Raw genomic sequence first — 72,089 nt, forward strand, 5'->3', positions numbered from 1 at the left:
AGCGAGTTTTTCGGGGGTCTGGTTGGGAGTTCGAGATTCCGAGTTGGCAATCGAAAGAAAAACAAGTTAAAAAGCAGTAAGTTCGACCGGGCCGAACTTTGAATACCCTCCACTATTTGGAACTAATTTGGAAATTTTAAAAAAATAAAATCCTAAAAAAATTCTGTTAAAATTTTAAAAATACCGAATATAGCCGTCATATTGGGGTCTATACGACGTGGACATACATAGCAATTGTTTGTCATTAGCCATTGCCATATTCAAATTCGAAACTTGAAATAAACGGTGAATAATGTAGCTAAAATCATCAAAATATCGTATATAGGGAGGTACCGTTATATCGGAGCTGTGCGAAGACCTGGACCAGCATAGACAATTTTCTGTCACAGGCTATATCATCCATTACTAACGTCAAATACGATATCTCAAACAATTTCGGTGGGTATTGTACCTAAACTCGTCAAAATACCGAATATAGGGAGGTACTGATATATGGGTCCTATATGAAGACCTGGACCTGCACCGACAATTTTCTGTCACAGTAGTATTCATTACGAACTTCAAATACCAAATTTAAAACAATTCCGGTGAATAATGTCGCTAAAATCATCAAAATACCGAATATCGGAAGGTACCGTTACATGGGGGCTATACGAAGACGTGGACCTGCCCAGATAATTTTCTGTCATAGGCTGTAGCATCTATTTCGTACTTCAAATACCAAAGTTGAAACAATTCCGGTGAATACTTTCGTTAAAATCATCAAAATACCGAATATGGGGAGGTGCCGTTACATGGGGGCTATATGAAAACGTGGACCTACATGGCCCATTTACGAACTAAATCTGCCTACTGGAAAAATAAACACGTGTGCAAAATTTTACCCTTCTATCTCAATTTGTTCGAAAGATAGCGTGATTACAACAGACAGACACACGGACATGGCTAAATCGACTTAGAATTTTACGCTGATCAAGAATATAAATACTTTGTTGGGTCTGACATGAGTATTTCGAGGAGTTACAAACGGAATGACAAAGATAATATACCCTCCATAGTATGGTGGAGGTATAGTAATAAAATACGATGGGTTGTTTATGTGGATCTAGGATTTTTGTCAACCTCTTTGTTCATAACAGTCACTTAGTGTGTGTGTTGTGTGTTAAACTACAAATTTTAAGGCTGCGAGTTTAATATTAACATCGACCAAACCAAAAATTGCATTCTATAAATAAATGAAATACCTTTATACCCTCTATCCTACTATGGATGGTATATTAAATTTGTAATTCCATTTATGACTCCTCGAAATATAAGGTATATATATTCTACATCAGCATAAAATTCAATGACGATGTAACCCTTTCCGTCCGTCTATTTGTCTGTCCGTCTACAGAAATCACTCTATCTTCCGCACGGAATCAAAAACGTGGGCAAAATATTACTCAAATATATTTCAGGTCTGTAGGATTTTTGGTTCGGGTCCCTGTTTTGGTGTAGCCTCCATAAAACGGTACAGCGTGATTTCAGGTGTTATGGGAGTTCACTGAATTTATTGTGAGTTGACAGTTTTTGCTCTCAATATGTAGAAAATATCCTTGCAGAGAGCTGCCGATTTAAGTCCAAGTTTTTGACATTTTGGTGATTTGTGTTGCACTTGTTGTTTCAACTTCTGTATTTAGATTCCGATTTGTTTGAAGTTCTGTATATAGATTTCGTAATGGGTGCTGCCTCCTAGGATAGAAAATCGCCAAAACAGATTCACATCTTTTTATATTCCCGTACCATCCAAAACTCGGTATTTTGCCGGAAAAAGCCACTTTTTTGAATTTTGCAATGGGCACTGCCTTCTCTGGCATATAATTGTTTATACAGGTCCATTTTTTTCATATAGTCCCATTATAACTGTACCACCCGATAGAAGATTTTGCAATAATTTAAGCAGGGTATTAAATGGAACTATTTGAAATTTTGAAGTGTCTTCATATTGACTACTCACATTCCCTACGCTTTATATAAAATATACAGAGTGAGAAAAAAAAACTGCAACAAATTCAAATGCCATTGTACGCTGCAAATGAAGCGAGGAACCTCATTTTGTAACTATTCTGGGTGGCCAAAATGTTTGCGTGCCCAAGGCTTTAATATACCCTCTAGAATATTTTCGCTATAATATTCGGCGTTTATTCTGATGCCACGGTCGATTAATACGATTGGAGAGCGACCATCGGCTGTTATGGCGGCCCACACCATCACCATGGCCGGCGCTTAAGTTCTGGTGGCCAACCGATGGTGCACATTTTCAACTGACCTATTTGGCAAGTAATCACGATCATTTTGTTAGTTAACAAACTGCTGGACAACGAATGTACTCTCATCGGAGACGGAGAAAACCAAATTTGGCAGTTCACCACTTTCGGCCAAGCGATGCAACTTTTTAGCTCCTTTGAGTCTATTTTTTTCTGCTGCGCTGTAAGTTCTTGCACTTTTTGCAATTTTTCAATATTTGCCGAATGGAATATTGCCATATTTTTAGCTCACGAGCCATTTGTGGGCCATTGCGACGCGGGTTTCGATCAAGTCGCTTCTTTACTTTTTGAACCATTTCTGCTGATGTTGCTGTTTTCTTCCGCTCACTTCTTTGACGTCGGGCTACGATTGGTATCGTAACGGTAACGAGCGGGACACAAAAGATTTATACACATTTATATGCTGGAGTGCTCCAACGATAGCCACTTATGCTTTTCCAGCCAAATATAAAGAAATCACACTATCACGCTTGAATTCCATCACGAATAACTTTTTTTCTGGAAAATTCTCACCAAAATGCTTTTGTACGCTTGTAAACAATATAATGAGCTGTCACTGGAATAATTTCAACAGCTGTGGCGTAGAAATGACAGCAGTCTGAAATTGGTTGCAGTTTTTCATCTCATCCTGTATAATGTTTGTCGCTTGTAGCTTCTCGTAAAATTCATTTTAGGCCCCACAAAGATTTTTTTCATGATCAGCATAGAATTCTATGTCGATTTAGCAATGTGCGTCCTTCTGTTTGTCTGTCCACAGAAATCACTATAACTTTCTAACGGAATCAAGTACGTAGACAGAATTTTACTCAAATATATTTTAGGTCGGTAAAATTGATAATATAGGTATAGCCCTCATGTAACGGTACAGCTTGATTTGGGTTCTTTTGGATGTTTAAATCACAAGAAATATAGTTTGTGCTCCCATTATCTTTGCAGATAACTATCCACTTATGTTCAAGTGTTGGACCTCCATATATTCGGAATTTTGATGATTTATGTTAGACTTTACACCCGTATTGTTTCAATTTTTGTATTTGGAGTTCTTCCTATGATAGAAAATTAATAATTCAGATACACGTTATCGTATTGTCCCCAGATCTATGTAATATTTTTCAACAAAATTGTGTCAAATATGGTATTTGGAGTTCATAATGGTTATTCCTACGGCAGAAAATTACCTATACAGGTTCACATCTTTGTATATCCTCATACAATGGTACCTTCCGATATTCGGTATTTTGTCGATATAAGCCACATTTGTCAATGGAATCAAAATTTTTATTTGGAGTTTAAAATAGGCAGCGCTTTCTCTGGCTTACAATTGGCTAAAGAGGTCCATGTTTTCATATAGTCCCTATACAACAATATTTTAAGCGAAATCAAAATGTTGACATTTTGTGGGGCAGGTGCCAGAAGCTGTTCAATATTCATATCAGATTTCAGGTTATGTAGAATTTTAAAGTTTGAAAAAAAACTTCATTATGATTTTTTCGCCCACTGTACCCAATGGTTCTGTACGTACTTTTAATAAAATTACAATTGTCAATTTGTTGACACACTTCTGTGTCATTTTAAGATTCACAATTGTTAAATTTTCCACCAGCAACATCAGATATGGTCAGATTTGTGGTCAGATATGTTCAATGTCCACTCGATACACCAGCAACAGCCAGCCGGCCATAAAATGTGACAATCAGAAAATTGAGTATGAGTTTGCGTTTCATTCAGAGCATGATTAATTTTATGGGATTTATTTCGGCTTTACATTGCCGATGATGATGATGATGATCGACGATATGATCAGTTTTATGACCAAAGTCAAGAATAATTTAATTTTATTGACAATAGTTTCAAGGACAAACAATGGAACTGAACTGAAATAACGCGTAAATGAAACAACAAGAAGGCCTTAATGGATGTACTGATTTAATTAAGATGGTAGCACTAGAACTTGATACAGAGTTTTAGAAATTATTCTACACAATGGGACTATAGCATAACTAAAGCGAAACGAAGTCATTTTAAAACCAGTAAGGAAAGATCAAAATTCGGGCGGTGCCGACTATTCCATACCCTACCCAACTAGGCGTGTTTGGTAGAGATCCCATACCAAAAAAATTTATGTTGGGAATTTGTTTAGTAGATCACACCAACTATGAACCTTATTTGAATGCGTATCATGGTTTTAGAGTATTCACAATTTGAGAACTACATCCAACTCTGAATCGATTTTCAACAAATTTGACGGAGACTTATGTACCTCTAGTACCAATAAATGGAATAATTCTATTCAATTTGGGCTGATATTACATATATGGTCAACAATAACCTAAAATCGAATGAAGATGTATATCAAAGGTATATAAAAATCTGAACCGATATCGATAAAATTTGGCGGAGGTATTTTCGAGCAGTTATCAAATATCCTTATTGTGGAGTGCATATTACGTTTGTTAAGGACTTCAAAAAAAAAAAAAAAATAGAGGATGAAACATATCTATGTCAGTTATGGCTATATCTGAGACGATTTTGGGCTTAATTACGTCGGACGTGCCCAAATTCAGTCCATTTGGGCTGATATAATCCATTTGGTGCACAATAAATCTTAAATCGTATAAAAATATATATGGGAGCTAGATACAAGCGTACAAATGCATTTTGGTGAGAATTTTCCAGAAAAAAGTTATTTGTGATGGAATTCAAGCGTGATTTCTTTATATTTGGCTGAAAAAAAAAACACAAGTGGCTATCGTTAGAGCACTTCAGTATTTAAATGTGAATAAATCTTTGGTGTCTCGTACCATCGCTCGTTACGATGCTGCCGTACTGGTAGCGTAGCCCGAAATCAAGGAAGTGGACGAAAAAAAAAACAGCAACATCAGCAGAAATGGTTCGAAAAGTAAAGAAGCGACTTGTTCGAAACACGCGTCGCAGTGGCCGAAAAATGTCTCGCGAGCTCAACATATCGCAATATTCTATTCGGTGCAAAAGTGCAAGAACTTACACTGCAACAGAAAGAAAATAGACTCAAAGGGGCTAAAGAGTTGCTTTGCTTGGCCGAAAGTGGTGAACTGTCGAATTCGTTTTGTACGATGTACTTGCCTCTAGACTGAATTCGGTTGGATGTGATATTGGCCATTTGGTGCACAATTAACCCGAAGTCGGTTGAAGATATATAAGGGAGCTACATCAACATTGTAACCGGTTTTCACCAATTTCAGTAGGGTTCGTTCTCGGACGAAATTTAGAAAATTTCATCTCAATCGGATAATAAATGCGGCCTGCATTTTGTTCATAAAAATACATGAACAGACGGACGGACATTCATAAACCGACTCAGAAACTGATTCCTTGAAGATCCTCAAAAGTAACTATGGGTCTATCTGGCCTTCTTCTTCATGTTACAAACAAATGCACAAACACATAATACTCCATTATGTGGTGTAGGGTATATTGACGACACAGGCAATAAAAAAATATCTTACAAGCCATTTTACATTTGATCAAATACATTGGAACTTTTAATACCCTTCACCATTTGGAAGGGACTTGACAAATTTAAAAAAATTCGTTGAAAAATACCGGCTAAATAAAACCGTCATATGGGGATATATGAAGACGATAACCTGCATAAGTAATTTTTTGTCATTGGCTGTAGTACTGATTCCGATCTTCAAATACGAAATTTGAAAAAATTCCGGTTAAAAATGTCGCCAAGAACTTGAAAATGCCGAATCTTGGGAGGTACCGATATATGGCGCCTATATAAAGACGAAGACTTTTACGAGTTTTTAATACCAAATTTAAATCAATTCCGGTCTATAGTGTATCTAAAATCATAAAAATTCCGAATATTGGGGGTTTATTATAAGTATTGTTTTGTAATAGGTTGTAGTACCCATTAAGATCTAACTAATTTTTTGACATCTTATACAGTGACTCTCAGCAACTTATTAATAAGTACACATCATATGAAGTACCATTCCCCTTGTTCCACTACTTTAAAGATCTCATGAAAATTCTAATCAGAGTTTTGCCAGAATGCCTCATTAACCATTGCAGTGTGCGATCTTTCAACACTTTGACCTCTGTAAAATGGGCGATAATGAAGAGATAAAGAACGAAAAACGTGTCTTCTCCCCCCTCCCCATTCTCCGACACACGCCTAGGCTTTCTGTACTATTTACATATTTTATGTCCATTATTATGAGGCGTTCTTTATTTACAAAACTAAGCGACGATAACAAGAAAGGAAAAAAAGAAAATAGCAACAGAACAGAAGAAGAAAGAAAAACATGAGGACTACTGACTGACTGCATCTATTATCTCTCGCTCTACCCGTCTAAGTCATGGAAATTTTCAAGGTTACAAAAATATAATTCCAAAAACAACAACAACAACACAGAACCCAACCGAAACAGAAAACAAGGCAGGCGCTGCTTATTTAGAAATTGTAAAATTAAACGATTCTGCGGCTGCGGCGCACAAACGCGATAGCAACGACAGCTGGCTGGCGGCAATCGTCGTTCAAGATCTTTTCCAACCACAGCAGCAGCAGCACCAGCAGTGGCAGCAAACCCCAACCACCATCTTCAAATGGGTTGTAAACGAGAAGAACACCAATACTCTCTCTCTCTCTCTGAAAATCTTAGAAAATTCTTTGAGAGTTGAGATTTTACAACTTAAGAGAAATAGTTTGTGTTGTGCTCTTTTGCTTTTTGTTGTAAAGAAAAATTACAGAAAAAGAACACAGTGAATTCTCTGTTTTTAATGTATCTGCTGGATAAGAAAGAAAAACTATGTGTTGATTTTCAACACATTTTTGGCACAAATTTAAGAAGACTGAAAACCAAAATTCTTGCTTAAATATTTTAAATATTATGAATAAACCCTACTAGATATATAGAGACTCCCTAGAAATATAATGGATTTATATACTCTCATTAAGCAGATTTCCTAAAACACAAATATCTGAATATATTCAAAAGGGGTTCTAAACATTACATCATCTCCAAGTCGCTTTCGGATACAATACCTTGTATAAATTCTATAAAAATTGAATCTTCCTTAATATCTATTTTAAACTTTTCCGTCCTATTAAAGATGGAATCACATTCTGAGTCGATTTATGCATGTCCGTCCGTCTGTCCATGTATTTTTGTAAACAAAGTACAGTTTGCATTTATTGTCCTATTTTTTCACAAATCATTTGTTTGGCCCAAGGACGAACCCTATTGAAATTGTAGATAATCGGTCAAAATTTAGATATAGCTCCCATATATATCTTCGTCCGATTTGCCTTTTATTGTGCACCAAAAATATCAGCCCGAATAGTATGGAATTTTGCACATACAACCAAATTAAGCGTGAAAATAAGTGTGCCAAATTTGATCGAAATCGGTTCAGATATAGCTATAGCTCCCATATATATTGTTCATCCGATTTGTTATTTTTGTTCTCCGCAGCCGTAATATGCACTCTGTAACAACAATATTTGGGGAAAATATAGCAAACATAGCTCAGAAATATATTTGCACTTACGACCGAATTGAGTCTAGAAGCTAGTATGTCAAATTTGGTGAAGATCGGTTCAGATGTAGATATAGCTCCCATATATATTGTTCATCCGATTAGCTATATTTGTTACCCACGTACACTGTGAGTTGATTGTATTCGCTTAGCAGATAAAAGCACCAATTGGTTTTCGCGAAACTTAAAAAACATTTTTGAAATTTGTGTAGATCTTTGGATTGCGTCTAAATTCATTGGTACACTATATGGGTCAAATAGGTCCAATATAAGGGAATATCTAATTTCAAGCATTTAAGCCATATTTTACAAAAAAATTTCGCCAAATTTTCCCATTCTGATTTTATAGTAAGAGGATACCCTCCATGCCAAAAATTGTCGACACTTCCTTACCCTTTTTGTGTAGACCTTATATAAAGGTACCCTCTTATTTCAGTCATTTCGAAGGATTGATTTAGCTTTTATTTATTTTTTTGTCTTCTCAGGGAGTATAGAGGGTGAGATGAAAAAACTGCAACCAATTTCAGACTCCTGTCATTTCTAAGCCACTCGTCCGACAGTTGTTAGAATTATTCCAGTGACAGCTCATTATATTGTTTACAAGCGTACAAAAGCATTTTGGTAAGAATTTTCCAGAAAAGAAGTTGTTCGTGATGGAATTAAAGCGTGATAGTGTTACTTCTTTATATTTGTCTCGAAAACAACAAGTGGCTATCGTTAGAGCACTCCAGCATTTAAATGTGAATAAATCGTATGTGTCTCGTACCATCGCTCGTTACAGTGATACTGGTAGCGTAGCCCGACGTCAAGGAAGTGAACGGAAGAAAACAGCAACATCAGCAGAAATTGTTCGAAAAGTAAAAAACGACTTTATCGGAACTCGCGTCGTAGTGGCCGAAAAATGTCTAGTGAGCTGAACATATCGCAATATTCCATTCGGAAAATATTGAAAAATGAGCTCAGGGCAAAGCCATTGAAATTCCAAAAAGTGCAAGAACTTACGCCGCAACAGAAAGAAAATATACTCAAAGAGCTAAAGAGTTACTTGGCTGGCCGAAAGTGGTGAACTGCCGAATTTGATTTTCTCGGTCTCCGATGAGAAAACATTCGTTGTCCAGCAGTTTGTAAATAAAAAAAAAATCGTGTTTACTTGCCAAAGAGGTCAGCTGAAATGTGAACCTTCGGTTAGCCACCAGAACTCTAGCGCCGGCGATGCTGATGGTGTGGGCCGTCATAACAGCCGAAGAGCGCTCTCCGATCGTACTAATCGACCGTGCCATCAGAATAAATGCCGAATATTTTGGAGGGTGTATTAAAGCCTTGGGCACGCAAGCATTTTGGCCGCAAACCTTGGACATTCCAACAGGACACAGCACCATCGCAGTCAGCATGCACCACCCAAGAATGGTTACAAAATGAGGTTCCTCGCTTCATTTCCAGCGCACAATGGTCACAAAAATCTCCGTATACCAATTGTGTTTGAAGTGTTTTGGAATGCTAGATTGGCACTAAAAATGGGCCAAAATACCGCAGGTCAACATTCGAACAGCGTATGACGGTTTCATTGGCCGTTTGAAGGCCATAATTCGTGCCAAGGTTCACCAATTAGAACAAATCTAAACTTATTCTAAAATTTGATACTATTTCCGACATTTCTTGCTTCCATTCAATGAAATTTAAGAAAATGGAGCATTTTATAAATACAAAGCCTTCCAACTTCATTTTCAATTAAAAGATGAAAAAATAAAGGACCTTACGAGGATCATCAATAAATCGGAGACCCTTAACAAGTAAAGTAAAGATAATGTCCTTAGTTACATAAAATCTTTTAAAAGGTGTTCTATAAATAGAAGACCTTTTACCTCTCAAAACACCCTTCTAAATGCAATATATTCTGTTCAACATATTTTGAAAGATAAATTTCAATATCTGCCACAGGGAGCAGCAATACTAGCAACGAAATCTCTGTCATATTTTTCTGTGTGGCTGTGTAGTTGCATTGCGAAAAAGAGATCACATTCGCATTGCTTGACTTTCAGGGGATGGTTGATGAGATGATGAGCTGACGTCTAATATCTGGAAGGGGGAAGAATGGGGAGTGAGCAAACACTCATTGTTGGATGTTTTGCCAGAATCTTGGTCGGAGATTGGGGCTGTTTTTAGCAGAGTTTTCTATCTTCTATATTGTGGTGTTTGCATTTTTTGTTCGCTCGTGTGGTTGGTGCTCTAACTATTGTTGCTGCTGACGCTGAGGCTGCTGCTGCGGTCTTTGCATGACTCTGCGGGTATGTCTGCGTGTGTATGTGTGTATGTAAGTCGGTTGATTGTTGTTTGCATTGGTGTTTGGCCTTTGGCTTCTTATGGACATTCTAAGGTTTTCTTTCGAGCTATAGACGTCGTCATTGCTGCTAATGTAGTTCTATTCGTGTATGTGTGTGTGTATGTGTGCAAGTTAAGCAAAAGAAGAAGAAAACAAGCGAACTGCCAGCATCATTCAGTCATTTTTGTTAGAAAATTGCCCAGACAAATGTACACACACATCCCTGTACATACATACATACAATTGGGGCTGCATCAATAGCAAGCCATTTACATCTACACACACACACACAGAGAAATAGAAATATACACACGCGAATGTTAAATGAAAAACTTTTACGAGGTTAAATAATCAGAAACGCAAAGCTAGAATAGCCATCTGAAACCACCATCAACAGACTTCCATTTTGACACTTGTCAAGAGACGTTAGGGAGAGTCAGAGAGAGAGAGAGAGAGGAGGCCCAAGAATAGTGAACAAGTAAAATAAATGAAAATTTATCAGCATGAACACACACACAAACTGACACACATGCAACTCGAACAACTGCAGAAATGTGTGCCACATAAAAAGAAAAATTGGGTGAATTGATCTGTATTTTGACTTTATATGGAAAAAGATTTTTTTGCATGGGCTGGAGATGTTTTACGGAGACAGTGAGAACTGGAGAATTTTTTGAAGGGGTACTAATTTGGGGAGCTAATTATTTGTTGATATAATCAATTGCAGAATAGATTTGCATATTTCTAAACATAAATAATAATGTGACACAAAATGGAATAAAAGTCCGGGAGTCGGAAATTTTTTTCGCGTATTTTAAATCTTGTTCAGTTTATTTAGAAAGGTTCGCGTGAATCGAACTTCCAAGTTATAACGTGTCGACATGTTTATACCCTCAGCCATATGGCTAAAGAGGGTATATATCATCTAATACGGCCAAAACATGCCTCATTGAAATAATGGATTTGGACCCTAGGTCTCTTTGGACCAAATCCGCTTCAGGACATTTGGAGTCGATCTTGCGATGTCCGTCAGTCCGTCTGTCTGGCTGGTGAGCACGATAACTCTTGAAGGGAGTATTCGATTTGGTCCTAACTTGGTACATCGTAATATTATTGTCATTATTGTCTCCCCCACAAACGGTCCAAAATTTCCAAAAAAATATATTTTCTGCACAGAAAGAGAAAGGATAATCCAATTTTGCTCCAACTTAGCAATTTTACTCCAATTTAATATTTATATCCGTGCTAGGTCAGGTGCGAAAATGGACAATATCGGTCTATTCCATCATGTACCACCCCTTTGTGGGGGCAACATTTTGAAAAATTATAAATATTGTCCTTAAATTACACACATCACAATATTTTTATTAACCCAAGGTCTGGTGAGAACATAAAATATATCGGTCCACTCCTTGTGATACCTACCCCACAAGGGGTCTAAATCTTGAATATGTATGAAGTTTATAAATCCCGAAATTAACATCCGATGCCATTCAGATTTGGCACTTCTTCATTAATTCTATCAACACAAGTTATGTTATAAAGATGGTAGAGATCGGACCATTCCTTCTAGTACCTTCCTTTGTGAGGTCAAAGTGTTGAATAACCTAAACAATTATAAAATCCGAAATAATCATCCGGTTGTCTTCATATTTCACACATCTCATTATTTCTACAAACACAAGATCTGCTGAGAAGATGGAATATATTGGTCCACTGCTTTTGGTACCTCCCTCACAAAGGGTAAAATTTTTGAATATTCATGAAGCTCATAAAACGCGAAATTTATATCCGACTCCATTTAGACTTGGCACTCATTAATTCTATCAACACAAGATCTGTTATAAAAATGGTAGAGATCGGACCATTTTTTCTGGTATCTCCCCCACAAAAGGTCAAAGTTTTGAATAACCAACACGATTATAAAATCTGAAATAAGCTTTTTCTTGTAATGTTGCCCATACCATTAATTTAATCTGTATTAGCTGAAGTATGACAAGTAAAAAAGCTATAATTTCGGCGGGACAGAGCTTTAAATACCCTCCACAAATTTGGCAATTTTCAAAAAACTGAAATCCGTTAAAAATTCTGTTAAAATCTTAAAAATAGCGAATGTAGCCGTTATATTAGGGTCTATGCGACGACGTGGACCTGCAGAGAAAATTTTCTGTCTTAGGCTGTAGTATCCATTACGAATTTCAAATACCAAATTTGAAACAATTCTGGCGAATAATGTCGCTAAAATTATCAAAATACCAAATATCGGGAGGTACCGTTATATGGGGGTACACGAAGACATGGATCTGCACAGAAAATTTCCTGTCTGAGGCTGCAGTTACCATTACGAACTTCAAATACCAAATTTGAAGCATTTCCGGTGAAAATGTTAACCGACATCACCAAAATACCGAAAAAAAGGGAGGTATCTTTATATGGGGGCTATAACAAAACGTGGACCCACATGACCCATTTTCAATACCAAAAGTCCTGCAGACATAATACACATTTGAGCAAAATTTTATCAACCTACTACATTTCCTTCCAAACCTAGAGTGATTTCCACAGACCGGTCAGACGGACGGACTTTGCTAAATCGATATAGAATTTTATGCTGATCAAGAATATATATACTTTGTGGAGTCTAAAATTTATATTTTGAGGTGTTACAAACGGAATGTCAAACTTAATATACCCTCCATGGAGGAGGGTATATTAAGGGTATAAAAATTTAATACTTCCGTCGACTATATGCACTTTTAAACATTTTTTCTGCAAATAAATTTTTTCTGTAAATAAAAGATCCACAGATTTTTAATGTAAAATCTAGTTCTAGAAGATAAGAGAGATGCCTGCTGCAGAGAATCGCAAACTTACATACAAATTTCAGCTGAGATGCAGATCTCTAGTGTTTCGCCTTATGTGTGAATGAATGTAAGAGAAAGAGCTTCTCAACAAAAAAAAAAAAAAAAGAAAAACACACACTGCACTCTTCGTGTTAGAATAATGGCTGCTGATGGTGAGCGGTGAGAGAGGGATAGGGCGGAGTGGGATGGAATCCAATTTCATGGTCATAATAATTATTATTTAAATACAGTATTAATATGACATGCACGAACAGCAAACATTAAAGCAAAGTTAAGCGCTTCAGCGTCGAAGTCATATAGTAGCTCAACAGTACTGTCAGCTAGCTGGTGGCTTTGGGAGAGGGTGTAGGAAACCCATTCCCCCCTCACTCTGACGACATAACAAAAAATCATGTGCATGCAAACAATTCTTCAAAGTTTGAGGAAAAAAATTAGCTTGGACCGCTGCTCAACAACGCTTTAGCCAGCCAGCTTATGACTCTGATGACAACAACACACAAAAGCAACAAAACAAATAACAATAATTCTCACAACCGTCGTCAGCCTCTTCTCATGACAATGAAACCACACAGCACCACCGTCCACCATTCACCGCCCAGATAGCAGCAGTCGGCCGCCGCCGCCTCTTTGTAATGCCAATGTAAAATGTTGGGGGATATGGGATCCCAATTTCAAGTACATTAAGTTATTACAACAAAAATAAATTATAGAACAGCAACAATTGCCATTAGCGCTGTCGATGCCGAGATTACACGCATATTTTACTCCTCTACATACATATACATACTTTACTTTAGAAATAAGTGCGGTTTGATTTTTCATACCTATCATTTAGCATCGGCATTGTGTAATATTGTGGATGAGACGTAGATAGATCAAGGTTCTATACACAACAAGTTACAAGGTATCAAATGGTTTTAGCGAGAGCTTGAAAACCTTGGCTTCTGGTACTAAACATTCGATCTTCGCATTTTACTTAATTTTATTATTGCTATTAATTTTAGTATGAACTAAGGTAACAATAATTGTATAAGTCAGCTATAAATTTATTTTAACCCATTCGTATTTATAACTATTTGGTACATAGGTTTACCCATCACCATCATTAACAAGATACACATTTGGATATTACAATAACCATACAACTTTTGACCTTGGTAGATTCTGCCCAGACCTCAGAATAACTCCCTTGAATTTGTGCAAAAATGAAACTCACTCGAATTCGAGCAGCAGCGTTCCAGGGTGCAGAAAAAATAGAGCACACTCTTTCCTCGTTATTGAGTGGAATCCCAATTTTTTCGAACTCGAGCAGATTCTATTGCCAAGCACTCTTTTAGTTTTGTCATATTGTTGTTTTGTTTGTATGCATGTGGATTTTTATAGAACACGATGATACCCTCTTCACCCATCTTCCCTCAATCTTCTCTAACCATTTCCCTCTCTTCTTCAGTACACAGCAAAATCAAAACCGGTTAATTTACTGTTTAAATATTTTTTTCCATTCATTTTCACTCGTAGAGCAATCTCTTACTCTTTTTTGGCGATTATGCTCCCACTCTCATTTTTCAAAGAGGAGTAAGTAGGGAGCGCGGCCACACAAGACAGAAGAGTGATATGTAGACTCCGTAAAAACTCCCACTTTTCGAGCAATCCTGGTTGCGACCAAATTTCACCTCCGAGTGAAAATGAGGAAATCTGTGCTCTGATTCCACTTCCATTAGTAGAAAAATTTTATAATTCTAACTCATATCAATAAATCAGTAACGATGTTGTGTCACTTTATTTCTTTTCGTATCTTTAAGATACGAACTTCCAAAAAAATAAAAAAAACTTTTTATCCCTCCTTAGAGCTACCCTCATGCAAATTTTGAAAAAATAAAAAGTACGAATATCTGCACACTCCTCGGCCTAAAAACTCATATTCTTGAAAAGTTTCAAGGTTTAGCCTTTATCTTTCAATGAAAAACAATGTCATACCATATTGTACGCATTAGTACTTTTTGTATTCTCAAGGAATGAAGTCCCTAAAATTCAGTCGATCTCGCTCCCACTGCACAGAGAGTGTCATTCGGCAAAATATCAAAGTCTTAACCAATATCGGGCTCTATATAACAATGGTTATCAAATTGTAACTCTTTGGCGCTCTTTATGTACGATTTTCGAAATTCGCCTTATCTAAGACCGAATGAAACACTGTAAACATATAGCTCTTATTAATAGCTCAATTATGATGATGTACCATTTAGCACTCTTCGCAAAGTTAAAATATCAATTCCCGAGAAATCCGCTTTATTTCACCCAATTGATACGTCATGCCACATTTCAAAACTTTAGCCTTTACTCATCGTTTAGTAAAAAAAAGTTGATACCTTTCATTACCCAGTCAAATTTCTAAACTTTGGTTCAACCACTTATTTTTTTTGTACTTTTTATAAACATAAAGAACAAATTTCTGAAATTGGATATTATCTTTCCTATGCTCTTTAAGGTCGCTCTTTATGCTTTTCGTATTCTTCTGAAATTAAAAAAAAACGCCTAGTATTTTATTGTACCATTTAGTACCTTTCCTCAACTTGTAGTACTGGGTTACAAACTCTTTTACTCTCAATAGAGAGATCGGCCCTAGCACAAAAGTTGGAAGTCTTAGCTTTTAGCTCTTGCTTCATGTTGTACCATTTAGAGCTTATTAGTACCTATTAGTACTTTCCTTACCCTTGAACTATGAATTTCAAAAAATCCAGGCTTCTTTCATCCCTTTTCCTGCAAAATTTAAAGGTTGTTGCTTTTAATGATTCCTCAGTAACAATATTCTACCTTTTGATACTTACCTTTAATGCCAGCAATTCTTAAAGTGCCACTCCTCATGTAAAAAAATACCCTCAATAACGATATGGTACCTTTTAGTACTTTTCCAAACCATGAAGTACGCGTTTATAAACTCGTAGTAACAGTGTTGTACAATTGAACAGTTTTCGTATCTTTGAAGTACGATGCAAGGTTCATTTCGAATCTTCTCATCAAAGCTTATAGTACATTTTAGATAGTCGATAACAAGTTCGTACCTTTTATTTATTTTGGTATCCAAGAGGTACGGTCGATTTTAATCTCTATACGAAAAGTGATCCTTGTGTTATAAAATTTCGTACTTTTTTCGTAGTTCTCTCATCTTTGAAATTCGATTTTCCAAAAATTCAAGTTTATTTCGCACCTCCTGTAAGACTTTAAAATTTTTCGATAGCAACATAGTACCTTCTAGTACTTTTCGTGTTCTTAAAGAAGAGTTACACTCCATACGAAGAAGTAGCCTCATGTAAAATTTCAAAGACCTTGGCCTTACCGATCGTTTAACTACAATGTTGGGCCCTTTAGTATCTTTATTGGTACTTTTTGTGTTCTTAAAGTATAAATGTCAAAAATCCATGCTAATTTTACCATTTTATAGCTATTTATGTGGGTAAAGTAGAGCATTTGCCGGCTGTACATTGTACCTATTAGTACTTTTTTAATCTTTAAGTACGATATTCCAAAAATACTGCCCTACCTCACACCTTCTCAGCAAGAGTGATCCACATGCAAAGTTTTAAAGTTATAATTCTTGCAAAGCGCTCATGTTGTATTTTTAGTGCAGTTTGTACATTTGACGAATTAAAATTCCGCTTACATCAACTCTCTACATGAAAAGTGACTCTCACCCTTCTTACCCTTAAAAATATTGTTGTACTATTTCGTAACCTTTTCAATATGAATTATAAATTTTACAAATTTAACATTTTTGCAGCAGGACTTGCAAAGTAAAATTTTAAAGTTATAGCTTTTGTACTTTTTGTATCTTTTAACACACTCTCACAACACCAAGAACGATCCTGATGCAAAATTTCGAAGTCCCAGCATTTACCGATCGCATGATAACAATATTATGCGATTTTGTACCTTTTAGTACTCTTTGTACTTTTGAAGTAAAAATATCTTACAAAACCCGTCTTACCTATCCCACGTGTAACATTTTGAAGTTCAAGTTTTTTGTTTAATCGTCCAATAAAAATGTTGTACTTTTTCGTACTTTTTATGCTCTTTAAGTATGCAGTTAAAAATGCCACATTATCATCCCTCTCAACGCCAAGAGATCCCTAGGATTTACCGATCGCTATATATCAATGTTATACGATTTTGTACCTTTTAGTACTCTTTGTACATTTTAATAAGAATTTTTAAAAAATACCGTCTTACGTCTCTCCTTCTCCCAAAAAGTGACCCACGTATACAATTTTAAGGTCCCATTTTATTAATAGTCCAATAATAACGTTGTACTTATCCGTTCCTTTAAAGTACCGATTGACAAAAGCCACCTTATTTTCCTTATCAATACCGAGAGTTAACCTTTTACAAAATTTCAGAGTCTTGGCATTTACTGATCGCTTGACAAAAATGTTGTTCGACTTTGTACCATTTATTGCCTTTTGAGTGCATGATCCTTATCAATTATACAATAACATTGTTGTACCTCTTCGTACTTTATGTACCATTTAAATAAAAATGCCCAAAAATTGCACATTATCCCTCTTCATCTCACCTACCGCGACCCTCATGCAAACTTTAAAAGTTCCAATAATTTACAATTGTCCAACCCAAATGTTGTACCTTTTAGTACGTCTCGTACCATTGCAATAAATGGTTTATTAAAATCCCCCTTATCTTAACTACCATCACAAAATGCGAATCTTATAAAAAATATCAAAATTTTATAAACATAACATTTGTTTATTAGTGGAGAACGATGGTAATGTTTACCAGGGGGTAAGGCAGGAAATACCTAGGTTTCGGAGACAGCCACCAATCCTCATCAGTTCCCTTGTTTTTTGTCTTGGATATTCTTCCCAGAAGTTATTTTAAAAATAACTTCTATGACAAAAAACATTTTTTTACCCAAGTGACGAGATCGTAAGCTCAATAGAAAAAAATTCTTTTGGAAAATCTTCTAAATCTTACTTTCGTACCCCTGAAATATAAATTTTTAATAAATACTAAACGTTTCTTAGGTTTTCCCAAATATAGGACATTTAATAGGGCCTTCTAAGGATAGAAGTCTCTTAGCATGTCGACCTCAGAAAAGTATTTCCAAGAGACGAAAACTTCATCCAAAATATTTTCTTATGGTTGTGTATCATTGGTGACCTTTTGTAGGGCACATATTGATGGCTTGTTCGTCCCATTGTGCCAAAAAATTAAAAACCAATACAATAGAATAATGAAAAACACATCCGTGGGAAACCCCTAAAGAATGTTCCCTATACATGAGGGTGAGGTAGAGCATCGTACAATGTTGGGGATATTTGCTTACAATCGTTTTCCATTGTAATAATAGTTCATCCATTTGTGTGTCTGTCTGTCTGTCTCTCGGTCCCCTTGCTGGTTAGCTCGTTTATACATTCCCTCGTTCTTTGTAAGTCAGCCAGTCAGTCAGTCACTAAGGCCAACCAACAAATCTCATTGTGGCGTAATTAATTATGTGAGAATTGTCAAGGAAGCCGCAAAACAATGGAAAAACTATTGTCTCTGTGTGTTTTTTTCTTCAGTGCCTGCTTCAGCTTCTTCTTCGTCGTCGTTGTCGTGTGTTATTTTTTTTCCAACACTTCACTTCAAATACGTGCCCAACTGGGAATATGAAATGTTGGCGGTTGACATCGCCGTGCCGAGGGCGGAGGCACAGAGGTGGAGGTGGCTAGAGTTTTGAAAATAGCACACAACCAATTTACATCACCAGCAACAGCGTTTAACAACTGTTAAAACGTCACACAAAAGTATGACAGTTTATGTAAGTTTCAATTTCAGTTTCACTTAAATTTAAAAAAAAAAATACAAATTACATTAAACTCCAAGACCATTGAAATATGTGGAAGGGCAGGGGGTAAGGCTGGAAGTAACTCTTAATATTGAGGGGGGTTTTAACTTCTTTCCGTGTATTGTCGCCATTTTTTCGTTATTTTTAACCATTTTTTTTATATTTGTCACTTGGGAGTCATTGTTAGCTGGTGCTGACATTTTTGACTTGCTTGGGTGCTGGCTGGCGGGCTGGCTGGATGGAGTTTCTTATTTAACAACTGTGTCAATATGTTTATCCAGCATACAAGGCAGAGCGTTTTTTTTTTAGTTTTGAATATAATTTTCACTTTTGTTTTCGTTGAATCCATCATCATCATCCGCCGGTAGTTCACAAATACTGTCATACAAACAGTCGCCTGAATACATATGTCCATTGACAGTCAGTTAGTGAGACCCCATGAATACAGGTAGTTACTGAGGTTCTACAGTGCTTGCCGGAAAATTGATTTGCCTCTAAGAAATGTCTGAACTCTTAAATGCAGCCTAGAGAAGGTTCTTCTATCATAGGAGATTTATTCCAAAGAAAAAGCATCACTGCAGGTCTATAGATTCTCCTCTTTTGATATATACCAGGGAAAGTCTTTTATTGGAAAGTGAGAAAGTATGCGTGAGGTACCAGATACAAAGTATTTCACTTGATCTATTGCTGATATAAACATTGGGATTTACAACATTAGAAGAAAACAAAGTTAATATACCCTTCATAGTATGGTGGAGGGTATAAAATCAGACATGAATTGCCAATCTTTTGTGAATAATTATTAATTCTAATTTTTAGCCTTTTATGGGGAAGATACGAGAAGGATTGAGCCGAAAGTTGCCATTTTCACATTAGATCTCTTGTTAAAACAAATATGTATATATATTAAGTTTGAAAAGAATCGCCGACTTGTTTCGCAAGTTATGAGAAACGTAAATACTGAATACTATCACCCTTTGTGTGAGAGATACCAGAAGGAGTGGTCCGATATATCTCATTTTCACACCTGAAATAAAAAAAAACTAAAACAAAATCAAAAGCCATAATTTTTACATTTTTTTTTTAAATTTTATTGAATGAAAGCAAAAAATGTCGGAAATAGCATGAAATTTTAGAATAATTTTAAATTTGGTCGAATTGGTCACCATTGGCACGAATTATGTCAAACGGCCAATGAAACCATCACACGCTGCCCGAATGTTGCTCTGCGGTATTTTGGCCCATTCCCGGCGAAGCGCTTGCTTGAGTTGATCTACACTTTGGTATTTATTAGTGCCATCCTTGCTTTCCAAAATACTCCAGACACAATAATCCAACGGATTGGTGTACAGGAAATTGGTGGTCATTGTGCCCTGGAAATGAAGCGAGTAACCTCATTTTGTAACCATTCTTGGGTGACACGTGCTGAGTGCGATGGTGCTGAGTCCTGTTCGAATATCCAAGTTCTGCGGCCAAAATGTTTGCGTGCCCAAGGCTTTAAGACACCCTCCAGATTATTTTCGCGATAATATTCGGTATTTATTCTGATGCCACGGTTGATTAATACGAGCGGTGACCGGCGCTGGAGTTCTGATGGCCAACCGAATGTTCACATTTTCAGCTGACCTCTTTGGCAAGTAAACACGATCATTTTGTTTCTTTACAAACTGCTGGACATCGAATGTTTTCTCATCGGAGACGGAGAAAACCAAATTCGACAGTTCACTATTTTCAGCCAAGCCAAGCAAATCTTTAGCTCTTTTGAGTCTATAGGTGTGCGGTGTAAGTTCTTGCACTTTTTGGAATTTCAATGGCTTTACCCCGAGCTCATTTTTCAACATTTGCCAAATGGAATATTGCGATATGTTCAGCTCACGAGACATTTTTCGGCCATTACTTTATACCTTTATGATGCCCTGCACCAATTTGCTAATTTTGTAGAGCTCCACATAACAATTAAAAGATTTTATGGGAGAATTTAGTCGTATACGCTATGATTATAATTGTAATTTAAAGTTCAAAGGAATAAATATGCCGAAGCATTTGTATCTTTCAAATTCGGACTTGTATTGTCCATTTGGTGCACTATTAATTTTAAATCAGATAAAAATATATATGGGAGCTATATCCAAACCTGAACCGATCTCGATAAAATTTGGCAAAGATTTTTCTGAGCTGTATCTGATATATTTCCTCAAATATTGTTATTACAGAGTGCATATTATGGCTGCGGAGGACAAAAATAACAAATCGGATGAACAATGTATATGGGAGCTATAGCTATATCTGAACCGATTTCGATCAAATTTGGCGTACTTATTTTCAGGCCTAATTTGGTTGTATGTGCAAAAATTCCATACTATTCGGGCTGATATTACTCGTTTGGTGCACAATTAAAGGCAAATCGGACGAAGATATATATGGGAGCTATATCTAAATTTTTACCGATTATCTCCAATTTCAATAGGGTTCGTCCTTGGGCCAAACAAATGTTGTTTGGAAAATTTCATCTCAGTCGGATAATAAATGCGACGTGCATTTTGTTCACAAGAATCCATGGACAGACGGACGGACTGACATGCATAAATCAACTCAGAAAGTGATTCTATGGAGATGCTCAAAAGTAACTATGGGTCTAACTTGCTTCCTTCTCCATGTTACAAACAAATGCACAAAGACATAATACCCTTACCAATATATGGTGTAGCGTATAACGATAAGCGAAAGGATATATTCACATATTAAGAGTGGTATAAATAGTAAAATATACGTCGGGGGAAGTTTCGAAATTCTATAGGGAAATGTTGTTGATACAAGATCTCTTGGAGATCAATAGTTAACATACATACTGATATATTATCCATTAATTGGTAATGAGAATATAAATAGGTTAGTTTGCCTTGATTTTTTGCAGAAAAGCTTATTATTATTGTTAATGTAGTAAGCAGCTAGTTTGCAGTAACTTATAATAGGTTACTCGGCTCTTATAGCCTCCAATTGTTGCTGGGTACTGTCAGGGGTGTTCTCAAACCGTCTTCTGGCCACCACTGTAATTTACGCAGAATATTATCATTTACTTGGCCCATTTGCTCTCATCCAAAAAAAAAAAAAAAATAAAAACTTCATGACACTTGTCTTGAACCCATATGGGTTTGTAGAGGTGTGTTAATATTTCTCTTATTTTTAAGGGCAAATACCGGCAAAACAACAACAAATAAAGTTTTTTTTTTATATTTAACATTTGCTTTTAAGACCTCTCCCTCTCTACCTGGCAACACTTTTGGTGGAGCTCATTTCGCCTCAGATGGATTTTTATTTTTTTTGGCACTTGCCCTCATCATCATCGTCGTCGTCTTCGTCTCCATGGGTAACTGCTGGCCAAAGAAGCAGCAATTGCTCAAGTACTCCAAAAAAAGGTGTACAAACATGGTTATGGGTTTCCTTTTTCTGTTTTTTTCTTTTTTGCTTTTTTTTACAAAACAATTGCAAAATATTGACTTCTTCAGTTGAGGCCTGCCGCACGCTAAGGCCAACAGTGGGGGTTAACAAAAACAAGAAGAAGAAGACGAAAACAATGATGGTCATAAAAAGTGAAAATCCGTCTAAAGCTTGACAAAAGCAACAACAACAGCAAAGAGAAGAAACAAAACGAAGCCTCACAAAAATGTTTATGTTTTCATTTAATGTTTCAGACGTGAGCACTCATTTCATCAACATCATAATTCGTTTCTTTGCCGACTTCTTCCTAAACGGGGGGTTTTCGTTATCATCAGTCAGTTCGCCAGGCTAACCAGCTAAGATGCAGTTCGTTTTGCGCCACTCGTCATTGTGGCGAATAGCATCACATCACCAGCCATTGAGACAACAGCACCTTCAATGGGTATGGGTGACGCCCTAAATAAATGCGTGCACTCGCCGCACTTAACAACAGTTGGCCGCAATAAAATCGCCATCATAAGTCGTCAGCATAATCATTGACGTAAAATCGAAATGTGGCTAAAATCAAAAGCAACAACGAGGCACAACATTTTTTGGCCAAACACAGTGTTTTGCAGAAGAACTTGAACACCATTCCAAGGGAGAATTACATATTTATTAGTTGTTGGACTAGATGAAAGTTTTTTGTTGTAGGAACCCATGAAATTTAAAAGAGATTTGCGTGGTCCACTGTAATTTTTATTTTTAAACCCTTCACCTTGAAAAGGAGGGTATAAATATTCGTCGTAGACTCCATAAAGAATAAGCTTAGATTTGTTCGAATTGGTCACCTTTGGCACGAATTATGGCCTTCAAACGGCCAATGAAACGTCAGACGCTGCCAGAATGTTGCTCGGCGGTATTTTGACCCATTCCCGGCGAAGCGCTTGCTTGAGGTGATCGACACATTGGTATTTGTTTGTGCCAACCTTGCTTTCCAAAATACTCCAGACATAATAGTCCAACGGATTGGTATCCGGAGATTTTGGTGGCCATTATGCGCTGGAAATGAAGCGATGAACCTCATTTTGTAACAATTCTTGGGTGACGATGGAGCTGAGTCCTGTTGGAATGTCCAGCCAACATGTTTGCGTGCCCAAGGCTTTTATACACCCTCCAGAATATTTTCGCGATAATATTCGGCATTTATTCCGATGTCACTGTCGACTAATACCTGCGTAGAGCGACCATCGGCTGTTATGGCGGCCCACACCATCACCATGGCCGGGTCTTGTGTTCTGGTGGTCAACCGAAGGTGGACATTTTCAGCTGACCCCTTTGGCAAGTAAACACGATCATTTTGTTTGTTTACGAAGTGCTGGACAACGAATGTTTCCTCATCGGAGAAAACCAAATTCGGCAGTTCACCACTTTCGGCCAAGCGAATCAACTCTTTAGCTCTTTTGAGTCTATTTTCTTTCGGTTGCGGTGTAAGTCCTTGAACTTCTTCGAATTTCAATGGCTTTACCCCGAGCTCATTTTTCAATATTTGCCGAATGGAATATTGCGATATTTTCAGCTCACGAGCCATTTTTCGGCCACTGCGACGCGGGTTTCGATCAAGTAGCTTCTTTACTTTTCGAACCATTTCTGTTGATGTTGCTGTTTTCTTCCGTCCACTTCTTGACGTCGGGCTACGCTAACAGTCACGGCAGCACGGTAACGGGCGATGGTAGGAGACACCAAGGATTTATTCACATTTAAATGCTGGAGTGCTTTAACGATAGCCATTTGTGGTTCTCCAGCCAAATATAAAGAAATCACACTATCTCGCTTAAATTCCATCACAAATAACTTTTTTCTGGAAAATTCTCACCAAAATGCTTTTGTACGCTTGTAAACGATATAATGAGCTATCACTGGAATAATTTTAAGATCAGTCGGACGAGTGGCTTAGAAATGATAGCAGTCTGAATTTGGTTGCAGGTTTTTCATCCCACTCAGTATATGTACTTTGTTAGGTCTATTTCGACGAATTACAAGCGGAATGGTGAACTATGTATGGTGGAGGGTATAACAATTATTTGATGTAACCACTGTTCCATTTCAGCTTATCCTTTCAACGCTGATCACCCATGTGCGGAATCGCATTTTGCCGAATTTTGTGCCGTTTTTGTTATTGGCTAAAATGCATACGTTTGTTTCAATGAAATCCAAAGATTTAGGGTGGGCCAAACAAAAGACTTGCCACCTAGCTGACGACTGTCACATCAAGTGACAGACGCCAGCATCAAGGCTAACAACAACAACAGCAACCGATGTTGATGATGCTTTCAAGCGTGCCCTCACATAATATCTCGCAAGAAAGTGAAATTCACCGGTGATGGTGTTGCCAATGGGTCTCTGACCAAAACTCCACAGCTATTGTAAGTATATTGTCAGGTACGGGTTTTTGTTGTTGCATTTTTTATTAACTGAACGTGTTCAATGTGTTTTGATGAATTTTTTGAAGGAAAAAATATGGAATTGAATGATCATTGTTTTCTGTCAATGTGTTTTCGGGAGAAATAATGTTGCCCTACACCATCATGGGAGTTGATCGAAATGTTTGCATCTCATAGGAAATTTGGTTTCGTGAGCAACTAATATTGGCATAAGGTCTATACTTACAAAACTATAAAAGATGATGAATTACCTCATCAATAGCCAGAAGGCAGGTTAGGGCTACAATCTTGAAATTTAGTATGTAGGCAACTTTAGAGTGGGATGTTTGAAAATTCGCATCATAAAATAAGTTTTTGGTCATTTATTTAAATATCTTAAAGGCGAGAAACCTAAAATGTCGCTTAAAGTCATATGAGGCATGGTTTTAAAAATTTGTACTCAAATGGGCAAATAAATAATCCCATATTCTAAGGGTTAAAATTTTTCAATTTTCCATTTAGGTCACCTTTGAGAGAGAGAAATTGATACAAAAACGATACTGAAAACACTAATACCGTGGTTTTTGGTCCGAACTCCAATGAAATATTTAAGAGGAATCCAATCCAATGGAATATTACATTCATACCCTCAGCCATATGGCTAGAGAGGGTATATATAATTTCATACGGCCACAACGTGCCTCATCGAAATAACAGTTTTAGACCCTAGGTATCTTTGGACCAAATCCACTTCAGGACATGTGGTGTCGATCTAGCAATGTCCATCCGTCAGTGAATAATTATAAATCCTATAAAATGTGATGTAAAAGTCCGATTGCACTGCAACCAACTTCAGACTGCTGTCATTTCTAAGCCACTAGTCCTCCATCTGTTAAAATTATTCCAGTGACAGCTCATTATATTGTTTACAAGCGTACAAAAGCATTTTGTTGAGAATTTTCCAAAAAAAAGTTATTCGTGATGGAACTCAAGCGTGATAGTGTCATTTCTTTATATTTGGCTGGAAAACCACGAGTGGCTATCTTTAATGCACTCCAGTGTTTAAATGTGAATAAATATTTTGTGTCGCGTATCATCGCTCGTTACCGTGCTGCCGTTACTGGTAGTGTAGCCCGACGTCAAGGAAGTGGACGGAAGAAAACAGCAACCTCAACAGAAATGGTTCGAAAAGTAAAGAAGCTACTTGATCGAAACCCGCGTCGCAGTGACCGAAAAATGGCTCGTGAGCTGAACATATCGCAATATTCCATTCGGCAAATACTGAAAAATGAGCTCGGCGTAAAGCCATTGAAATTCCAAAAAGTGCAAGAACTTGCACCGCAACAGAAAGAAAATAGACGCAAAAGAGCTAACGAGTTACTTCGCATGGCCGAAAGTGGTGAACTGCCGAATTTGGTTTTCTCCGTCTCCGATGAGAAAACATTCGTTGTCCAGCAGTTTTTAAACCAACAAAATGATCGTGTTTACTTGCCAAAGAGATCAGCTGAAAATGTGCACCCTCGGTTGGCCACCAGAACTGAAGCGCCGGCCATGCTGATAGTGTGGACCGCCATAACAGCCCATGGTCGCTCTCCGCTCATATTAATCGACCGTGTCATCAACTTATAATGATATATAGGGTGAGATGAAAAAACTGCAACCCATTTCAGAATCCCGTCATTTCTAAGCCATTCGTCCGACAGCTGTTAAAAATATTCCACTGACAGCTCATTATATTGTTTACAAGCGTACAGAAGCATTTTGGTGAAAATTTTCCTAAAAACAAAAAGTATCGGTCGATTTTGCCGACAGGTGTATACCCTCAGCCTTCTTGATTCTCTGTGGAGTGGGTTTTTAAAGAATGGGTCAATATTGTCCATTTCGTATCGGATCTATATAATTAGGCTTAGATATAGCAAGTTGTAAAGAATCGCTGAGTTGTGTTAGTCGACATCAGAATAAATGTCGAATATTATCGCGCAAATATTCTGGAGGTTGTATTAAAGCCTTGGGCACGCAATCATTTTGGCCGCAGGCCTTGGATATTCCAACAGCACTCAGCACCATCGCACTCAGCACACGCCACCCAAGAATGGTTACAAAATGATGTTCCTCTCTTCATTTCCAGTGCACAATGGCCAGCAAAATCTCCGGATACCTATCCGTTAGACTATTGTGTCTGGAGTATTTTAGAATGCAAGGTTGGCACTAAAAAATTCCAAGGTGTCGATCAACTCAAGCAAGCGCTTCGCTTGAAATAGGCCAAAATACCGTAGAGTAGCATTCGAGCAGTATGTGACGGTTTCATTGGCCGTTTGAAGGCCATAATTTGTGCCAAAGGTGACCAATTCGAACAAATCTAAACTTATTCTAAAATTTGATGCTATTTCTGACATTTATTGCTTTCATTCAATAGAATTAAAAAAATAACGTAAAAATGATGGCGTTTGACTTTGTTGCAGTTTTTTTATCTCACCCTGATCCGCCTTTTAAAAATGTAAAGATGCTCGATTTGCTCTTAAACGCCCAGAAGGCGTTGCATGGACCAGAATATTGAAATTTTTCTGTGTAACTTATTTTTCTGATTTTTGGGAATTATCAAATTAAATATTTAAGAGAAAGAAACATAAAACATCGCTTATGGTCATATGAGGCTTGGTTTTTCTCGTTAGGAATTTGGTACAAAAATGGTCCTAAACAAGTTATAAGTAAGTAATTTCGGCCGGGCCGAACTTTGAAGACTCTCCACCATTTGGAATGAATTTGGAAATTTTCAAAAAATAAAATCCTTTAAAAATTCTGTTAAAATTTTAAAAATACCGAATATAGCCGTTTTATTGGGGTCTATACGACGTGGACCTACAAAGGCATTGTTTGTCATAAGCCATTACCATATTCAACTTCGATAAATTGAAATATACGGTGAATAATGTAGCTAAAATCATCAAAATATCGTATATAGGGAGGTACCGTTATATCGGAGTTGCATAGACAATTTTCTGTCAGAGGCTGTAGCATCCATTACAAAGTTTAAATACGATATCTCAAAACAATATCGGTTGGTATTGTACCTAAACTCGTCAAAATACCGAATATAGCGAGTATAGTTATATGGGGGCTATGCGAAGACCTGGACCTGCACAGAAAATTTTCTGTCATAGGCTGTAGTATCCATTTCGAACTTCAAATACCACATTTGAAACAATTCCTGTGAATAATGTCGCTAAAATCATCAAAATACCGAATATCGGGAGGTACCTTTATATGGGGCCTATATGAAAACGTGGACCCACATGGCCCATTTACGAACTTAACCTGCCTACTCGAAAAATAAACATGTGTGCAAAATTTTAGCCTTCTATCTCAATTCGTTCGAAAGATTTGAGTGATTACAGTGATTACAACGGACAGACAGCCGGAGAGACAGACAGACAGACGGAGATCACCAAATCGAATTAGAATTTTACGCTGGTCAAGAATATATATATACTTTGTTGGGTCTGACATGAGTATTTCGAGGAGTTACAAACGGATCGACAAAGTTAATATACCCTCCATAGTATGGTGGAGGGTATAAAAAACTAAAACGGTGTTTTAGTCCGAATTCTAATGGCATCTTGGAATGGAATCCAATTCAATGGAATCTTCCATTCTTCTATGCGTATGGTATATAACAGTCGATCATGACAAACCTTTTTGTTAGCTTTCTGGCATTTATGGCATAAAGCCTTAAGAAGCAGTACCCTCTATAGATAACTGAAAAAATATAAAAAAATACATACATACATACATACATGCATACATGCATACATACGCATACATCTTAAAATGTGTAAAACTTTTATCAGTAGCCCGGCATCGGCAGCCCCGAGTTCGTCTGCTTGCCATAACGGTTATTGTTGCTGGTGGCTGCAAAATTTTTATGGCCACCCAAACGGCGACGTGTTTGGGGTTACAGGGTCAACACGGTAACCAATAAAGATTTACGATGATCAAATTAGCCTTTAAGTATTCTTTAAATACTCACTATTAATAAATTAAGAAAAGAATACGACACCCCCTCCCCCTAGCACGCACAAAAGGAAATTTGAGAAACCAACTTTCCAAAAAGAAATACCAACAGGTCTCCTTTGGGCCGATAATTGAATTGTTACCTTAATTTGTTCACTTCTTGGCATTTTATCTTTTGTATTAACTCTTATGTTTTTTTTCATACAGCAACTACAAGTCGGAGATATACAGCAACGCTCTTTTGTTTTATTTGCGATGACACAGGTGAAACTAATTAGGACGGGCTGGCTGGCTGGCTGGTTGGTCGCTTGATTGCTGGCTTGCCAGGCATTGTTGCTGTCATTATTTTACCATTGATACCCACCCACCAACTGATGAAACCACCATGAATTCTCTTCAAAACAGACATGACCTGGTTTTCGGTAGGTCTTTTCTTTTTCATAGGCTGAATATTTATTTTTTCTTAATTCTTTAGCGAATAAATAATAAAAGTGCTTTGTTCGAAGGTTGGCGGGCGGGGAAACAGACAAATGTTCTTTTTTTCGTTTGTCAATAAAAAAGAAGTCGTTGATCGCAATATTGTGGGAAATACGTCGTTTTATTGGCACGGATTAAATATTAAGCACCTGATTTTTTTCAGAAAAGCGTGTCTTTGAACTTATGCCTTACCCCTGGTAAACATTATTCTCTTTCTCCACTAATAAATAAATCATGTTTTCATAAAAAAAAAGGCTAACCATTTTGCAACAACAAAATAGCTACGGCATTCTACACAAAATGGCAACACTGTTCATTTTTACATATCGAATCAGAATTCGGGTTAATGATATATATGAGAGCTATATCAAAAGCTAAGCCGTTCTCGAGAAAATATGGCCAATGTATTTCCGAGCTTAATAAGATATCTGGTACCAGATTTCATTGTTGTCGAATGTATATTAGGAATGTGACGGACTTAAACACCAAATCATATGAAACATATCTATGGGAGCTATACCTATATCTGAACCGAATTTAATTTCCTTTTTCACCAAATTTAATGTAAACAATTAATCCAAAATCGGTTGAGTCCGATATGTATGGGAGCTATATCCAAATCTGAACCGATTTTGACAAAATTTGATACATTTATTTCAGAGCTATATCTGATATCTTGTACCAAAGATCATTGTAGTGGAATGCATATTAAGTTTGTGAGCGACTTTAAATCCGAAATTGGGTAAAACATATCTATGGGAGCTATAGCTATATCTGAACTGATTTACACCAAATTTGAAGTACCGGCTTATAGTATGAATTCAGTCGTAATTGCCAATATTCAGTCCATTTGGGCTGATATTAGCCATATGGTGGACAATAAACCTGATATCAAATAGACATATATATGGAAGCTATATCCTAATCTGAACCGATGACAGAGGTACTTTCGAGCAGTATCTGATGTCCGGTACCAAATATCACTATTCTGGAGTGCATTTTACGCATGTGAGGGACTTAAAACCCCAAATCGGATGAAATATATATATGGAAGCTATAGCTTTATCTAAAGTGATTTTCTACAAATTTGATTTACTTGCTTATAGACTGAATTCGGTGAGATGTACCAAACTGCAGGTTATTTGGACTTATATTAGCCATTTGATACACAATTAACCTGAAATCGGTAGAAGATGTATGGGAGCCATATCTAAATCTGATCCGATTATCACCAATGGGGTTAGCCATTGGGCCAAACAAATGTTGTTTGCAAAATTTCATCACAATCGGATAATAAATGCGACCTGCATTATGTTAATAAAAGTAAATTTTATCCTCTCTTCACATTTTCTTGAAATTCTCTCTTCTATTGCGGTGAATAAAACTACCTGTTTTTTAATGAAAAAAATCTGTTTTTAATAAAAATAAAAAAATAACCCAAATATAGAAATCCATATTTTCATCAAATTTAGTTAGATATTATGTCAGAATTTTCTTAACCGAAAACCTGAAGATACCGTCAAATGGGGGCTATACCAATTAATATTTTTTGTAAAGCGAGAACAGACCTACCGAGAATCCCAATTGTCAAGTTGCAACGAATTTGGTTGGAAATTGTGACATAAACCAAAATACCGAAAATCGGGAGGTACCATTATATGGGATCTATTCCTAAGCGTCGAGCATTAAAGTCCATTTTCAATACCAATCAGCCTGCATATTATATAAAGCTTTGTGCCAAATTGCAAAGGTCATTAATTTTAATTTTTCTACTCGCAAGAGTTCTTCTCCGAATTTCACTCTTTTGATCTAATCTATTTGGAGAGAGATATCATAAAATCAACTTAGAATTTTATGCTCCTCTGCACTTACAATATATATAGGAAGTAAGTATAAGGTCGAATATTTTCGTTGCAATTTGGAGAACTTATTGAAATGGTATTGTGTGACATTTTAGACCTATAACAAAGCCAAATATACTTTGAACATTCCTATACCAATAAATAGGGTCTTTTGTTATGTGCGGTCTTATCCAAAAGCTGTACCCACAATTAACATTTTTTTCGAAGGTGAGTTCCACAACCTATTTTTTAGTAGCAAAATTTAGGAAATTTAGGCTTTAATCTTCGATATTTGGAACATCTGGAGTTACTGATATTTGGGGCCTCAAACAACAAATTGACCCTTTTGCGGGAAGTAAAATATACATTTTTGGGAGAAAGATGTTCTACTTGCTGATGACCCGCAATGCCAAATTTAAGCTCACTTCCTTCGAGTTTGTGTCTGAAAATTTAAAATACCAAAAATTAGGAGTTATTATGGGTCGATACATACCGCCTGTAACAGCAAATATTCTAGGATTTTTTACAAATTTTTGTAGGAAGTATCTAATATTTTTCATTTTCAGACTTTCAAAGTTTTATATATTATTTAAGTTCCTCCTTTTTCGGAAAGAATAATAGGAAAATGTTTACCTTTTACACCAAAAAAAGTATTCAAAATCTTTCATTTTGAAGTTTATCCAGGAGAATATTAGTAAAACCATTGCACAATGGACCCACATTCAATTATTCTCTCCACAACTATTTCAACGTCTCCATATGTAAATTCTAGAAACCAACAGTGACCGCAGTATCAAATTTCAGAATTTTAGTTATATTGCCTCACCCAATAACAGATTTAGTAACATTTAGGTGACATATCGCAAACAATCTACATCTCTCCATCCCAGATACCAACATCCTAGATGACAACAAATTTAGTACCATTTAGTACTTTTCGAACAATTTGCAAAACAACCACCTGATGCAAACTAAGACCTCAATATCAAATTTCAGGATTTCAGCTCTACATATATTATAATTTGATTCCCCCAATATGACAGTACTGCATGCGATGTTTGGAGATTTTGAAGTCAACTTGTCATGTTATGTCTGATTTTTGTCTACGTCATTTTTGCTCTACATGTTGGTACTTCACACTTTCATAATTTTGTCAAAAATTGTCGTTAATGTTCTTCTGTGTATTGGATAGCTGGAGAATTGTCCAAAACTGACGTATGTTTTTAAGATTAGAAAGGTGATTCAGGTAATTGGAAAGAAATTATCGCTGTCTGAAGTGCCATTATATCGTCATTAGGTGCAAATAAAACAAAAGGGATGTGACATTTTGTACGTTTCGACTAAATTTTGTTTTCTACGAAAAGAAAAATTTAAGGTCATAGCAATGTGACTCACATTTGAAGCGTTTCAATGGCTTTTAACATCCGAAAAGTAGTGATAGGAAATGTAATGAAGAGTAACCATTTTATTATGAACGAAAAATGCTTAAAATGTCGTCATGTATTTAAAAGTATTTCCAAATATTAATTTCCATAAATTTGTACATTTTCAAATGCTTTTAGAAAATAATCTTTTGTATAAACAATTTTAATTTTCTAATTTTATTTAATTTTTCAAATCTTAAAATAATATTTGTCGGAGTAAGCAAAGCCTTATTATGGTGTATAAATGTACTTATCTTGTAGTACATGTAGAAAATAGAACCAAATTGTCAGTTCCATTGTATTTATCTCAGCTAAATCCTCATAGCGGAGGATTTCAGGACGAAAAGCTCAAATATAAACAAGTTATAGGCAAGTAAGGAATACAATTTCGCTCACTAACAATTATAAGTATTTCTTCATCCTGTTTCTTTTTTAGAAATACCTTTTCTTTAATAAAAACCAGTAAGAACAAGTAAAAAAGCTGTAAGTTCAGCCGAGCCGAGCTTTGTATACCCTCCACCATTTGGAATGAATTTGGCAATTCTCAAAAAAAAAAAAATAAAATCCGTTAAAAATTCTGTTGAAATCTTAAAAATACCGAATGTAGCTGTAGCTGAATTAGGGTCTATACGACGACATGGACCTGCATAGGTAACATTCATAAGCCATTACAATATTCAAATGCGAAACTTAAAAAAAAAACGGTAACAATGTAGCTAAAATCATTAAAATACCTAATATCAGGAGGTACCGTTATATGGGGGCTATACGAAGACGTGGACCGGCACAGACAATTTTCTGTCATAGGCTGTAGCATCCATTACGAACTTTAAATACCAAATTTGAAACATTTCCGGTGAATAATGTTGCTTAGATCACCATAGGGGCTATATCAAAACATGGACCTACATGACACATTTTCAATACCGGAAGTCCTGCGGATATAATATGCATTTGCGTAAAATTTTATCAACCTAATTCATTTCGTTCGGAAGCTGAAGTGATTTCCACAGACGGACGGACATCGCTAAATCGACTTAGGATTTTATGCTGATCACAAATATACAGGGTGGGATAAAAAACCGCAACAAAGTCAAACGCAATAATTTTTACATTTTTTTTTATTAAATTTTATTGAATAAAAGCAAAAAATGTCGGAAATAGCATCAAATGTTAGAATAAGTTTTGATTTGTTCGAATTGGTCACTTTTGGCACGAATTTTGGCCTTCAAATGGCCAATGAAACCGTTACACGCTGCCCAAATGTTGCTCTGTGGTATTTTTGGCCCATTCCCGGCGATGCGCTTGCTTGAGTTGATCGACTGTTTGGTATTTTTAGTGCCATCCATCTTTTCCCAAATACTCCAGACACAATAGTCCAACGAATTGGTATCCGGAGATTTTGGTGGCCATTGTGCATTGGAAATGAAGCGAGGAACCTCATTTTGTAACCTATCCTGTTTGTATGTTCAAGGTCAGCGGCCAAAATATTTGCGGACCTAAGGGTTTAATACACCTATCAGAATATTTTCGCAATAATATTCGTCATTTATTCTGATGACATGGTCGATGCGAGCGGAGAGCGACCATCGGCTGTTAAGGCGGCCCACACCATTATCATGGCCGGCGCTTGAGTTCTGGTGGCCAACCGAAGGTGCACGTTTTCCGCTGATCTCTTTGGCAAGTAAATACGATCACTTACAAACTACTGGACTCTTTTGAGTCTTTCCGTTGCGGTGTAAGTTTTGGCACTTTTTGGAATTTCAGTGGCTTTACCCCGAGCTTATTTTCCAATATTTGCCGAATGGAATATTGCGATATGTTTCGCTCACGAGCCATTTTTCGGACACTGCGACTTTTCGAACCATTTCTGCTGATGTTGCTGTTTTCATCGGTCCACTTCCAGTAATGGCAGCACGGTAACGAGCGATGGTACGTGACACAAAAGATTTATTCAAATTTAAATGCTGGAGTGCTCTAGCGATAGCCACTTTATGTTTTCCAACCAAATATAAAAAAATCACACTATCACGCTTGAATTCCATCACGAATAACTTTTTTCTGGAAAATGCTGACCAAAATGCTTTTGTACGCTTGTAAACAATATAATGAGCTGTCACAGGAATAATTTTAACAGCAGTCGGACGAGTGGCTTAGAAATGACAGCAGTCTGAAGTTGGTTGAAGTTTTTTCATCTCACCCTGTTGTTAAAAATGGAATGACAAATTTAATATACCCTGCATACTATGGTGGAGAGTATATAATTGATACCCCAGATTAAGCAAAACCTTACACTTATGTTTTGTATTAAATATAGGAAAACGAGTGAATTCAAACTCTCAATTTTATTTCATTTAACTCAGATAAGTCCTCATGGTAAAGCTATGTATATGTAGTAAGGAATGCGTGATAAGTGTTTCTTTATCCTGATTTTAAAGAAATGTGTATTTTTAAAATAAAATAAAATAAAATGAGAATGGAATAACATGTTTATATAATAATTTTCTGTTTCATAAAATTTAATTTAAAAAATATTTGTATGCATTTAGAAATATTTTTCAAAACACGCAATTGCCATTTCACCACATCATCCCCAGCTAAATTTCAATTTCGATTGTCGATCTGCATTGTTGTAATGCTGCCAGCCGCCGTTCTGACATTGCAATTCGTGTTAAGACAAATTGTCAATTTTTATTAAATTAATTCTAAATTATTTGGTTTCGTGTTGAGTTTGTTGTTGTTAATTTTTTTGTGTATAAATGTTTTAACCTTGAACTTGCAGTACTAGCAATTAATTGCAGCTCCAAACAATAGCAGCCAACAGTCACCTCAACGGCAGCAGCAGCGACAACAGTAACAAGTACAGCGGGGCTGCTATTGTTTTTTTCTGGAATAAATAAAAAAATTATAATTTTTTTGGTGTGTTATATATATTTGTTGTGTTTTGATGAAATACAACACCGAACTTGGTTGGCGGCGAGAGAGAATGAAGTCAACCATCATTAAAAAAGAATAAAGTTTAATTAACAAGCCATGTCACGGTGGCTGGCGGTGGCAGTGATGACAAAAGTTATTTCCTAGGCCAGCTGCGATGGGATGCGAATATTTACAGAATCGGTGAAACAAGATCGAATATGTGATACTCTACAGCACAACAAACGGGCTGCAGAATATCTGTAAATTTTTTCGGAAAAAAAGTTCTGAAAACTTCGACTCAGGGTAGAAAGTTTCAAGATAGAAATTTATGCTCTGGCGTTATTTTTTACAAACTCTCCCATATTTCCCCTCGGATTCAAATGAAGGGTTCTCAATTTTTTTATACCAGAATTTGCGAGGGGTGGTTACATTAAGAAGGTATTTTTTATCTTTTATGCATATATATGGCAAATTTTGAGATTTATGGTGACATTTTGTGTAGAATATTTTCTCTTTGACACTTTTTGTCTTAAAGAGGCTTTTATGAGATTATCATGCCACATCTCGAATAAGACCCAGGGAAGATTTACCAAAAACTAGTGGAGGATATTAGTAAAGCCATTGCACAGGTATTTTGGCCAATACTACTTCAATGTCTCCACATGTAAACCCTAGAAACCAAACAGTGGCCTCAGTATCAAATTCCAGAATTTCTGTTCCCTCCCTTCACCCAATAACAAATTTACTAATTTTAAGGACGTAGCATTACCCAAAACAATCTACATCTCTCCGTCCGAGACACCGACAGTGGTCAAAAATTAGAACGAAACATCAACACCAAATTCCCAAAGAAACCTCAATATCAAATTTGGAGATTCCAGATCTATACCTTCACCCAATATCAAATTTAGAACCACTTAGTACTTTTCGTACAATTATCATACACATTTCCAAAACCAACTTATATATCCACATCCAGAATTCCTTGACCCAATGTCAAAGTTAGTACTACTTAGTACTTTTCGTACTTTCCAAACCACCGCCAGATCTTAAAAGAGATACTATCAGTAATCTAAATACTAAATTTCAGAATTGTATATCCTCCATCATCCTTACCATATTTACTATCATTTAGTATTTTTCGTACAATTTTGGTACACATTTCCAAAAAAATTAATTTCACAGACACCAAGGGTGACAGCTTTATTAAATTTCAGGATTCCAGTACTATGCCTTCAATCAATACCAAATGTAGTACCATTTAGTGCTTTTCGTACAAATATAGGACTCATTTTCAAACCACCCTCAAATCTCAAACACATATACTATCAGTTATCTAAATATTACATTTCAGAATCTCCATCCCTGCATCCAATACCAAATATAGTACAATTTACTATTTATACCCTACACCACAAGGTGGTCAGGGTATTATGTCTTTGTGCATTTGTTTGTAACAGGCAAAAGGAAACAAGATAGACCCATAGTTCCTTTTGATGATCTGCATAGAATCACATTCTGAGTCGATTTATGCATGTCCGTCCGTCTGTCTGTCCATGTATTTTTGTAAACAAAGTACAGATCGCATTTATTGCCCTATCCAGATGAAATTTAGCACAAATCATTTGTTTGGCCCAAGGACGAACCCTACTGAAATTGGAGATAATCGGTCAACATTTGGATATAGCTCCCATATATATCTTCGTCCGATTTGCCTTTTATTGTGCACCAAACGTGTAATATCAGCCCGAATAGTATGGAATTTTGCACATACAACCAACATAAGCCTGAAAATAAATATGCCAAATTTGATCGAAATCGGTTCAGATATAGCAATAGCTCCCATATATATTTTTCATCCGATTTGCTATTTTTGTCGTTCGCAGCCGTAATATACACTCTGTAACAACAATATTTGGTGAAATATATCAAATACAGCTCAGAAATACATTTGCTAAATATTGTCGAGATCGGTTCAGATTTGGATATAGCTCCCATATATAACTTCGTCCGATTTACCTTTGATTGTGCACCAAACGTCTAATATTTGCCCAAATTGGATTTGGCACTTACGACCGAACTGAGTCTAGAAGCTAGTATGTCAAATTTGGTGAAGATCGGTTCAGATATAGCTATAGCTCCCATATATACTGTTCATCCGATTTGTCATATTTGTTACCCACAGCCGTAATATGCACTCCGTAACAACGATATTCAGGGAAATATATGAAATACAGCTCAGAAATACCTTTGCCAAATTTTATCGAGATCGGTTTCGATTTGGATATAGCTCCCATATATATTTTTATCCGATTTCAAATGGATTGTGCACCAATTGGGCAAAACAAGTCCGAATTTAAAAGATACAAATGCATCGGCATATTTAGTCCTTTGAACTTTAAATTATAATTATAATCATAGCGTGTATGACTGAATTCTCCTATAAAAACTTTTCATTGTTATGCGGAGCTCTACTAAATCAGCAAAGTGGTGTAGGGTATCATAAAGTCGGCCCCGCCCGACTTTAAGACTTTCTTTACTGGTTTTCCTAAACCACCACCAAAATGTCCAGGCAACCTAATTATAAATTTCAGATTTTAAGCACTTTTCGTTCACACATTACAAAACTGTACCAAATATAGTCCTATAGTACTTTTCTTGCACTTGTAGCTCATTTTTCCAAAACCACTTCTTTATCATAAACCTACCAGCAACAGGGCCCAATACAAAAATTCGAAATTCCAGCTTCATCCCTTAATCCTAAACAAAACTGTTCCAAACCTAGTACCATTTAGTACAGTTCGTACACTAAGTACACATTTCCAAGGCCACCTCAAAATTACCTTCTAAACTTGATTCTCACGTCCAATCTCAACATCATATCAAAAGGTACTATTTTAAATGTTTATTATCATTTTAGAACTTCTCAAAAACTGTTTGGTACATCTGTCCTGCACTCCATCAGTGACACTCATGATTGGCCACAGAGGGCCAAAACATCCCTCATCAAAATAACGGTTTCAGATATTATGTCTCTTTGCGCCATATCCATTTCAGGATATTTGGAGTCGATTTAGGGGTGTCTGTCAGTCCATCCACAATAACTCTCGAAGGGAGTATCTGAATTGCTCGAAACTTGAGATTTAGTTCGAATATGGGCAATATCGATACACTACTTCTGGGTCAAAATACCACGGGTCAAAATATGTAATGAACAAAACGCTCAGAAAATGCGAAGTAAACATCCGATTCTCCTGAAGTTTCACACACATCGATATTTACAAAATCTGCTGTTACTCCTTCAGGTTAAAACTTTGACTTACAATATCAATACTTTGTTAAACTATCTTTGGTATATTTTTGTGCTTTTCGTACGAATTTCCCAAAACCCAGACTTAACATACCTAAGCACTAAGAATGACCCTCGTGCAAAATTTCAAGATTCTAGCTTCAGCCGTTTCGTGTGGGCGTTGATTCTTTGTGAGTCAGGTATTTCACTGCCCTTTCACAGATTTGCTACGACCACGTTTTAAACGGCTTTTTAACTATATTTTGAAAAAAGAGGACCAAAGGACCCCTTTGGCGTTTCCCTTGAGGGTTAATAACTTCGATGAAAATAATACTCGATTTGTTATTTTTTGTTACTGTTGAAGACACTATACACCCGAAATGTAAGGATTTCACAGATTTTTTATGATTCTCATACCTATGATTTGCTGTATCTCCCAGGTTGAATTATTTTGATACAAAATTTATAGGTGCCAAAAATCTAACAATGGTGGGTAGGGTGAACACTTAAAAAAAGAAACAAAATAACCTAAAACATCAGCAACAGTAACAATTTCATCTTTATTTTATGGAGAGAAAAAAAAAAAAACAACAAAAAATTTCAGAAAAGCTCATTATATGCAAACGTTGGATAGCCAGCCAGTAGCAGCAACAACAACCACAACAAGAGCATTTAAGCGAAGAGAAAAAAAGTTACAGAAAAAAGTGTGGATACAATTAATTAATAACAACAATAAAAATAATAAGTGGTTGCTCCAAGCCCCACAGCGTCACAAAGACAGACACACACACACACAGCTAAACCGACTAACTAGCCGAGGTAGTTAGTGGTGGTACAACAACTACAACAATGCTTATGACTTTTTTGGCTTATGGATTTATTATTATTTTTTATAGAATCACTCATGACTGACCGTCCGAGGAGTTAAACCACAACAAATCCAGCCACTCAACGCGAATGCATGGCCACGAGTCGATGCCGATGCGGAAAAGTTGGATGAATTCAGTGATGTTTTCTTGTTGTTGTTATTTTGTTATAATTTTCTTTTGAACTACATTTGCGGTCACTCGAATAGCAGGGGTTGGTGTTGGTGTTAACAAGAGGTTTCTCTAGCCTCGTTCTTGATTGGCAGCCCGGCAGGTTATTAAATCTGTTCTTCCGTCATGTAATTTTGATTCTGTTTTCAATTTCCTACATGCTCTACAAGTGTATCTACTTAGATATATTTACGTACGTATATGGTAGGAATAGAAGTTTGAATGACAAACACGGAATGATGTACAACAAGTTGCGGTAGATTAGGTTGTTTAAGGAAAGGATTAACAAATTAAACAAGCTCCTTATACATGCTACATACACACACATATGTATACAGGGTGAGATGAAAAAAATGCAACCGTCTTCAGACTGCTGTCGTTTCTAAGCCACTCGTCTGACAGCTGTTCAAATTGTTCCAGAGACAGCTCATTCTATTGTTTACAACCGTATAAAAGCATTTTGGTGAGAATTTTGCAGAAAAAAATTATTCGCGATGGAATTCAAACGTGATAGTGTGATATCTTTATATTTTTGGCTGGAAAACCACAAGTGGCTATCGTTAGAGCACTCCAGCATTTAAATGTGAGTAAATATTTTGTATCTCGTAACATCGATCGATACCGTGATACCGGTAGCGTAGCCCGAAGTCAAGGAAGTGGACGGAAGAAAACAGCAGCATAAGCAGAAATGGTTCGAAAAGTAAAGAACCGACTTGATCAAAACCCGCGTCGGAATGGCCGAAAAATGGCTCGTGAGCTGAACACATCGCAATATTCCATTCGGCAAATATTGAAAAATGAGCTCGGGGTAAAGCCATTGAAATTCCAAAAAGTGCAATAAGTTACACCGCAACAGAAAGAAAATAGACTCAAAAGAGCTAAAGAGATGCTTCGCTTGGCCAAAAGTGGTGAACTGAAGAACAAGGTTTTCTCCGTATCAGATAAGAAAACATTCGTGGTCCTGCAGTTTGTAAACAAACAAAATTAGGTCAGCTGAAAATGTGCACCTTTGGTTGGCCGCCAGAAGTTAAGCTCCTTCCATGGTGATGGTGTAGGCCGCCATAACAGCCGATGTGGGCTCTCCACTCGTATTAATCGACCGTGGCATCAGAATAAACGCCGAATCTTATCGCAAAAATATTCTGGAGGGTGTATTACAGCATTGGAAACGCAATCATTTTGAGTGGCTATCGCACTCAGCACGCGCCACCCAAGAATGTTTACAAAATGAGGTTCCTGGCTTCATTCCTGTGCACAATGGCCACCAAAATCTCCGGATACCAATTCGTTGGACTATTGTGGCTGAAGTATTTTGGAAAACAAGGTTGGCACTAAAAAGCACCAAAGTGTCAATCACATCAAGCAAGCATTTCGCCGGGAATGAGACAAAATACCGCAGAGTAACATTCGGACAGCGTGTAACGTTTCATTGGCCGTTTGAACACAATAATTCGTGCCAAAGGTGACCAATTCGTACAAATCTAAACTTATTCTAAGATTTTATGCTATTTCCGAAATTTTTTTCTTTCATTCGATAAAATTTAAATAAAAAATGTAAAAATTATGGCGTCTGACTTTGTTGTAGTTTTTTATCTCACCCTGTATTATTTATACTTGCAATCTAAACTCACATATGTATATGTCAGATGTTCTAGATTCTGTTTCAAAAAAAAAAAAAAAAGAAATATTGAACAATAATTTAGTCTGTTCCAGAACTGCAAGGATGCAAAATTTTCTACTATGATTACCGATTTTCTCTTTATGATATGGAATAAAATTTCAAAACTAGTAGATTCTTGTTGGTTCTGTAACAGAGCAAATATTAGTCAATTATTAAAAAAGGCAAACCCAATTTGCCAAATGCCAAATAAAAAAGCAATCGATTATGTACAAGTTTTGTATTTTGCCATCCGAACATGATTACCGCTAATGAAACCTATATCTAAAACATGACGTCCGACAAGTAGTTCACTGACCACTGCGACGTTGATTAATTAGAGAACTCTTTATTGAGGTGCAATGCGATCGTTAACTGTGTTTTTATTGCACTTTGAAGATTTTGACTTGGTTATGGAGTGAATGAACCCCAGAAATGGTCAAGGCTAAACAAAAATCCAGTACAGCTTTGCAAAATTTGAAAATGTGTGAAATTTGAAAAAGAACCAAAAGAAAAAACACAGTGCCAATGGTTATTATAAAATATATTATATGTTTGCTCTTTATTTTGTCACTGCTGTAAATTTATTTTCAACATTTTTATATATATTTATTTATTTATTTTATATATATTTATTTATTTATTATATATTTATTTAGTTTAAAATTCATAATTGTGACGACACCTAGTTTCAGTTAATTGACCACAAAATATATAGCTTGCACCAGTACGTAGAACCTTCCAAAGTGACAAGTGAGTGAAAGCTGTACAGGAAATAATTTTAAAAAGCAATAAATAGGTACCCCCATTTGATAAGCAGGTGTGTTACTTTTAGTAATTGCTAGTAACTACATCCCTGCATTACCAGAGAGTTGAAAAATAATGAAATATTTCTATACAATTTCTAAGATAAAATAAGTCATCTTTAACTTACCGAGAAATGAATATTTGTGGCACATTGTGATGGTTAAATTGTTAACGTCTGAAAAAAGTAATAATAATTAGTATATAACAAGTAAACAAGTTGTATGTTCGGCCGGGCCAAACTTTGAATACCCTCCACCATTTGGAACGTATTTGGAATATTTCAAAAAAATTAAATCCGCTAAATATTCTGTTGAAATCTTAAAAATACTGAATGTAGCTGTTATATTAGGGTCTATGTGACATGGACTTGCATAGGTAACATTCATAACCCATTACAATATTCAAAAACTTAAAAAAAAATCGATAACAATGCAGGTAAAATCATCAAAATACCGAATATCGGGAGGTACCGTTAAATAGAGGCTATACGACGACGTGGACCTGCATAGGCAACTTTTGACATAAGTCGTTACAATATTAAAATGCGAAACTTCAAAAAATCGGTGGGGCTATACGAAGACGTGGACCTGCACAGACAATTTTATGTCAAAGGCTGTAATATTCATTACGAACTTCAAATACCAAATTTGAAACAATTCCGCTGAATAATGTATCTAAAATCATCAAAGTACCGAATATCGGGAGGTACCGTTATATGAAGGCTATATGAAGACGTGGACTTATACAGACAATATAACAGTCATAGGCTGTAGTATCCATTACGAACTTCAAGTACCAAATTTGAAACAATTCGGGCGTATAATGTCGTTAAAATCATCAAAATACCGAAAAATGGAGGTACTATTATATGGGGGCTATACCAGAACGTGGGCCTACATGACTCATTTTCAATACCAAATGTCCTGCAGACATAATACACATTTGAATAAAATTTTATCAACATACTTCATTTCGTTCGAAAGCTAGAGTGATTTCCACAGACTGACAGACGGACGGACGCTGCTTATCAGGAATATATACTTTGTGGGGTCAAAAATGTATATTTCGAGGGGTTACAAACGGAATGACAAACTTAATATGCCCTCCATACTATGGTGGAGAGTACAAAAATCGGTGAATATTGTAGCTAAAATCATCAAAATACCGAATGAAATAAAATACATTTGACTAAAATTTTATCAACCTACTTCATTCGCTCGGAAGCTAGAGTGATTTCCACAGACGGACGGACATCGCTAAATCGACATAGAATTATATGCTGATCAAGAATATAAAGGGTGAGATGAAAAACTACAACAAAGTCATTTTTTAATTTTATTTAATGGAAGCCAAAATTGTCGGAAATAGCATCAAATTTAGAATAAGTTTAGATTTGTTCGAGTTGATCACATTTGGCACGAATTATGGCCTTCAAACGGGCAAGGAAACGCCACACGCTGCTTGCTTTCCAAACTTGCTTTCCAAAATACTTCAGACACAATAGTCCAACGGACTGGTATCCGGAAATGTTGGTGGCATTGTGCACTGAAAATGAATCGAGGAGACTCAATTTGTAACCATTCTTAGGTGGGGCGAGCTGAGTGCGATAGTGCTGAGTTCTGTTGGAATGTCCAAGGGCTGCGGCCAAAATGTTTGCGTACCCAAGGCTTTAATACACCCTCCAGAATATTTTCGCGATAGTATTCGGCATTTATTCTGATGCCACGGTCGATTAATACGAGCGAAGGGCGACCATCGGTTGTTATGGCGGCCCACAACATCACCATGGCCGGCAGTTCACTACTTTCGGCCAAGCGAAGCAACTTCTTAGCTCTTTTGAGTCTATTTTCTTTCTGTTGCGGTGTAAGTTCTTGCACTTTTTGGAATTTCAATTTCATTACCCCGAGCTCAGTTTTCAAATCTTGCCGAATGGAATACTGCGATATGTTCAGCTCACGAACGACATTTCGATGATGCTGTTTTCTTCCGTCCACTTCCTTGACGTCGGGCTACGCTACCAGTAACGGCAGCACGGTAACGAGCGATGGTACGAGACACAAAAGTGTAATATTTTGACTTGATATGATTCCGTTTACCCAGAATCTTTAACCATAACTTTAACAAAGGACCAAAAGCTTGAGTACAACTTAATTCCAAGCTGACCTTAGTTCTTATGAAATAACTTCCTCCATAGTGGCATTTCAGGTTAATTTTCAATTGCATCATTTCTATTCTTCAGTTCTGAATAATTTAAATAGTCAATGCAAATTCCAAAACTATCGCAAACAAAAAATATATAATTTTATTATCCACACTTATTCAACGAGATTAATGCGGCAGCTTGCTTTAATGGTCCAGAGCAAAGGTTTAATGCAGTTTAAGTTCAATGCTGATGAAGCAATTAAGCCTAGAATGGATGGAGAGGAAGATAAAAAAAAACAAGAACAAACATCTCGCTTATGAATGCTCGGGCGGTGATTGTTTCACAAAAGTGAACTACGCTAATGCAGATGTCAAGACGATAGCCAAGAGCAACAGCAGCCTCGCATCGCTGGCTCTGGTAGCAACAAAAACACTTCACTCCAACAACAACTACACGAGAGTTAATTACCTTCTTCACCTCTGGCAAGATCTTATATCTCGCCTTTGGAGAGGCAGAGGTGGTAGGTGACAGAAGATGGGGGAAAAACAAAGCATTACCGAGTACTTGTGGCGTGTCATTATAAATCGTTGATGCGTTTGGAATTGAACAACAACAACAACAAGACAAGTACTTTAACAAAACATTAAACAGGAAATGCTAAATTTTCTGTATTTTACAAAACGTTTTGTTGTTGCTGTTATTGTTTTTTATTTTTTTTGTATTTTTCTGTGTTTATCAAGATCTAAGTTGTTGCCGTACTTTGTCCACAAGAGGCTTCTAAAACCGTATCGCGTCATCATAGCCGTCACCAATCGCCAATGGCAGCCGGCAAACAACAGCGTCATTGTCACCAGAATGTTTTATACGATTTTTCATTGATTATCAATTGACATGGGTTTCTGGAGGGTGCACCAGGGGCGCACGGATGTACATGTCTGGCTGACTGTCGGCATGCCTGCCTGCCTGTCACTTTGTCCATTTGTAGTCGATATTGTTGTTTCGCTTCAGTTTTCAAAATTTATGTCATCCTCTGTTTTTCAATACTCGATTTGGCTTTTTTCTTGGCTTCAACAGTTTGGCTTGGCTGTTTCGGTTTGTGAGCGCTATGCAGCACAACAATACTTTGGTGCACTGTGGTTTCGGGAAATATCTAGAATATTAAAAGAGCTTAATGCTGTCTGACATAACAACCTATAGAAAAAATCTAGAGCCATGAAATGGGTCATTGGGGGCCTCTGTTGGCATTTGAAGCAAGATATTGCCGAGTTTGTGGCAATTTGAATTGAAAAAGGACTTATTTCACATGCTAGAAGGATTTTAATTTTTCAAAATGTTGACCCTTTGTGAGGCAGGTACTAGAGAAAGTGAACCTTTACATTTTATCTTCACACCAGATCGGATGGAAATTTTGGTATATATCAGGCTTAAAATGAATCGGAAGCTTATTTCGCATTTATGAGAATTTGGGTTATTCCAGTTGTGGAGGAGGTATCAGAAGGAATGGTCCTATGTATTCCATCTTCACACCACACCTTCTTTTAGCAGAAAAGCAAAAAATGTCGGAAAAATCATCAAATTTTAGAATAATTTTAAATTTGTTCGAATTGGTCACCTTTGGCACGAATTAAAGTCTTCAAACGGCCTATGAAACCGTCACACGCTGCCCGAATGTTGCTCTGCGGTATTTTAGTCCATTCCCGGCGAAACGCTTGCTTGAGGTGATCGACACTTTGGTATTGTTTTAGTAGTAACCTTGCTCTTCAAAATACTCCAGACAAAATAGTCCAACGGATTGGTATCCGGAGATTTTAGTGGCCACTGTGCGCTGAAAATTAAGCCAGGAACCTCATTTTGTAATCATTCTATGGTGGCGCGTGCTGAGTGCGATGGTGCTGAGTCCTGTTGGAATGTCCAAGGTCTGCGGCCAAAATGTTTGCGTGCCCAAGGCTTCAATACACCCTCTAGAATATTTTCGCGATAATATTGGGCATTTATTCTAATGCCACGGTCGATTAATGTGAGCGGAGACCGACCATCGACTATTATGGCGGCCCACACCATCACCATGGCCGACGCTTGAGTTCTGGTGGCCAACCGAAGGTGCACATTTTCCTTTGACCTCTTTGGCAAGTAAATACGATCATTTTGTTTGTTTACAAACTGCAGGACAACGAATGTTTTCTCATCTGAGACGGAGAAGACCAAAGTCGGCAGTTCACCACTTTTGGCCAAGCGAAGCAACTCTTTAGCTCTTTTGAGTCTATTTTCTTTCTGTTGCGGTGTAAGTTCTTGCACTTTTTGGAATTTCAATGGCTTTACCCCGAGCTCATGTTTCAATATTTGCCGAATAGAATATTGCGATATGTTCAGCTCACGACGCGGGTTCGATCAGGTCGCTTCTTTACTTTTCGAACCATTTCTGATGATGTTGCTGTTTTCTTCCGTCCACTTCCTTGACGTCGGGCTACGCTACCAGTAACGTCAGCACGGTAACGTGCGATGGTACGAGACACAAAAGATTTATTCACATTTAAATGTTGGAGTGCTCTAACGATAGCCACTTGTGGTTTTGAAGCCAAATATAAAGAAATCACACTATCACGCTAGAATTCCATCACGAATTACCTGTTTTTGCTTTCGTACGCTTGTAAACAGTATAATGACCTCTCACTGGAATAATTTTAACAGCTGTCGGATGAGTGGCTTGGAAATGACAGCAGTCTGAAGTTGGTTGCAGTTTTTTCATCTCACCCTGTATATTGATTTTGCCATGGTCGTCTGTCGATGATTTCGTCTACGGAAATCAGCTTTTCTAGTTTCCTAAAGAACCCATATATCCCATTTTCAGTACCAATCAGCTTGTTCCAAATTGCAATAATAAATAATTTCAAAAGATTTGCCTTCCCTATGACATTACTTTTCTAATTACCCTACCTTTCATAACTCCTTACCTTCCATTTCAGTAGATTCCATATCCCCTAAATTTACAAAATTTTTAAGCTAAAAATTTTTTATAAACTAAATTTATTTAAAACCACTGTCAACCATCTTTTTTCCTCCCAGGGTTTGTCATCGACAAAACTAACTCCATTGGTTTGCCATTATTTGTCTTCTACCGCCACCACCGCCGCTGCTGCAACCGTGGTATTCAAATTCCAAAACCTAATTTGTGGGGCAAATGGTTATCCGAACAAAAGAGATAATTTAGATATTGACTTTTTATCATCGTTGGGTCGGTCTGCAAAAGAACCAATTCGAGCGACACTATGTCGTTCAACCAAATAAAGGGTGTGCCCGAATGTGTTTTGTATTTTCCACTTTTTGGGGTTAATCATTTGAAGTATTGCAGAAAAAAAAAGAATGAATGAATGAACGAATGAATGAATCAGTGAGCGTACTAACTTGTACGATCCGGCTTATTACTTAGGCATAGTGTGATTCGATGTTTTCACACCCATAAACATTCAATTTTTTTAGTTCAAGATTTTAAAGGTTTGGAGCTAAATAATGGAAAATTTTTAGTTTTAGTTCAAGCTTCACTGTTTTATCCTTAAGATATTTTTATTTATTTATTTTTATTCTGGTAGATTTTAATATTTTTGATGGCCAATAAAAATTCTGTTAACTGCGGTTTTCTTTTCTTTTTTATTTAGATTTTATTAGATTTTCAGCCGAACCACCGCCAAAAATGTCAAACCCCTTATTTTACAAAAACATACACAATATTAAGAAATAAAATTTGAGAATTTCCATTATTATACCCTCCACCATACATAGTATGGAGGGTGCATTAAGTTTGCAGTCTTCAGTAAGTCTTTTAGCCTATATTCTGCATTTTCAAGATTTTTAGCACATCTTTCAATGGCATTAGCTGGAAAACGACGTGTAAAGTTCCCTGTTGCTCGGACAAAAAATTGTGTAGATAGGTCTACTATTGAATATAGCCTCCATATAACGATAGCTCCAGATATTTGGCATTTTGATGATTTTAGCCACAGGGTTCAATGCAATTGTCTCAAATTCTGCACACAACGTTCTTTGTGGGTACTTTACCCCTTGGAATAAAATTTTCTAAATAGGTTCACGACATAGTAAAGCCCCCTATAACAATACCCCCAGTTATTCAATATTTTCACGATTTTGGTCAACTTTTTTAATAGGATTGTTTAAATTATCTTCCAATCTTCCATAGCTCATCTCTATACAATTGTACCTACCCACTAGTCGATATTTTGATGAAATTAGTCACATTTTTCAATGGATTTTTTCTTAACAACAGCCAGAATATTGGTATTTTGATGAGTTTCTTGCCACTTTGTACGATAGTCTTAATCACAAAAAAAAAGGACAACTAAGTTCGGCCGGGCCAAACTTTTAATGCCCGTTACCATTTTGAAGGAAATTGAATAATTTCCAAATAATTCCGTCGAAAAAGACAACTAAAAGGAAAACCCTTATATGGGGGCTATGCAAAGACGTCCTGCATATACAATTTTTTGTCAATAGTGTGGTACTCAATAGAAACTTCAAATATGAAATTTGAAACAATTCGGGTAAAATGTCGCTAAAATCAGCAAAGTAGCGAATATCGGGGGTACAGTTGTGTGAAGGCTATTCGATATCATGGAAAATTCTCTTCCGGGGAGTAAAGTACTCACAAGCTAGTAAAAAAGTAACTAAGTTCGAACTTTTTATACCCTCCACCATATAGAAGAAACTTGAAAATGTTCAAAAACCTGCGTCGAAAAACACCGCTCAAATGAAAATCGTTATATGGTGGCTACACGAAGAAGGGCTGTAGTAATGATTCCAAACTTAATATACGAAATTTGAAACAATTCCGGTGAATTATGTCGCAAAGATCATAGGAATACCGAACATCGGGGGGTACCGGTGTATGGGGGACATACGATATCGTGGACCTATATAGATAATTCTTTTCCTGGGGATAAAATACTCATAAGGAACTCCTTGTGTGGATTTTCAGACAATTCCATCGAAAAATACCGAATATTGGCGGGTACCGTTATATAGGGGCAATACGATATCGTGGACCGATATAGCCTATCTTCGAACTTGACCTGCCTACAGGCAAGAGACTGATCTGTGCAAATTTGAGCTTCCTATCTTAATTCGTTTGACTCTAGCGTGTTTACATCAGACGGACATACGAACCGACGGAATCGTTCTAGAAATTTCCGCTGATCAAAAATATTCATACTTTGTTAAAAAAAAAACATTTTTCCCCCTCATGTCAGGATATAAGTGTCTTCTTTTTAGGTATATAAGAAAGTGATATAAGTGAATCGAGATTTTTAAACCCCTAACAAGTTCAAAGACAGGGAGTCCACAAGGTAAAGAAACCCTTTGTTGGAGAACTTTCGTATTATCTAGGCTAACATAAAAATTGTTGTTGATACGTTAATTTTGGTCATTGCTCATTTTTAGTACATAGGGTCCTTTAATATGATAAATTTTAATACGCCACGTTATTATTCCCATTTTTGGATACATTTCTTCAAAAAATATTTTTTTTCATATATTTTTCTTGACCCCACATCCCCATTTTTTAGTTCTTTCTATAATTCTAAGACCTCTTAATTTTTAATTCTTTGGATCTAAATTCTAATTATTTGGATCTGAAAACGGGTTTGTTCTCACACTCTCAATGGAAGATGTCTCCAATGGACGATTAATATTTGTTAGATATAAACATTTATTTGCTAAGCAATTTATGTTCGTTAAAGTGAAGAAAAACAAAATTATCTCTGTAGGTCAAGATAAGATTACAACAAAAGACAAAACAACAAAAGCTACAACAACAACGAAGGCGATGGCAATGACGACAATGCCCCTCAGAGAAGAAGTCTTATGAAATATGTGCAAATATTTTACAAACCAACTAAATGGAAACAATTGAAAATCGACTTAACCAGACCTGTATCGGCGAATCACGCACACCCTTCTTCAATGGGGAATATAATTGAATTTCAAAATTAATTACGTTAATATTAAAATTAAATTATTATTGATAGCTGGTATGGTTGTTTTGTCTAGGTTTTAGTCATTTTCAGACTCTCGGCTACATGGGTATACAGAGGGTATATATCATATGATACGGCCAAACATGTCTCATCGAAATAACGGTTTTATACCCTAGATCTTGTTGGACCAAATCCATTCCAGCCCATTTGGAGTCGATCTAGAGGTGTCTGTCAGAAGCGATTATCCGATTTGGTCCAAACTTGGTAAATCGAAATAGTATTATCAAACTTAAATCGAATTCGGGAATGGGTAATATCGGCCCACTGTTTCTGGTACATCCCCCACAAAGGTTTAAATTTCCGAAAAGTTTAGAAAATAATTGTATTTTATAATTTAGGAGAGAAAATCCAATTTTGTTCAAACTTTGCAAATCCTACTATTTTATCAATGCTGTGTCAGGTGTGTAAATGGTCCATCATCTGCCTCCCCACAAACGATCGAAATTTTGAATAATTATTACTCTTCAAATTTCGCATATTTCAATATTTCTACCGACACAAGATCTGGTATAAAGATCGGATATAATCGAAAAATCCTTCTTGTACCTCCGGCACAACGGCCAACAAAATGTTGACTAACCACGAACCTCATAAAGAATCTGGTGTAAAGATGGAATAAATCAGCCCACTTTTTTTAGTATCTTCCCCACAAATGGGCCATATTTTTGAACAACAAAATTTTCACAAAATGCGAAACAATGATCCGATGATCCTAAAATTTCAAACTTCTTAATATTTTTTTCAACAAAAGAACTGGGTTGGATATGAGAGATATAGGACAACATCACCCCCACCCACCCAGCTAATGGGGGAGGTATCAAGTCAAACCAGGATATGGTTTAAGGTTTTAGTCCCCTCCACATACATAGTATGGAGGGTATGTTATATTTGTCATTCCGTTAATAACTCATCAAAATATCATTTTAAACCCAAAAAAATATTCTTGAACAGCATAAAACTCTGAGTCGATTTATCCATGTCCGTCCGTCCGTCTATTATAATCACGCTGGAGTCCAAACGATATGTGATAGAAAGCTGAGATTTCGCACAGAGTTGTCTTTTGTCTGAAGTCAGGTCAAGTTCGAAGATCACCTATGGCTGTCAACGTTTTTGTATAGCACCCATTTAATTCTACCACCCGATATTCGGAATTTACTGAATAATTTAAAATTTGGTATTTAAAGTTTGTATTGGGATCTAGCTCCTGTGGCAGAACATTGCCTAAATAGCCCCCATATAATTCTACCTCCCGATATTCCGAATTAAGGCGATTTTAGCCACACTTTCAAACTGATTAGTTTAAAATTTGGTATTTAGAGTTTGTATTAGGATCTACCTCTCGTGGCAGAACATTGGTCCTATAGCGCCTATAAAATTGTACTTACCCATATTTGGTATTTTGATAAATTTAGGCTCAGCTTCTAGCTTAAAATTCGATATTCAGATTTCATATTGGATTCCTTATTTTGCAGCAGAACACTATGTATATAGGTCCATATAGGTTTTTCTATAGACCCCATATAAAAGTACTTCCCGAAATTCGGTATTTTGATGATTTAAGCCAGAGTTTCTAACGGAATTACTTAAAATGCAGTTTGTGGATTTAAGAATGGGATCCTCCCGAGATTCGGTATTTTGATGACTGAAGCTAAACTTTTTAGAGAATTGTTTAAGATTTGGATTGGATGTTCCTAATAACAGAAGTGAATACTGAAATTTCTGAAACATATTTATACCCTATAACACTATGTGTTGGTGGTATTATAAGTTTGATTGGGCCAACAATTATGTAACACCTCGAAATATTGGTTTCCCACATAGGAAAGTATGTATGGATCTTCCTATCTCGCCGAGATGAGTCGATCTAGCTATGTTTGTCCGTCCGTCCGTCCGTCCATGTTAATTTGTAATCAAGCTACAGGTCGTAATTATGAACCGATCCTCCCGAAATTGAAAAAAGTGGGGTTAGGGTCAGAATAGAATCCTATAGTGTTTGGAGATGATCGCACGATATTTAGGGGTTGAAATGGACCAAAAACAGAAAATTTTCCTGATTTTGCAGTTGCTCTATAGGCCACAATTATGAACCAATCGATTTTACATGGAGTTAGAGTTTGGGACTGGGCAGAAACCTACCAATTTGTGCAGCCATGGGAAAATAATTAGCGGGTAAAATATACCCTTTTATTTAAGAATAGGAAAATTTCCACTAAACCGCGAATATTTTTAATCCCAGCCAAATCACAAATACATTAAAAGACCACTTCTGACCATTACCGTGTTGCTAATAGCCAAGAAATCGGATGTATAGCAAAATATGTAAAAAATTTGATCTTATTTACTCTGCTTATAAGTCAAGAACCGCTGGACTGATTTTCACAATTCCCATCAATTCGAAACGGTCTCTTGCCAGAAAAGGATAAAATCTAAGGAAATCGCGAAAAAAATATGCTAATAAAAAAGTTACATCTTTGGTTTCGTTTTTTTTTTTTTTTAATTTTTGTCATATTTTTTTATCGCATGAGATTTTTTCAATTTGACTTAATTTTTTACACCCCCAACACTACGTTTTGAGGGTATTATATGCATGTCGCAATCATCGTCCGATCTTCACGAAATGTTTAATGGGGGTAGGGTCGGAATTGAAGCCTATTGTCTATTCCTAATGAAATCTTCCAAAATGGATTTGGATAAAAGGGGACTTCGATTACATTTTAGTGTTATAGGGTATCACATCGTCGGACCCGCACGACTATAGCCATTGCTTACTTGTATTACATGGGTTTCTTTCCAAATTATGGAGGGTATAAAAAGTTCGGCCCGTTTTTTCATGACCTCAGTTTCTTGGAACTGGAATTTATTTGAATAGTTCTGCCTGTATTCAATTTAATGTGGGACCTTGTTTGCAATTTTTTTGTTTTCATCAGATTTGCCTTAAAAGGGGTTCTTCTACTTCAGTTAATTGGCTACATCCTATTGCTCGTTTGAAACCCCCTGCAAGGTCGATGCGCTCCCAACACAATATGACAGTACTTCTGAAATATTACCTCCAATATTTCACAATTATTTGTATGAGTTACAAACGAAACGACAAAATTGTCTTAAAAAAAGAACAACTACTTAAAATTAAACAAACACAAGACATTTATTTGTAATTCGATAGTAAGGTGGAACTCCACCTACCCGTCCCCTAGTTTTTTTTTAATTAAACGGCACTTGAAAATGTTCAAGAAGATACTCTTCGGCGGTTATCTGTGCCCTTGTCTTTTTGTCCATTGCAAAATAAAGAAATAAATAAATAAATTGGCCACTCCAGAGTTTATTTTTGTCAACTTTAAGTGAATATTCCATGAAAATAGGTGAGGTGAACAGAGAATCGATCGGCAATATACACTAAATATTGAAAACCTAATATAGGAACAAGAAAAAATGAGAAACTGATATATTTACACAAGAGCCAATTAACAAGACTTCAAGTAACGTGACAAGTCATGTGAAAGAATTGAGATTTCTCTTGACAGATAAAAACTTCGGTCTCATGTTTCGGTGAAGTGATTTTCATTTGGATTCTTGACTCGGTGAAAAATGAGTGAACTCTTTTTTGCATACTTTTAACCCAATCCCTGATTAATTACTTTTTGAAAATTTTCCAAAATACCACTTCTGAATTTCTTTTCATTATCATACCATGTGTGTGAGATACTTCACAACAAAATGCCCGAACTAAGAAGGTACTTAGGTCAGCCTATGGCTTATCTGATAAACAGTCACCTCGGTGTGGCGACACATTCTTTTCCAACCAAACACACAACATCCGACCGAGAGGCAGACTCGCCAAGTACCCCGAAAACAACAACAGCAACAGCAAAGAAGACAACTTATGGCAAAGTACGCAGAGATATGGAAGCTGCTGCTTTTGCTGCTTCTACAAAGAATGTCCCATAAAAAATTAAAGTTCATTCAAATGCGGAAATGTTGAAAGTGAAACAGACAAAATTGTTGATGACTTTTGTGCGTGTTTTGTCTTGGTGTTGTTGTGGTAGTGGTGGTGTTGATCGTCGGAATTTGGTTCTATTGAAAGTGAAATGTGAAATGGTCTTTTGGTATCTCATTTGTGCGTCTGTCGGTATGTGTGTGCGTGTGTATGTAAATCAATATGTGGACGTATGAATGTGAGTCAAAGACTTTTCGTCAACAAACAATAAAACGAACGAAGAAAAGAAAAGCAAAGGCCAACCTCGTCTCATCTACAGAATCATCAACAGCCTCCTAATCTTTGACAAACAGCAAAACCACACACGTCCATAGATAGCCAAACAGGGCAGACAGCAGCAACAACAATCGGAGGGAGCATCAATGGTCTGCTTGCCACGTCCATTCAACATAATTTACTCGTGTAACATTATCAACACTTTAGAGAATAAAACAAAATACAAAAAAAAAAAAACAGCAAAACAATCTCCCGAAGATCCACATTAAATTTTCATGTGTGGACAACTAAGTCGAAGACCAAAAAATCAAACATTAGGGTGTTTATTTCCATTGAAATGAGTTCAAAACAAGTAAAAAAGCTGTAAGTTCGGCCGGGCCCAATTTTGAATACCCTCCACCATTTGGAACGAATTTGGCAATCCTCAAAAACCATAAAATACGTAAAAAATAACTTTTGTCATAAGCCATTATAATATTCAAATGGGAATCTTAGAAAAAATCGGTGAATAATGAAGCTAAAGTCATCAAAATACCGAATATCGGGAGGTGCCCTTATATGGGGGCTATACGAAGACGTGGACCTGCACAGACAATTTTCTGTCTTAGGCTGTAGTATCCATTACGAACTTCAAATACCAAATTTTAAACTATTCCGGTGAATAATGTCGCTCAAATCATCAAAATACCGAATATCGGAAGTAACCTTATACGGGGGCTATACGAAGACGTGGGCCTGCACAGACAATTTTTTTGTCTAAGGCTGAAGTATTCATTACGATCTTCAAATACCAAATTCGAAACAATCCCGGTGAATAATGTCGCTAAAATCATGAAAATACCGAATATCGGGAGGTATCGTTATATGGGGCTATACCAAAACGTGGACCTATATGGCCCATTTTCAATACCAAAAATCCCGCAGACATAATATACATATGAGTAAAATTTTATCAATCTACTTCAATTCGTTCGGAAGACAGATGGAAGGAGACCGCTAAATCGACATCGAATTTTATGCTGATCAAGAATATATATACTTTGTGGGGTCTAAAATGTATATTTCGAGGAGTTACAAACGGATTGACAAACTTAATATACCCTCCATACTATGGTGGAGGGTATAAAAAGAAACAAAAAAATTTATTATGACATAAATAGGCTGTCCTGAAATTAAAAACAATAATAATAATAATGAATCCAACTTACGTTGATGCTAATACCCGCAAATACTGCATACAGGGTGTGATAAAAAAACTTCAACAAAGTAAAACGCCATAATTTTTACATTTTTTTTTTTTTTTTTTTAATTTTATTGAGTGAAAGCAAAAAATGTCGAAAATAGCATCAAAATTTAGAATAAGTTTAGATTTGTTCGAATTGGTCACCTTTGGCACGAATTATGGCCTTTAAACGGCCAATGAAACCGTCACACGCTGCCGAATGTTGCTCTGCGGTATTTTGGTCCATTCCCGGCGAAGGGCTTGCTTGAGGTGATCGACACTTTGGTGTTTTTAGTGCCAACTTTGCTTTCTAAAATACTCCAGACATAACAGTCCAACGGATTGATATCTGGAGATTTTGGTGGCAATTGTGCGCTGGAAATGAAGAGAGGAACCTCATTTTGTAACCATTCTTGGGTGACGCGTGCTGAGTGCGATGGTGCTGAGTCCTGTTGGAATGTTCAAGACCTGCGGCCAGAATATTTGCGTGCCCAAGGCTTTAATACACCCTCCAGAATATTTTCGCGATAATATTCGGCATTTATTCTGATGCCACGGTCGATTAATACGAGCGGAGAGCGACCATCCGCTGTTATGGCGGCCCACACCATCACCATGGCCGGCGCTTGAGTTCTGGTGGCCAACCGAACCAACCGGTGCACATTTTCAGCTGACCTCTTTGGCAAGTAAACACGATCATTTTGTTTGTTTACAAACTGCTGGACAACGAAGTTTTTCTCATCGGAGAAAACTAAATTCGGCAGTTCACCACTTTCGGCCAAGCGAAGCAACTCTTTAGCTCTTTTGAGTCTATTTTCTTTCCGTTGCGGTGTAAGTTCCTGCACTTTTTGGAATTTCAATGGCTTAACCCGGGCTCATTTTTCAATATTTGCCGAATGGAATATTGCGATATGTTTAGCTCATGAGCCATTGTTCAGCTCAGCTCACCCATAGTTCCTTTTGATGATTTGCATAGAATCACATTCGGAGTCGATTTATGCATGTCCGTCCGTCTGTCCATGTATTTTTTTGTAAACAAAATGCAGGTAGCATTTATTATTCGATTGTGATGAAATTTTCTAAATGTTTATGTGTGTTTATGTTTAGCTCAAGGACGAACCCCATTGAAATTTGTGAAAATCCGTTCAAATTTAGATATAGCTCCCATATATATCTTCCTCCGATTTTAGGTTTCTTGTGTACCAAATGGCTAATATCAGTTTAAATGGTGTGAATTTTGCTACATCCGACCGAATTCAGCCTACAAGCATGTGCTTCAAATTTTGTCAAGATCGGTTCAGATTTGGATATAGCTCCCATATACATCCTCAACCGATTTCGGGTTACTTGTGCACCAAATAGCCAATATCAGTACAAATGACCTGAATTTTGGCATATCCGACCGAATTCAGTCTAGAAGGCAGAACATGAAATTTGAAAAAAAATCAGTTCAAATATATATAAGGCCCTCACATTCGTAATATGCATTCGACAACAATGATATTTGGTACCAGATATCTTATAAAGCTCGGAAATACATTTGCAACATTTTATCGAGAAGTGCATATAACTCCCATATATATCTTTAATCCGATTTCAGGTTTATTGTGCAAATGATGGCTAATATCAGGCCAAATGGGGGTAAATTTCGGGACATACGTTTCCATTTTGTGCAACTCGGCTCCGATGTATATTTTTTTAATATAATCTTCCTCCAAGTGATATCATGCACATGTAAACTATAACTGGTCTAAAGCCAAATGTTGATAGGTGGTATGATCTACTTCTAATCAATTCTTTTGTTATGGGAGCTCTGCTAAATATGTATAGTGGTGTAGGGTCATATGGTCGGTCCTGCCGGACTTTTAACTTTTCCTTACTGGTTTTAATGTGCAATATTTACTGAAATATACCCCTTTAATCATACTATTCAACATAGATTTCCATAATTCATATCGGCACCCTAATGTCCAAAGGCCCCTTAGAAGAACACCAATACAAAACCAAAAAGTGGGGCCAGTCACCAATTGTCACGTCGCCTATTTTTAAATAATTTCGAACAGAGTCTGGGTATTAGGAATGGGTTAATGCTTTCCGAAATAGAAGACCACTCTTTGTGTGACTTCTTCACCGTTTGTTGTTGTAATTTTTGTTCTTTGTTTTCTTCATGTGCTTCTTCGAGCTTTGGTTGATTAAAAGATAACGTGTGTGCTCGGCAATACTGTGGACCATGCACCATGTTGCCACGGATGATGGTGTGCCTTCAGCTGCTGCTGGAGCACCGAAGCTCAGAGTTCGTTTGTCTTCATTTATTTAATTTAGGTCCATTATCACATTTCCAAACATTAGAGATTCATATTGGTGATAGTGCTGCAGCAGAAGATGACTTTCGTCCTCCTCCATTCATTCATTCATCCATTCGTTGGTTTATTCTTCTTGCTGGGCCATCCACAAGATTGTATGTGTGTGTGTGTAATGTATAATAAAGTGGAATATGACCTCAAATTGCACGGCACGACAAAAACAGAAAAGCAACACACAGCCAGTCTTTGTGCTAAAGAGCGATTTGAAGACAAAATTTATTCTCTTCTTTTGTAAATTGACCAAATTTTTTTCTATTCCATATCAGCTTAATAGAGTGTTTCCACATCATTTGAAAAACGAAAACGACGACAAGTGGCAAAGAGGCGAACGTGCAGCAGAGTAACCGACGGGTCGTTTAGTGAGCCAATTAAGTTTTCCATCGCCATCTTGCGTTTTAGTGCCATCGCCATTGCCCATCATCATCGCCACCGTCATCTTCATCTTCGCCTGAATTAGTAAAGTCGGCAGCAACAATTTTACAATTGAATTTAACCGACAGTGACAGCAGGGCTTTTTTTTTGCTTTGCGTGAACATTTAAAGAAAAGCCTTAAATGGATTTGGTGAAAATTGAATTATTGCGTGGCTGACCGGCTGTTTGCTCCAATTTCTGACCATTTCTGTTAAATAGAAAATAGAAATTGTCGTTTAGAATTTCTGCAGTGTCATATGTAAGAGTGGAAGTGTTCGAAACCCGGAAGACGTAAATGTATCATAGGTTTTAATTTCCAAAAATAATTACTTTTCAAAAATACCATCAGCTAGTGTTAGGCATAAAATTAATATCTGAAATACTCCGAGAGATGAGTGCTTTATTTTAAGCAATATAAGAGCTATAAGACCAACTTCCAACTTCCAGACCCACTCACATTTTATAGGTCTTAGCTGCATATTCCAGTCGATGTGGTCTTCTTAATACCTAAGAATAGTTTGGCAAAACCATTATTATGGACTTAGCTTTTGGTAAAACATACAGGGTGATATGAAAAAACTGCAACCACTTTCAGACTGCTGTCATTTCTAAGTCAGTCGTTCGACAGCTGTTAAAATTATTCTAGTGACAGCTTATTATACTGTTAACAAGCGTACAAAAGTATTTTGGTTAGCATTTTCTAGAAAAAAAGTTATTCGTGATGGAATTCATGCGTGATACTGTGATTTCTTTATATTTGGCTGGAAAACCGCAAGTGGCTATCGTTAGAGCACTCCAGTATTAAAATGTGAATGAGTCTTTTGTGTCTCGTACCATCGCTCGTTACCGTGATACTGGTAGCATAGCCCGAAGTCAAAGAAGTGGACGGAAGAAAACAGCAACATCATCAGAAATGGTTCGAAAAATAAAGGAGCGACTTGATCGAAACCCGCGTCACAGTGGCCGAAATATGGCTCGTGAGCTGATCGTATCGCAATATTCCATTCGGCAAATATTGAAAATTGAGCTCGGGGTAAAGCCATTGAAATTGCAAAAAGTACCGCAACAGAAAGAAAATAGACTGAAAAGAGCTAAGGAGTTGCTTCGTGTGGCCGAAAGTGGTGAACTGCCGAATTTGGCTTTCTCCGATGAGAACACATTCGTTGTTCAGCAGTTTGTAAACAAAAAAATTATTGTGTTTAATTGCCGAAGAGTTCAGCTGAAAATGTGCAACTTCGGTTGGCCACCGGAACTTAAGCGCCGTCCATATTGATGATGTGGTCCGCCATAACAGCCGATGGTCGTTCTTCGCTCGTATTAATCGACCGTGGCATCAGGATAAATGCCGAACATTATCGCGAAAATATTCTGGAGGGTGTATTAAAGCCTTGGGCATGCAATCATTTTGGCCGCAGACCTTGGACATTCCCACAGGACTCAGCACCATCGCACTCAACACGCCCCACCCAAGAATGGTTACAAAATGAGGTTCCTCGCTTCATTTTCAGCGCACAATGGCCACCAATCCGTTGTACTATTCTGATTGGAGTATTTTGGAAAGCTGGTTCTAAATTTTTGGAGTGGTCTGACATATTCTATCCTCACGCCTGTTCTTATGTTGATTGATATTGGTATGTGCCAAGTTGAGTCTTATAAGCTTCGTGGTAGAATTCCAAATCTTATGGTAGAATAAATATTTAGACGACCTTGGGACTCAAACCGTTATTTCGATGAGGTACGTCTTGGCCGCATCAAATGATATATTTGTAGCCTTTGTAGCCATATGGATGGGTATTTTGACTTGAGTTACCGAAGGAGTGGGCCAATACTGTCCCTTAACATCTGACTTCAGTCTGATAGAAAAATAGCAACGAGAAAAGTTTTGGACTATATCAAGTACTTTCTGTGATATATTATTAATGAGGAACTTTTGTGCGGGAGTGAACCGATTTATTTAATTTTCACATTTCATCAAATACAGATAAAAATATTGGGATGCGTAAAATTGACTTATTTCAAAGGAGTGGTCCGCTATATCACATCTTCACACAAGATATTGTGCTGATGGAAACATTGTGATGTACGCTGTATGATTATTCAAAATTGTAACCATTTTTGAGGGAGGTATAGGAAGGAGTAGGCCGATATTGAACATTTTCGCAGCTGACGCACCTGGTTTTCAATATTTAAAGAAAATCAGATGATCCTGTCCAGATCCTAATTTATATTATTTGAAAATTTTGTAACTTTTGTGAAGTAAGAGACCGATATTACCCATATCCGAGCTCAATCTAATTTTGGCTAATATATTACCTTGAGTTATCGTGCGCAGCAACTATACATACGGACGGATACCACTAGTTCGACTCCAAATATCCTGAAATGGATTTAGAACCTAAAGCCGTCATTTCCATGTGGCACATTCTAGCAGGACTGCAAACCGGTTCTTAGTCGAACCGAAACCAAATCGACAAGTGGTTCGACAATGGTAAACCTTATCAAATGATATATACCCCGTAGTCATATTACTGAGGGTATAAGACACCATTGAAAAAAATTAACTGAAATCATCAATAACCAGTAGTCCCGTTATTTGTAGGCGATATGAAAATGTGGATATAGGTATCCAAATAATTTTACCGAAGAATGTGGTTAAAATCATCGAAACATCGAGTTTCGAGAGCTTGTGTTATATCAACCTTCTTCATACCGTTCGGGACATAGAGCGAATTTCACATAGATTTTCGGCATTTTGGAGGCTTTGGTCCAAATTTCTAACCTGTAATTTGATATTTCGGGTCCTCAGTTGACCCGAAGTTTAAGTTTCGGTATAGTTCCCATATATTTAGATTCTCGGAAGGCTTTGTCACTAATTTGTAGTCAAATCAGATGTAATTTAACATTTCAGATACTTTTTGAATAGGTTAATACCTCCGCAAATTTGTCAATTTAGGTATAGCCTAATTTTCGAATTTAAGAAATTCTGAGTTTAAAAATAAACACCCCCATGGTAAAATTAGATTTTAACTAAATTCCAAACTGTAAAACATATAAGATACCCTTATCGAAATCCGACATTTTTGTGGAGATAAAGGTAATAAAAGAAATAACTCTGCTCTTTATTAAAAAAAGAAAACAACAAATGTCCATAAAATAGTGCGGCATAAAGACGATAGTTAAATAGAGATGTTATGATGTGCTGAATGTGTATGGATGTGTGTGTGTGTGTGTGTGTCGCTGCTATAGCCCACTTATTTGCACTTTGGGGGCAATTACAAGCATTTTGTGTGTTTGACGAAGAAGCTGTCGACAGAAATTTGAAACCCAAGAAAAATAAAACGCGAAGGCGATGAAGACGAACGGCAACGATAAATGTTCGGTGGCAATAAAATGGATCGAAAAACAGAAGAGGAAAAGCACACACTAAAATGTAAGGAAAGCAACTTGTCAACTAAGAACTGAGAAATAACAGAACCAGCAGTGTGACTGTCAACGATGATGACGGATGAACTGACAACAACGGCAGCAGCAACAACAACAATAGCATCTAATTGTAAATAGTAAATGAATGTTATTTCTATGGCGCTGGTGATGAAGCGGAAGATGACGGCCGTGTGACAGTGGTCGATGAGGCATTGTGCCGTTGGTGCTGTTGTGGGTACTTATGATACTGGTGGCTATTTTGGTACGAATGATGGTCGTCTGTTGATTGTTACAATAAAACTAATTTCAATATAAGAAATGCTTCAATACTTTTCTGCAACTACCGCCAAAGGGGTCAACCCTCATGTTACTTTCTGTCCAAATTCCCACCTAAATTCGCCATGGGAAACATGAAGTGAATCGAGATCTTTGATTTACTTCAAGAATCATTGGTTTAAAAAATGGGTCTGAGTCAAAGATTTTTACAAACCAAAATTGATGATTTTTTGTTCACATTACAGGGTGAGATGAAAAAACTGCAACCAAATTGCTGTCATTTCAAAGCCACTCGTCCGACAGCTTTTAAAATTATTCCAGTTACAGCTCATTATGTTGCTTACAAGCGTACAAAAGCATTTTGGTGGCAATTTTCTAGAAAAAAGTTATTCGTGATGGAATTCATGCGTGATAGTGTGATTTCTTTATATTTGGCTGGAAAACCACAAGAGGCTTTCGATAGAGCACTCCAGCATTTAAATGTAAATAACTCTTTTGTGTCTCGTACCATCGCTTGTTACCGTGCTGCCGTTACTGGCATCGTAGCCCGACGTCTAAAAAAGTGGACGGAAGAAAACAGCAACATCAGCAGAAATGGTTCGGAAAATAAGGAAGCGACTTGATCGAAACCGAAAACGTGTCGCAGTGGCCGAAAAATGGCTCGTGAGCTGAACATATTGCAACATTCCATTCGGCAAATATTGAAAAATGAGCTCGGGGTAAAGCCATTTAAATTTCAAAAAGTGCAAGATCTTACACCGCAACAGAAAGAAAATAGACTCAAAAGAGCTAAAGAGTTGCTTAGCTTGGCCGAAAGTGGTGATCTGCGAATTTGGTTTTCTCCGTCTCCCATGAGAAAACATTCGTTGTCCAGAAGTTTGTAAACAAACAAAATTATCGTGTTTGCTTGCCAAAGAGGTCAGCTGAAAATGTGCACCTTCGGTTGGCCATCAGAACTTAAGCACCGGCCATGGTGATGGTGTGGGCCGCCATAACAGCCGATGGTCGATCTTCACTCGTATTAATCAGAATAAATGCCAAATATTATCGCGACAATATTCTGGAGGGTATATTAAAGGCTTGGGCATGCAAACATTTTGGCCGCAGACCTTGGACATTCTAACAGCACTCAGCACCATCGCACTCATCACACGCCACCCAAGAATGGTTACAAAATGAGGTTCCTCGATTCATTTCCAGCGCACAATGGCCACCAAAATCTCCGGATACCAATCCGTTGGACTATTGTGTTTGGAGTATTTTGGAAAGCAAGGTTGGCACTAAAAAATACCAAAGTGTCGATCACCTCAAGCAAGAGCTTCGCCGGGAATGGGCCAAAATACCGCAGAGCAACATTCGGGCAGCGTGTGACGTTTTCATTAGCTGTTTGAAGGCCATAATTCGTACCAAAGGTGACCAATTCGAACAAATCTAAAATTATTCTAAAATTTGATGCTATTTCCGACATTTTTTGCTTTCATTCGAAAAAAAAATTAAAAACTATGGCGTTTGACTTGTATTGACTCACGATGTATATTTGAAGAAGCTGACATAGGCTCACAGGCGTTTTCTGAAGTATTGCTCTGTGCCTGCTAATTGAAGATTCTTTGTTGGCATTATTCCTGAACATCAATGTTCCCCAACATAAACCTCGCTGTTTCGCAAAATAAACTTAAGCCTACTGTATTTACAAGCTGAACATATCAGCTAGCATATGGACAGTCATTTTCCAACAACACAATACGTTACTGATTAGAGACAACAACAAAAAATAAGGAATACAGAAAAAAATCCAAGAATAAGTACAACTAAATAAATCCACAATGAAGATGGTACTGACACTAGTCGACTGAGATAGGGCCAGGGGTTTGGAGAGAGGCAGGGAATGCCACTAAATGTGGATTTGAATGATAAAGATTATGAAGACATCTTCATCATCAGCGGCGGCAGCAGCAGCAGCAGTATCAGCCGAACGCAACTGGCTCATCTTTATTGGCAAAAAAACAAATATAAACGACAGTACTATAATAAAATAACAACAACAACGGCAGCGGAAAAACGACAAATCATTTCAAATGTCGACGCTGGCTCATTTCTTGAGGAAAAGAAAAAAAAGCAACAACAATGTCGTTGATGATGATTTCTTTTTAAGACCACTTGACAAAAAAGCAAAAAAAAAAATAATAAAACACAAGAAGAACAACAACTATGAAGAAGTACCTACATATAGGAATAAGAATTGTAGGCCTACCCAACGAAGTGATAGCAATAGAGATTAGTTTGAGAATTTCGAAGATGGAACATACGACACACCATAAAATAAAACGCCAAAGAAGAACAAATGACAAAAATGAAAAAGTTGATTTTAAAGAATACCAACCGGCGGAGGACTCTTCAGTAATCACCAAACGCCAGAAGAAAAGCAGAATCGGAAGACACAACACAAATTGACAACGACGACGACAACAGGCGAAAAATTAGAGTGTGTCAGAATTGATGCCAAATTATAGACTACATTTTAAATAGTCTGTAATTATGGCCACAATTCATATTCAGCAAATGTTGATGTCTGGTCTTCTTTTATTGTTGGTTTCTTTCCTCTACAGCTGGGTAGTCTTCTTGAATAATTCTCTATAACCAGGGAAAGGCGGAAGGAAATCAATGCAAGAAGAAAAAAAAGTTTCATATATATGAATGGTGCATTCAAATTTATATTAAACAATCTCTTGTGGTTCGCTGTTCGGGGCTCAGCTTGATTTCTTTACATGTAGCCTGACCCAAGAAAAAATCTTATGACCAAATTATGGTTTTATTAAAAATATTTTGTTATCAGTAACTATCCAGCGAATGAAACTGTTCCGAATTTGGTATAACTACGAGTATAAAGTCGGATTTCTGAGCGAAAGTTATATGGAATTCTTTCGAACCGTTTACAGATCGAACTTGTAAACTTTTTCATGGCATTTTCGTAAGGGAAATTAGAGTTGTCAAACCAATCTCTGACCGAATTCCAAAGTTATATTGTGCAGATTTCTGATTTTTGTGATGACATTCTAACCGTTTTCGGTTCGCATTATGAAAAAAGATCGTATAAAATTCTGATTCTGATTTTTGCCTACATTTCTAACTGAATTCGGATGTAAATTCTTATGAACCAAAAGATTGCCGTTTATCGTTCCTTCGAGTTTTGATTTTTGCTTGTAACCCTGAAATGCTCCATGAAATCAGTTTACAGCTTATTTTTGAAAAGACGTATCTTGAGTCAAATGAAATCAGGATTTCTTCGTGGAATATTTCATTTTTACAATTTAATAATTTTTATGTAATTTTCGTTCAATAATTCTTAAAAAAAAAAACAAGTAAAAAAGCAGCTACGTTCGACCGGGCCGAACTTTTAATAATTCCACCATTTTGAAGGAACTCGAAAAATTTCAAGTACGAAATTTGTTACAATTTCAGAGAATAATGTCGCTAAAATCGTCAAAATACCGAATATCGGGAGGTACCGTTATATGGGGGGGCAATACGAAGGCGTGAACCTGCACGGATAATTTTCTGTCATAGGCTGTAGCATCCATTACGAGCTGCAAATACAGAATTTGAAAAATTGCCGGTGAATAATGTCGCTTAAATCACCAAAATACCGAAAATAGGGAGGTACCATTATATGGGGGCTATACCAAAACGTGGACCTACGTGGACCATTTTCAATATCAAAAGTCCTATAGACATAATATACATTTGAGTAAAATTTTATCAACCTACTTCATTTCGTTCGGAAGCTAGAATGATTTCCATAAACGGCCAGACGGACGGACGACGGACGCACATCGCTAAATCGACATAGAATTTTGACATGCATATCAAACTTCGGGATTCCAGCTCTATCCCTTCACGCAATACCCAATTTAGTTCAACTAAATACTTTTCGGAGAATTATAGTACGAATTTTCAAAAAAATCTCCATATCTCAGCCTCAGATACCAAAAGTGACCTTAATATCAAATTTCAAGATTCGCTGGAATCTTGAAATTTGATATTAAGGTCACTTTTGGTATCTGAGGCTGAGATATGGAGAATTTTTTGAAAATTCGTACTATTTTTATTTTCCCCCAATATCAAATTCAGTACCATTTGGTAATTAATAGTACACATTCCCAAAACCACCTCCATATTCTAACCACAGACACCAACAGTGCACTTAATATTAAGTTTCAGGATTTTAGCTCTATTCCTTTACCTAATACCAAATTTAGTATATTTTAGTACGTCTCGTACAATTATAGAACACATTTCCGAACTACCACCATATCTCAATTCCACATACCAACGGAGACCTCAATATCAAATTTAATGATTCCAGCCGTATTTCAATACCAAATGTGGTACCATTCAGTACTTGTCATACAATTACAGTACACATTTCCGCCTTAATATGTCCGGACTAAACATGAACAGCGACCCTAATACCATCTGTCTGTTCACCCAATTCCAAATTTTACAAATATGGTCCTAATTAGTACTTGTCGTACACTTGTAGTACACATTTCCTTTTATGACATACTTGCCACCAACAGGGAAAAATTAAAATTTCAGCTTAATCCGTCCACACTTAACCAGATTGTTCCAAATTTAGTACTATTTACACCCTTAGTACATTTTCCAAACCTCCTATAATACCAAATTTCAAGGTTTAAGCTCTATCCGTTCGCATAATACCAAATGGTACCATTATAGAATTTTTGAACCATTTTAGATTTTAAGTGTCATTATAGAATTTTAGTGCCTTTTAAACCTTCTCGAATAAAGTTCGAATTTCAAAAAACCCTTTAGCACATCTATCCTACACTCTATCAGTGATTCTCTTACGAATTTCGATAAAACTCATTGCAATTCTAGCTCATACCGTTTGTCCAATACAAAGTATTCAGTTTTTAGTACGTTTTAGTATTTTCGTACCCTTTTAGTACGAATTCACTCCAATTTTTTTACATTTCTATAAACTCCAATATTTTAAGGCATATTTCGCAACATTTAATACAAAGCTTTTAAAATGTATGCAGATTACTTACAGGAGTTATTAGCTTCAAAACTGTCCGGTGCAGATCAACTTTTTAGTTTAGCATCTATATAATGTTTAACCCGAAACAAAACACTCTAAAATATTTACTCCTCGATTTGAACTGACGACCTTACCTATACTTTACATTTCCAAAAGTTCTTCTTTTTTAAATGGCTACAAACCACCTGAGAACAACTTCACAAAATATTCTGCTCATTGATAACAAAATAAATAAATGTCGGCCATTATGGTGGCCGCAAAAAATGTGTCACCTCTTCTTGGGACAGCAAATCGAAAAAAAAAACCGGCAACAACAAATATTTGCAGATTTTTTCGCGCATTGTCATTGTTAATTTTTTAAATTTTTTTTTTTGTTTTTGGTTTTTCGATTCGATTGTGGTCTTTTATGGTTTGGCCATAACTCCAAAAATTTAATTGATTTATGCAGTGCCTTAAAAAAATGTTGTGGTTCGTCCCTCGAATGACAACCAACAACGACAACCACGAAACAGAAAAAATTCTTTGGTTTTCACATTGGCGCATATTTGTCGTTCTGTCGTTGTCATTATCGGCGGAAGGAGGTAGGTAAAAGCTTCATTTTGGATTTGAACAAAAAGAGGCGTCAGTCAGTCACTGTAGCTCTCTTCTGTTAATTGCAAAATTAACCTTGATTCGTTAAAAAACAAAAACACAAACAACAAATTGATTTGATTAAAAAAGCCATATTTTGGGATATTAGGACAGTTTTAAACCAAAAATATTTATTTTTATTTTTTTTTTTTTTTTATAAATGCGATAATATATTTTTAATCTTGGGATGGTCATAATTATTAAGACAGGAAATGGCTGGGCTTCAAAGAGTTTCTGGGCTTAGTCATCTAAGTTTTCAGAGGCTTAAAGGGATTAGCGCGTTCCCACCTTTTGATTGGTTAATCATTAACATTGTAAAAAATCTTGCTCCTAAAAAAACTTATTTTTATGAGGTCAACATTTTCGAAATGTGAATAATCCGAAAGCCTTGGGCTTTATGAAGACGTAACTTTTTATGCTAAGCTCTCTTGAAACAATGAGATGAACCTTTTGCCATTGACCAATGACTGCTGGCGCTCGTAAAAGAGATGTCAGCCTAGGTGTCAAATCTTGTGTTGAACATTTTTAGGTATTTGATGAATCGCGTTCAACCTTAACCTATGCTCTGTTTTCTTAAAAGAAGTTTACAGAAAAAGTGTACGCATTATATTGTTATGTAAAAACTCGACCCTTACATGACCCTTATTTTTCTGAGTTTCAATTTATATGGTTTGAACGTATGTGCTTAATCACTTGAATTTCTAGACTACATTTGGTATACTTCCATTACTTTACATAGGTAAAAAAATCGATGAAAGGGAATCGTAAACTTAGCGGACCAAAATATTCGAACTCTTCGTACTGTCAAAAACTTAGATTTAAAATATGTTAATTTCCAAAAAAAAAACTTTTTATTAAATAATATAAACCATATGGGGATCACTTCTCCCATTGTAAGGACTCATAATTTATTCAAAAATATTGATCAGAAGGAAACACATCTTCGAACTTGATCAAAGATATGGTCAAATTTCACGAAATAAAAATTTTGATCGCAAATTCCTTCAAGAATAATGGCGAATTACTTTTGGTCCAAAAAGCCTCAGACATTTTGGTAAAAGAAAGTCTCCCTCTTACTGGCCGAAAAAAACTATAGCAAATAAATCGATAAACTTGAACATGAAGACCATAGAGTCTGATACAAAAAATCAGTCCAATTCGTTTAAAAATACTTTCTCGTACAGGTTCAGGTAGAGGTTTCATTTGATCCAAAAATAATCACAAAGACCTCTCTCCAGCTTATCCAAAATTGCACCCTCCAGCTAAGTGGTGTCCATTCAGCTCGTCTATGCAAACTTCTTCGTCTCTAGTCTAAACTCTGCTCTCGTATTTGTTTAAAAAGATCCCCACAGACTCGTAAAATCTCCTTTCATGCTCTCTCTCTATCTCTCCCTCGACCATAAGGACTCCCCACAAGCTCGTCTATAAAAACTCTCTTGTTTTCCTCTATATAGACTTCCTCCTCCTTGTCTATAGATACTAGCAGGGAGTATCCATGGCTCGTCTGCAAAAACTCCATTTTGGCTTGCCCTTAAAGACTCTCGTTTAGATTTGTAAAATTTTTTTACTCTCTCTCTCTCGATAAAACTCTCTTTTGACAAAAATGTTACGACATAAAAAGTTTTGACATCAAATGATAACGATACTCGCTCCATCTGGTCAAAAAAGTCAAACTTGAATCCTTCGTCTATAAAGACTGTCTCGTGCTGGTCCAAAAATACCTGTTCGACTATACAGACTACTAAAATAATAATGCAAACTTGTATATACAGATTCCATTTGGTCCAAAAAAAATCTTAGAAAAACCTCTCTCCAGCTGGTGGAAAATAACTCCCTTCGTCGATAAAGACTTGCCCTCCAGCTCGTCTCTAGAAGCGTCCATTCAGCTCGTCTATAGAAACTTCCTCCAGCTCGTCGCTATTCGTCTGAAAAGACCCCCTCAGAATTATAAAGGCTCCATTCAAGCTCGCGATGTGGCTCGACCTTATGGACATCCCAGAGGCCCGTGAATAAAAAGTCCCTTGCTCTCCTCTACAAACCCTCTTGTCTGTACAAAATCCATTTTGGCCCATCCTTAAAACTCTCTCTTCGATTTTCAAATATCTCGCCTATCCACTATCTCGCCTACTCCCTAAGATACTTCCCGCAGGCTTGTTTACAGATACTCCTCTAGATCGGCTGGTCTTCAGGCCCTTTCGGACCAGTCTATATAGACTCCCTTCAGATACATCTATAGAGAATCCCGTCTTACCCGATTATATGTTGGGACTTCCTCCCTTCAGGAACGTCTATGGAGTCTCCAAAGTCTCTCTTTAGGCACATCATGAAGACTATCGACTTTCGCTCGTCTGTTAGATTTCCCACAGGACCTCTATCGCGTTTTCCGTAAGCCCCGTTAATAATAATCTATACACAAACCCCTCAGGCATTTTTGTAAGACTCCCCTTAGACTAGACTATTTAGAATCCACCAGGGTTATCTATCCAGACTCTCTCAGACTCGTCTATAGAGATTCGATCCAGGTCGCCTTCCTTCCTTACATCCAGCTTGACGATAGTGGCTCGATCCAGATTTTTGGGGGAGACACGGCCCAGTTTGTCGATGGTGAATCAACCCAACTTGTCGAATGAGACTCACCCAGCTTGTCGATGGTGGGCCGATACACCTTGTCGATGTAGGCTAATTCCAAAATTTCAATGGAGACTCAACCCAGCTTGTCGATGGTGGCTCGACCCGGCTTGTTGAGAGAGACTCGAGCTAGCATGTCAGTGGTTAATTTGGAGTCGACCCTGCTTTTCGATTTAGACTTGACCCAACTCGCTAATGGAGAACCATACCAACTTGTCCTTAGAGAAGCCTTCGTTGAAGAAGCCTTGCCGTTAAAGACTCTTTCCAGCTCGACTATAGAGACTTATGCCAGCTATCTCGGCTATTTAAATATCCCCCATGGTGGGCAATTGAGACTCTGTCCAGTTCGACTCTAAAACATCCTCCATCTCCTTTGTAAAGAATCTCTCCACCTTGTTTGTCCTTCCAGTCCAACTATAGAGACTCCCTCCACTTTCTTTCTTTCTTTATTGTAGTTCATTTTCAATATGTCATTATTCGGGTGTCTAATAGTCTCAATTTGTTTACTTTCAACGTCTCGATTGGCTCCGTGATTTGATAACGGCAAAAAAAAAATAAACTAAAATTAAATATAAAACCCCCGAAATATGTTGGAGATTTTTAAGAAGCTTTGATTTTTTTCTTTTGCCTTCTAAACAGACACTCGTCTGATGGTTTGTTCGGTGGTCTTTACGATCTTTAGGTTTATGACAGAGGGGTGTGTGTTTGTGTGCGTACATAAATATGTAATTACATGCCATTGTCTGCCTTCGGGCTATTTAAATTTCATATTTATAAAGATAGAGAGAGGTGGGGCCGGAGGACGTTCAACAGTTTATTAATTGGCGTTTTTGTGGCTCCATTTCATCTCCCTGTGTGTCTGTTTATTTCCAGTTAAAGAGAGATATCGCAAATAAATAAAAACGAAAAAAAAAAAAACAAAGTAATAATATTGTCTACAATTACAGAAGGTGAATAATAGAGTGGGTAATTAAAGTGAAAATTGATGTACGAAATTAACAAAAACTACAGGTAAAATAAAGAGTGAGATGAAAAAACTGCAACCAACTTCAGACTGCTGGCATTTCTAGGCCACTCGTCCGACATCAGTTAAAATTATTCCAGTAACAGCTCATTATATTTTCCAGTAACAGCTCATATATTTTATTTTGGTGAGAATTTTCCAGGAAAAAAGTTATTCGTGGTGTAATTCAAGCGTGATAGTGTGATTTCTTTATATTTAGCTGGAAAACCACAAGTGGCTATCGTTAGAACACTCCAGCATTTAAATGTGAGTAAATCTATTGTGTCTCGTACCACCGCTTGTTACCGTGATACTGTGGACGGAGAAAACAGCAACAATAGCAGAAATGGTTCCAAAATTAAATAAGATAATTGATCGAAACCCGCCTCGCAGTGGCCGAAAAAAGGCTCGTGAGCTGAACATATCGCAATATTCCATTCGACAAATATTGAAAAATGAGCTCGGGGTAAAGCCATTGAAATTCCAAAAAGTGCAAGAATGAACACCGCAACAG

Source organism: Musca domestica, unplaced genomic scaffold, assembly GCF_030504385.1.
Source record: "Musca domestica strain aabys unplaced genomic scaffold, Musca_domestica.polishedcontigs.V.1.1 57, whole genome shotgun sequence".
NCBI lineage: Eukaryota > Metazoa > Arthropoda > Insecta > Diptera > Muscidae > Musca > Musca domestica.